General features: G+C 35.8%; 2 protein-coding genes across 10 annotated transcripts; one reads left to right on the forward strand and one right to left on the reverse strand.

Annotated features, from left to right (window-relative positions):
- The first annotated feature begins 5,118 nt into the window (after positions 1-5,118).
- On the forward strand, positions 5,119-22,880 carry LOC112789939 (protein MICRORCHIDIA 6). Of its 9 annotated transcripts, none has more exons than XM_025832116.3 (21): positions 5,123-5,546; positions 10,418-10,622; positions 12,373-12,738; positions 12,903-12,977; positions 13,105-13,139; positions 13,532-13,610; positions 13,781-13,870; positions 13,953-14,028; positions 14,209-14,287; positions 18,374-18,502; positions 19,229-19,327; positions 19,415-19,516; positions 19,603-19,749; positions 19,959-20,051; positions 20,909-20,960; positions 21,064-21,175; positions 21,319-21,476; positions 21,555-21,661; positions 21,806-21,885; positions 22,102-22,144; positions 22,454-22,880. In XM_025832116.3, exons 3-21 carry the CDS (start codon positions 12,381-12,383, stop codon positions 22,541-22,543), a joined length of 2,004 nt encoding a protein of 667 aa, XP_025687901.1. In that variant the 5' UTR covers positions 5,123-5,546; positions 10,418-10,622; positions 12,373-12,380; the 3' UTR covers positions 22,544-22,880. The 9 variants fall into 9 exon arrangements, with proteins under 9 accessions (XP_025687900.1, XP_025687904.1, XP_025687901.1 ...); XM_025832117.3 differs by having other exon boundaries at positions 5,154-5,546; positions 10,418-10,690; XM_025832118.3 differs by lacking the exon at positions 5,123-5,546 and adding an exon at positions 6,053-10,292.
- A 42,762-nt stretch (positions 22,881-65,642) lies between these two features.
- Positions 65,643-69,183, reverse strand: LOC112789941 (thiamine thiazole synthase, chloroplastic). Its single transcript, XM_025832120.1, has 3 exons — positions 68,688-69,183; positions 66,793-67,281; positions 65,643-65,975 (listed from the first exon to the last, which is right to left on the reverse strand). The coding sequence occupies exons 1-3, from the start codon at positions 69,102-69,104 to the stop codon at positions 65,817-65,819; spliced, it is 1,065 nt and encodes a 354-aa protein (XP_025687905.1). The 5' UTR covers positions 69,105-69,183; the 3' UTR covers positions 65,643-65,816.
- Positions 69,184-72,089: the final 2,906 nt, after the last annotated feature.

The following is a 72,089-nucleotide window of genomic DNA, read 5'->3' on the forward strand; positions in this document are numbered from 1 at the left end:
CTGAAAGAGACCTAACAAGGGTCCAAGAAAGAGGATTACAAAAACAACTTAGAAGAGATCGACCTAACGAAGTCGGTCTCCTACAAGACAAGTTGTAAAAGTAATCCCTGAAAGAGACCTAAGAAAGGTCCAAGAAAGAGGATTACAAAAACAACTTAAAAGAGATCGACTCCTACAAAACAAGAATAATCCCTGAAAGAGACCTGAACAAGGTCCAAGAAAGAGGATTATCAAATAACTCGACAGAGCCCGACGTGACAAAGTCAACCCGGAAAGATAAAGTTACAGAAGATAAATCCCTGAAAAAGACCTGATCAAAGGTTCAAGAAAGAGGATTATCGAGTAAACTCAACGACGTCCGACATGACGAAGTCGGCCCGAAAAAGATAAAGTTACAAAAGGTAAAACCTCAAAAGAGATCTGAACAAGATCTAAGAAAAAGGATCACCTAGTAACGAAACGGGGACCAACATGAAGAAGTCGGACTAAAGCTACAAAAAGTTATAAAAAGTAATCCCAAGGGGTTGCTCGAAAAAGATCAATTGAGAAAATCAACCAACAGAGGGGAGATAACTCGACCCGATAGACCTCGACCTCGCCACAAAAGCAATCAAAAGAGGATGGATAAAAAACAACTCTGAAAATTCCAGGTAAATGCTAAAGAAAGCTGCAAGCAAGCATATCGCAGTTACCATAAAACAAAGACTCAACAGGCCACTTGAAGCCAACCCCAAGAGTAAGAGAAACCATTTTGTTTTTCAAAATAAAGTTGCTAAAAGTAGCAACTGGAGTATCAACAATCAACAAAACATCATTTACAAAAAAGAGTTCAAAGCCCACAAACTGGGGTATTTACACAAATACTTAAAAAAGGAGGTCAACCAAGATCTGGAGCCTTCCCGGCAGCATCAGTACGGGGAGAAGGAGGGCAAGTCTGAATAGGCACAGCATCTACAGTTCCATCATCCCGGTTCAGAATCTGACTATCCGGATCAGACGTAACGGGAGGAACCGAGGAGGTCGACACTTTGACAGAAGGCACTGGGGGAGGGTTAGCATCATCATCATCCTGGTCATTAGGGACAATCTTACCATCCCTCACAACATTGTCCAGGCTGAAGAGAGTAAGGTCGGCCTCAGGAGCAATAACTCGAACCTGCTCCTTCAGGTTCTCGTAGGCAGCAGTTACACTGTCAACAAGATGACCTTGAAGCTCGGAGTAATCAGCTCGGACGTTCTCCAACTCCTCCTTCAGACGCATTTCCTCCCGATAAGATGTGACATAGCTATCCTTATGCCTCAGTGCCGTGTCCTTAGCCAGCCTCACAGAGGCAGCCAAAGAGAGGGAACTCGCCTTCTCACTCGCCAGATCTTTTTTCAACTTGGCCACCTTCACTTCGAGCTCCTCCTTCAAGCCTTTTATCCGATCAAACTCCCGTTTGGCCTCTTCCATAAAAGCTTTGGTGGCATGAAGAGGAAGACTTTGAGCAGTTCGATACAGGGCCGCTCCCATGTGTGCCAACTTAATACCACTTCGAGTTACATAATCAAAATGATGAAGAAGTGATACGTCATCCATAGAGAGGGCACCATAAGGACCGATTTGTTGATCTACAAACTCGATCGGATCAAAGTCGGGAGCATCAAGGTTGAAAGGCTCGGTTGTTTTTTGCTTCTTACTAGAAGGAGCACCAGAAGCAGCAGCAGAAGTCTGTGGAGGATCGACCTGACGAAACCGAGGAGTAGGAATTGCTTTTCTCGACCCGGGAGAACTCGGCACAGGAGGCCTCACGGGGGCCTGAGAAGATCCCTCTCCGGTCACCTTGGCTGAGATGTTCAGAGCAGCAGTTGCCTTCTTCGCCTTTTTAAAGGCCCTCATGGGGTCATTGTTCTTTGACATCTCTGCAAATACAGAATCAGCCACAGCAAAGAGTTACAATCTCAATAAGAGGAAGGAAACAACCAGAAGCAACAATAAAACCCTAGAAAGCCTCGACGGAAATGCCAAGAGAATGCATAAAAGAAAGACAGGAAAAACATGTTACAGTGACAAGCAAATACAAGACCACGAAAAGATTCAAACTTTCAAACATGCAAAATCAAAGCTTCACCTGAAAACTGAAGACGAAGCTACGAAAGAAGCAAGAAAGCTAGTACCAACCTGAAAGAGCGGCAAGCTTCAAAGAAATTGAAGATGGAAGACGAAATCTGGAAACGCCCTCTCACAAGCAAAAGAAAGAACGCGAACAAGAGCAATGTCGCAGGGAGAAACGCGAAACTGTAAAACTCCAGGCGAAAACAGAAGCTCCAGAAAAAACGACAAGCGACGCCGCAACACAAGAAAGTAGAAGCGCAGACAAAAAACAGAGAGCGAAGGGAGCGGAGAAAAGAAGTTACGAAAAGGGCGAAGGAGAGAAACCATTTCTGGGTTTTCAAAATCAAAGTAAAAAGCCAAAGGAAAACGGGGCAATTCATGCTAAAATTAATGAAAGCATTAAACCCTCGCACGTTCCCAAAGCACCGATATAAAAGTGCGCGCTTTTAGAGGAAACGTTCCACATTCAAAAAGCTTCTACAAAGGAATCGACAAAATGCTTGAGTTCGGCTTTACTAGAGAAGGACCGAAGTCAAGGACTCGACCTAAAAAAAAAAAGAAGACCGAGCTCAAGCAGGGCACTGTTCATACCCTGGGTCGAGCTGTCTGAGCCGGGGTGTTCAGTAGCAAAGCGACCGATCTCTTTAGGTCAAGCGGACCGACTTCTTCGTAAAGAACTCGGCCAAATCGACAGGAAATCCCAAAGAAGGGCCCAACTCAAGGAATACAACCCCGATCCAAAGGCAGCCCAAGCCTATAGAGATAAGGGCGGTTCCATGGAAGATAAGCTGACCTCGACAAAATATAAGATAAGATAAAATAACTAACTTATCTTATCGAAAGAAGGTCACATCTCACCATTATAAATACACTGGAGCACCCAGGTATAACTCATACTCTGATTCTACTCAGTACCTATTTAATACCCTTGCTAACTTAAGCATCGAAATCCCTTGCAGGTACCCCCCACCCTTCGGTGACAAGGGATCAACAACATTCTCAATTCCACAAGTCGGACACACTAGCTTCGGCTGCTATAGATCTGCTGGACACGTCGGCTCCGACCAGCACAGAAGATCTCGTCTGAGATCGACTTACAGTTTCAGGTAACCCCTGGAACATACATGTTTAACAATATTTATATTTATATTAATAATGTTGAATAATAAAAAATATAATTAATTTAAATATAAATGAGTATAAAATTAAAATAATATCTAACAAAATTATTGTACGTTTTTATTAGGGTTAAGTATGATTTTGATTCCTAACGTAGAGGTCGAAAATTTATTTCGTCCCCGGTCTTTTTTCGCTACAAAATGGTCCTCAAGGTTTCAGTTTGTTTTAAAATCGTCCTTCGGAGCTAAATGTCCCTATTTTTTCTTCCCCAAAATCATGCAGCACCAGCAGAAGTACAAACAGAAGCACCAATAGATGCACAAGCAGAAACAGAACCAGAAGCAACAACAATTATTAATCAAACAGAAGCAGCAGCAGGACAACAACAACAACATCAATGAATCACCAATGAAACAACAATGGAATCAAGTAGAAACAGGAGCAGAAACAGTAATAGAACAACAACAACAACAACAACAATAATGAAACAATATAATCAATCAGAAACAGAAGCAACCAGAAACAACAATAATAAAAAATCAACAACATAATCAAAGCAAAAGCAAAATGGAAGAAGAAGAAGAAGAAGCGGCAGGCGGTGAGGGTCATGGAGCAGCGGCAAGGACGCGGGTAGCAATGCGAGCGGCGAGGAGGAGGTGCGGCGATACGAGGTCGACAGCGAAGGCGAGTAGTGGCTTCCCTAATTTCAATGCTAGGGTTTGTCATTTCGGTGCCGCACAGCTCTGCGGTGAGATCCTGGAAGAGGAAAGCGATGTCGCTGCTGCGAAATTGGGAGAAATCGAGGAGGAACCCTTGGCATCTCCTTCCCCGGCGAGGTCCGAAAAATTAAAACGATCGGGTGGTTCTGGCATGCAAATCGAGGGAGTGAGAGGCTACATGTCGCCGGAATTTCAGGCCACCGGTGTGGCGACACAGAAGTCTGACGTGTACGCGTTCAGAGTGGTCATGCTGGAGCTTCTCTCCGGGGAGGAGCCGCTGAGGTTCAGGTACGACAAGAAGAGTGGAGAGTTCGTGAGGACATCTGTGATCGACGTTGCGAGGGCGGCAGGGGACGGTGGTTAGGGGGCGCTGAGTAGGTGGGTGGATAAGAGGCTGAAAGACTCGTTCCCGATTGAGGTTGCCGAAAAGGTGCGGCGGTGAGGCTTCCCTTCCTCTTTTTTCCCTTCCCTCCCCCTCCTCCCTCCCCCGTTCTCGCACCCCACCCCCACCTTCTTTCTGTCCCCACCCCCCGATTCTCTGTATCCCTTTCTTTCCTTTTTTATTTATTTATTTTATTTTATAATTTTTTAACGAGAGGTAATTTGGGAATAAAAAAATAAAATTGATAAAAAAGATGATTTTAAAACAAATTGAAACATTTGGAACCATTTTGTAGCGGAAAAAAGGTCGAAGACGAAATAAATTTTCAGCCTCTACGTTGGGACCAAAATCATACTTAACCTTTTTATTATATAATTAACAAGTAAATAATAAAGGATAACATAGTTTAATGATAAGAAAAATATGTAGTAATAAAAAAGATTTTTGTTTGAAATGCATATTCATCAATTTTAAAATTTTTACCCAAATAGTAACCAATTAGCCTAAATCTCCCTAAATTAACCGTATTCTCACTCACTCTTTTTCATTCAAATTCGATCACAATCACATATAAGTTAATCCAGTCCAATTTTAATAATTATACGAAAAAATAAAATCCGTCTAATTTTAATATTTTAATAATTATGTGAAAAAATAAAAACCGTTCGATTTTGATAACTATACAAAAAAAAATCGTATAATAAACGGAACAAAAACAAAAATAAAAATAAAAATAAAAATAAAAATCTTTATCCCATAAAAATACATATAATATTGTATATTAAAATAACTAAAATATCCTTTTTTATAAATATAAATTTCAATGAAACCTAAATTCCCAAATTGGTATCGCTTTCACCCACTCCCTCTCATTCAAACCCTAACATTTCAAAGATTCTCTCCTCTCACCGCCGTCCACCACCCTCCTTTTTCCTCGCCGCCGCGCTCCTCCTTCTCACTGCTTCCCTCTCTCACTCTGAAGGTCGCCGCAGCACTGTCGTCGCGCGCGCCTGAGAAACATGCCCGAGGAGAACGTCTTATCGCAGGCTTGACCCAGCCGAGGAGGACGTCGTCGTGTTGTTCCTGAGACAGCCGAGGAGAATCGTCGCGTCAGAGGGAGCACCGTCGCGTCAGAGGCAGAATCGTCGCTGTCTTCGTCGCGTCAGAGGAAAATCATCTCCGTTGCCGTCGTCAGCCTCTTCACCTCCGTTCCTCCCTCTCCGCTCTGCCGGTAGGCAATCCTCCTCTGCTACTTCAGTTTTATTTATTTTTTCATGAATAAACTTTTATGATTATGATGGTTATGAGTTTGTGACTCTGAGGCTTCTCAGTTCTTAGGTGATTTTCTTTTTCGTGTCAATTTGTATGATGTAATTTTGTTAATTGATGATGGTATCTTATTAATTTTGTTGATTGTTGATGGAAATGTAATTGTATGGAATATTGATTCTGAGTTTTATTGTTGATTGTTGATGTAAATGTAATTGTGTGGTACTTTGTTAATTATATTGTTACTTATGTAGGATTGTGTTCAATTGTTGCTTATTGGTGATTAGAAATTGTTAACTATTGAGGATCATCTTTCTGTTTTTTTTTTAAATAATTTTTTCAAAAAATATCCGCGGAGAACCAAATCCCCAGCAGGGTTCTGTTGCTGGGGCGGGGGCAGGGATGGGACAGGTCATGGGACCCGTTGCCATCCCTGCCTATTAGAGGCATTAGCGTGACTCTTATAGAAAGGTTTTTCCTTTTTCTTCTTCAATATTGGAGTTTTCTTTATCTTCTTTCTTCTCCAGCTTATCTTGCCACCACAAAGCCAAATCCCATTACTTGGTCCGTAACTCTTTCAAACTCCCACGCTCCGCATATGTAACTCTTTCAAACTCCCACAAAGTTCGAAACTTTGTCTCCGCATATGTAACTCTTTCAAACTCCCACAAAGTTCGAAACTTTGTCTCCGCATATGAAGGCAGCATTCTCTGCCTCTCTCTGACGGAATCCCAGCATAATTACTGGCACGCAAGCTCTTTTCTCTCACTGCCTCGCTCCTATTCTTTCCTTTTTTTCCTAAATATCCTTTTGGGTATTAGGGTTTTGAGATGGTTGTGGATCTTGACAAAAGGGAGAGAAAAATATTTTAACTATTCAAAATATTTTTTTTAATTATTAAATGAATTTGAACAAGATTTTAGTCTTTTTAAAAGTAGTTTTAGTATTAAAATTATTTTTTGTTACCAATTTAAGTATATTTTAGCATGTGTTATGATTTCAATTTTCTTTTCCTATCCTTCTCATTTTGAGATCTAACTTTTCAAGCAAAGTCTCTTTAATTTGAGATCTAAATTTTTATGGAGAAGCCTGTTATACCAATAATTTGCGAACCAGATCCAATTAGATATAAGAATATTTAGTGTTTTAGGGTAGATCAAATGTAGATTTTGTTTATATTCAATTTCAATCCAATCTGATTTTCTGTATATTCTTATCTGTAATAGAAAATTTGTATAACCATTGAATTATTTTTGAGAAATTTCAAAACTTAAGGTGTAAAATCAATTATTTTTGCATTGATACTTTTGAGATAAGGGAAATATTAAATGGTTTTTTTGAAAATTTTTTATTTGGTAACTATTTTTTAATATAATGAAAAACAAATATAGATATAGTATACTTTTAAATTTCAATTTAACTTTTAAAATTTTTATCTTACGATTTTAAATGTTTTTTCTTTATTAAATCAGACATTTATGATTTGAATCTGAATATGATTGTATATTATTTGTATTTAAATTTTTTATTTTACGTAAAATTTTTATTTTCTCTTAAAACTTAATTAGTTATTGAATCGATAGAGTTAGAAGTTCAATAGTTTTTAAAGTTAAACTAAGGTTTCACCAATATTTAAGTTAATATAATCAAATAATATATTTATGTATGAAATATATAATTTTTGTAAACATTATTTTTTGTAATTTATCATTTTAAATATGTTAACTGCTAAAAAATTGCATTAATTAACCAATTTTTTGACCTTTTTTATTTTTATTTTTGACTGGTTTTATTGTCAAGTGATTTATACCTTTAAATGAATCAATTAATCGGATCAAACCGGTCAGTTCAGTTTGGTTTTTAAAATCATGGTTGGCAATGGACCTTGTCATTGTTTTGACATTTTGCTTTCTATAGCTACATAGTAGGTATCTATCAAGGGTGGAATATGTTTTTTAGGAGGTTTTTATTGTATATCTTTAAGATAATTGGGTGAATGAAAAGTTATCTTAGAGCCTTTGATAAGTAATGATAATTGATTGAATTGTGCCTTTTTTAGGGTTGAGTTGGACTTATGAAGTAATTGATGTGTTTAGTTCCTTGATTTTTGTTAGTTGGTATAATACTTTTTTTGTACTTCTAATGCTTTTTTGAGAGGTCTTGTGGTGGTGTCTAGCCAATAATCAACACGAAATGGAGGAGTGTAAGCTAGTAGAATATTGGTGAACTTTGGATTGTGGGTACATTGACCAAGCTTTCAACTTTGTGATTGATAGAGCTACTTGAAGTGCTTATCCTACCCTTCTCACTTTGATCGATATATCAAGAGTGGTTTGGTATTTCATTTGAGCTTGGGTTTACATGCTTGCGAAAACAACTTCCCCTTTAAAAATCATTTTAGTTGGAGTTTGTTGTGACCTCTAGGTCACAGGTTCAAGCCGTGGAACAGTTACTGATGTAATTATCAGGTTAGGGTTCGTACATTACATCCTGTGGTTGCAGTCCGTCTCCAGATCTTGTGCTAATGTGGGATGCTAGTGCACTGAGCTGCCCTTTTGTTGTGAAGGAGCAAAATACTGTAGAAGTGTAAACAAAATTTTGTGAGATTGGCATGGGCTAGACCTAATCCATTCAGAGTAAATATTGGAAAGAAGTTTGGGAGAACATTGGGGCTATAATTTAATAGGTGTGCTCTATATGGGAATAGAATATTATATTAGGGACCTTTTGTGTGTGCAAATAGGTGAGTCCTAGTTTGTAGGAGTGATAAATACGGACTTGTTAAATTTCCTTTCCTTAGTGAAGTTTTTGCTACAAACAATGCTCATCACCATTGTTGCAAAAGTAAATGGTGATGCTCCATATATCTTGCCCTAGTTTGTAGGAGTGATAAATATGGATTGTTAAATGCCCTTTTCGCAGTGAAGTTTCAGCTACAGACAACACTTTATCAACATTGTTGTAAAGTAAAGGGTGTTGCTCTGTATGTCTTGCCATGGCAAATATGACTAGTGGTGAGAAGGGGTTTGTGGCAAGGGGATGGTTGTTGGTAGTTTTCGTTGGATTGGAGAGTGGTTGAAAGGGTGAAACTAAAGAGTGAAGCTGTCCTGGTTGAATCTATTTGTTCCCCTTGCTATCTGACCAATCATTGGGAATAAGTTATTAATAAGGGGGAACTATGACCATTTTATGCATCTCCTAATTATACCAATCATAATTCATTCAACGGTTGGCAACTTCTAGTTATGAATTGTTGTGTATTATTATAAAAATGACACCCAAGCTATGTGGGAGTGAAACTAATTGAAATTCATAAGCTGTTTTATGATAGAGTAGAATGTTAGAAGTGTGTTTTGCAATTAGCAATAACACTAAAGTTGATTGCATTTGAAAACTATGTTATTATCCATGCCACACTTTCTAAAGACTATTATCAATACATGCATATTCTGATTCTAGAAGGAATTGTGGCATACCCTTATTGCACATTTAGGTAGAAGCCTAATTTTGTGCTTACTTTGAAGATCAAAGATTTGATTCAAGTAAAAAGCAATTGCCTAACATATGTGAGTGATGTTTGAATGGTTTGTCTACGAAGGTTCAACTAGGATTTAAAGATTAGGCGAAAGGGTATAGTTAGTGTAGAAGTGGGGAATATTGCCGTCTTATCTCTTGTATGTTCGACAAGACAGTAGATGCTTGGTTAGCCGGAAGTTGGTTATTTACTTAAGAATGCAACATGCCTTTACTTTTTCAAGATAAGAAGGGAAAATGCCTCGACCCAAAGATCATGTTCATTTCGTTGAAGTTATGAAACCATTGGTTAGATAAAGAACTAGGTGAAGAGACAATTCTGGCAATAGATATTTGCAATTACGTGTATTCTTATATAATTTCAGAGTGAAATCTTTGGTTGCAATTAGGCACTCTTTAATTGTCTAATAGTTCCAAGGCCTTTGTTTGTTTATTGTTATTTGATACCTTAACTACTTTATTTAAATGTCGATGTCGATACTACTAACCCTGAGGACCCATGCCTTTTGATTGGTTTCTAATTATGCTTTTTAATAGTGCCATGCACCTGTTAGAATTAATACATGTTATGCTTAGAGTTGAAAGTAATAAAAACAGCTCAAATAGTTGTTGGTGGCATCAATAAGAGGAAAGGCTCTTGTTGTTGGAAATTATGGAAAAAAAGGGAATTGCTTATTGGCTCAGAGCACCAAAGTTATCTTTGAAGACAACGTTGCCGATATAGCTATCTGGATAGGTTTTCCTCGGATCATCGTGATTCAAACAATTGGACCTTGATGGAGGAATTCCATTTTGCTTGATGGGAGATCATGCTTTACACCTAACAAGTCAATTTTTCTATTGTTGTGTAAGGAAAAAAGTAGTTAAGCGTTAGAATGTGCGGGAATGTAAGGAAAAAAGTCATTATATTGACTGATCTTTCTTTGAATGTGCAAATCAACCTTTCTATTAACTTTAACAATGATTGGGAACAAATTAGTGCATATTCAAGAATGCATCAGGGATGACAAAACTCTCCGATACATAGAGATCCCCGCGGGAATCGCCCCAAATGGAGACCCGAAGGGGGAGAATTTTTCCTGCGGGGATGGGGATGTGGGACAAAATTCCCCTGAAGCAGGTGCGGGTACCTGAGCGGTGATCTCTGCCCTATCCCCACTAATCTACGAAATTTGTAAATATACTTAATTGTCAATAACTTATTTTTATTATAGGTTTTTTAGTCATTTCACATGACATATATATAGATAAACCCTGACCCTAATTCTCATTCGTGTCTTCCTTTCTTCATCATTGTAGATTTGTACGCCATCCCCCCACCTCACCTCTCTGCTCCCAACCCGCCGCCACTCTCCTTGCTCCCGTGCTCTCCTCTCCGCTTGTGTCCGCAGTCCGCTGCACCGCCCCCCACCTCGTCCGCTGCTCCGTGCTCTACGTCGTCGCTCGTTGTCCGTGTGAAAGAAGCCACCGTCTGCCGTCGGCAGCATTGCCGTCACAGCCGTCGGTTGTCCCTCCCCCTCCTCCACTTCTGATTGGATACTCTCGCCCTCTTTTTATTTTATTGCACTAAAGGTTTATTCTACATTTTTTGTGCTTGTTTGTTTTGAATCTTGGTGATTTTCAGCATGCTTGTGCTTTTAACCTTGCTTGATTTTCCGCAACTGCAACATGCTTGTGCTTGTTTTATACATTTTTTGTGCTTGTTTTCCCCTGAATAAGCATTAAGGAACTAAATCTTAACCTGAGCTCCTAGTAAAAATTATTTTGAAATTATTTGGGTGGCTAAGCCTTCTTAGTTGGTAATGGCTTGGCTAGTGTGCATGTGTACAAGTTTTAAGCTTTGAAGTCTTTTAATTGTGCAAACAATGAATTAATTGTGATTTGGATTTGAATTTAGTTTGGTGCATTTTAAGGGTTAGTGAGGTTAGAATGGTTAGGCAAGTTCAGATGGACAATCAATAGGGTTGTTTCCCCTTAATATTTTTTCACATGATAAATGTTTGGTCTTTTGCTATATCTGAAAATTTATTTGTTTTAGTATCTGTTGTTTGTGGTGCCATAAAATGGTCGTTCTAGTGAAGAAGTAAAAAAGCTTTTGTAGCTGGTGCATGTAGTGTATATATAGTGTGCTTATTGAATTCCAAAAGTAGTGCGCTAAAAGAAGTGCTTTTTTTTTCCCATTGGTAAAAGAAAATTAAATTCAAATCGTGATAGTGTATTATAAATTCTTCATCTATTTTGCAGGTTGATGTAATTGTTCAACTTCAGTATCTCTTGTTTTATCTCTTTCTTTGTGTTTTTTAATGGAACTTGTTATTCATTTTTATGATGCTAATATGTGAACACATTAAGCTCAACAAATTACAAATCTTTATGGTTGAGCAAAGAGTATTAGTCAATTAATGAAGGGCAACGGTTTCATTAGAAGTCAAAATCCATCAAGAGAAATTAAGTCTTTATACTTTAGACAGTGTTTTGTTTATGATGCATGTTGACATATTTATATATTCGTTGTTTTATCAAAGAACTCAAAGTAGTTTGTTGGAAGTTGTACTTTTGCAATGGGAGAATATTCGAAGTTGAAGACTTTGTTTTATAGGCTTTTTTAAAAATTTAACTTTGGATATGATATTGAATTTTAGTTAATTTTTAATCTTGGACATGATGTATTTGTATGTTGTTCCATGCTTTATGATTTTTTATCAATGTTTTAAAATTTTTTCATTAGAATTTTCATAGAAATTATCAACTAGGGAGATGGCGGTAAATATTCTCCCACAGCGGGGATTGGGGGCGGGGGCGGGGGCGGGGGCGGGGAGCAGGGAGGCATCTCCCACCCCATCCCGGCCCGTTGACATCCATGCGTGAAGTATTGGATTGCACATTGAGAAAGTTGAGGGGGTCAATAGCACATGGCCCAAAGTTCAAATTTGCACTCATGTTTTTTTACCGAATTGAACATTTAACAAAGTTGAGGATTAATCTACACATTTGAATCATAAAGAGTTAAGTTGCACATACCTATTAGCAGTTGTTTCTTATATTAAGATATGATAAATGCGGGAATGGTAACTAGCAAACGAACCACCCCTGATTTTTTTTTTTTTTTGGTAAGATGCATGTGTGCCTAAAGTCAAATGTGTCATGTATACAGGTTGATAGTTGTTTGACTCACATTCTTGTTTTAGTTACTCTATATTGTATTCTTGTTTCATAATGCTAACTTAACTTTGTATGCTTTGCTTTGGTTACAGGGACAAATATGGGAGGCATAGAAATTATTGATTTATCTAGTGATGATGAGAGTGAAAAGGTTATTCCCATAGCGGTGAAGCAGGAGCCAGATCTTGTTTTGGATGTAAAGCAAGAAAAATCGACTAATAAAGGTCAACTGGCCAATCGAAATGGATCTCGCATTCATTCTGTTCGACAAGATTCTGAAAATAATATTTTCTCTAATATTCCAAGGAACGGCCTGGTAGCTAATCAGTGGTTGCCACCAGGTGATGATTCAGACATTTCTTATGCGTCACCCATTTGTGCAGCACCCCTTACTAGGCAGTTTTGGAAAGCTGGGACTTACGATGATGGGCCTGCTTGTAAAAAAGTCACAGTCCAAAGTAATTTCCAAATTAATGCAGCTTATAGTTTCTTCCGTGGACGTTAGTGCTTATATTTAGTTGTGACAATTTTTTGAGCTCGACATATGCTGACGTTTTGTAAGTTCAGAGAATTTTACTCATTCTTCATTTCTCATCGTACTAATATTTTTCTTTGATTTCAGATGCCAAAAACTATCTACATGTACACCCTATGTTCCTTCACTCGAATGCAACTTCACATAAGTGGGCATTTGGTGGTATTTTCTTATGACTTATATGAACTTGTTCATCCTCTTTGATTACTTTAATTGTCCACCTTTGTCTCATAGTCGTTTTTGTTTTTTCTTTTAATGTGTTTGTCTTTTTCTTTGATTTTGGTTGCAGCCATAGCAGAGCTTCTCGATAATGCAGTTGATGAGGTGATTATTCCTGATGTTTCAGTTGTGAACTACATGAACTTTTAAGTATTGTATATGCTGTGTTAGTTTTGTCATCTACCTGCATACTTATTTTGGCATTGATTTCTGATGGTGTATTCTTTATTAACTGTGATGTTTTCCAGAAATGATTTCCTTTGTACATATCCTTCCTTTCTGGTTTTTACTGTTACTATACGTTTTTTAAGGTTCATGTTTATTCCAATGTTCTTTACTTAATTATCATTCCATAGATTGGTGTAAAACCATAATCTTTATTGCTGTGATTTTTCATTTCTTGTTTAAAATCATCATTTGACATGTTACATCTCACATTTTACATTTGTTTTATGCTCCAATTTGTATTGCATTCTTGCCATTTGTGCTTAGGATAGATCCAAAATGGGGCTACCTTTGTCCTTGTAGATAAAACTTCAAATCCAAAGGATGGAAGTCCAGCATTGCTGATTCAAGGTACAATGGTTTTGGAACATATCAATTTTAGAAATTTAGTTATTGAAAATCCTAGCCTGAGTCTTGTTAGGAACATGTTTACCCTGAGCATCATGATTTGGTAAGATTCAAAATTCAAAATTTTACATTTGACATTTTTTATTGATTTTGTACTGACATTGGGTAATCAGATGATGGTGGTGGAATGGATCCAGAAGCAATGAGGCATTGCATGAGTTTTGGATTTTCAGATAAGAAGTCAAAGCTGGCTATTGGGCAGTGTATGGGTCTTGGCATTCTTTCTTCAACTATTTTCGTATTCGTGCTTTATTCTTTTTTTGAGTTTTTGATTTATTGTTGCAGATGGTAATGGCTTTAAGACCAGTACTATGAGGCTTGGGGCTGATGTCATTGTCTTCAGTCGGCATATGAGTAATGGGTATGTGACAAAAACTTAAAGCATCTATCCATGCTGAAGTTAGTTAGGCTTTTAAACATTAGACCTTCTGATCTTTCATTAGAGTGAGGCAAGGTGATTTTGGGATCAAAATTGAAGCTATAGTGGAAAAGAAAAGTGAAAACTATGCTTAATTTTCTTACTGTTTTTAACCTGCATCAGGATATTGACGCAAAGCATTGGACTTCTGTCATATACATTTTTGGTGCAAGAAAAGCTTGACAGAATAGTAGTACCCATGGTGAGTGGTATTCCACATTTTTCTTTTATTACGTAGAGAATTTGGTTTATATTATGCATAGGCTTCAAATGCTACTTCTCTTCAACTTGTTGCTTGAATTAAGGGGTGCCAAAATAGTAATTATACTCCAAATAAAGTTAGATTGAAAAGGAGTCATTAACATTTTTTAGCAATTCTACTACGTCTACACCCTTTATAATAAACACCATTTTGACAATAGTATTTTCTTAACCAAACCCGCATTCTCTTTGTTTTGTTAATTAAAAATAATTTAAATACACAATTATTTAGTAGCAACTGAATTTTTATACGGATGTTAAAGAGTATTTGATGTATGAATAGTGTTTTTCTTTTTTAGCATTCCTTTGCCACTAGATACACCAAAACATATAAGTTGAGGGCTAACATAAGATTGTTTCTTCTTAAAAGCATCCAAAGCTTTTCAAGTTAGTGAGATGTTGATGCAAGTCCATTGTCAACGGACAGTTCCAAGCATTCCAAAAACTTCTAGAGAGAATGAGAGACTACACTACACACAATAGGACACATTAGAAAGAGAGGAGCTCTTGAGCAATCTCTACACACTTCATTCATATTTTTGTAGATAAAGATGCGAGATGCTAGTGCTTCTAGGGGTAAATTCCGGTTAATCATGTTAAGAACATCTTGCCAAAACATCATGGGTTCTGTAGGGAGCTTACAACAACAACAAAACCTAGTGAAGGAGTTGGCTACATGGATCAAACGACTCCATTGAGCTTTATCTCGTTTGACTATTTCATAGATGGTCTTTCTAGGTTTTTCTCGGTCTCACTCCTTGTTCATCTATCATCTCATCCACTATCCTGAATGCTCTGTTAGTCTCTTTTTCACATGTCCAAACCACCTGATACGTGATTCTACCATCTTTTTTACAATAGGTACTACTCCGACTTTCTCTCTTATATCTTCATTTTTTATTCTATCCAATCGCGTATGACCACTCATCGATCTCAATATCTTCATCTCTGTCACATTTAACTTATGTTCATATTCCTTTTTGGCCATTCAACACTTTGTACCATAAAGTATAGCCGGTTTGATAGTAATGCGATAGAATTGATCTCTAAGTTTTAAATGCACTTTTTTGTCATATAAAACCAGACACACTCTGCCATTTTGACCAACCTGTTTGTATCTTATGATTTATATCTTGCTCAATCTCTCTGTTATTTATATGATGTATCCAAGATACTTTAAACTTTTAACTTTTTGTAGGATGTTTTCTTCAATCTTCACCTATGTATTAGGGTTTTTCCTTCGGCAACCAAATTTACATTCCATCTATTTCGTCTTGCTATGGTTTTTGCGTAGACCATACACTTCTAGAGCTCATCTCTATAAATCCAACTTCTTATTTAGGTCTTCTCTTGACTCCTCCGTAAGGACGATATCATCGGCAAAAAGCATGTACCATGACATAGGCTCTTGTATATGTTCTGTGAGTATTTTTAAAACTAATGTGAAAATGTATGGATTTAAGGATGATTCCTAGCGTAATCCTATACAAATAGAAAATTTCTCTGTCACACTACCTTGAGTCTTCACACTAATTAGTAACCCTATTATACATGTTTTTAATTGCATGAATATATGCGATCTTTACTCTTTTCCTTTCCAAAACCTTCCATAAGACTTGACTTGACACTCTATTGTACGTTTTTTCCAAATCAGTAAACACTATATGTAAATTCTTTTTATTATTACGATACCTTTCTATCATTCTTCTTAACAGGTATGCAGCTTCAGTGGTGGATCTGCTTGATATAAAACCAAATTGGTTTTTTGTTATCTGTGTCTCTCGTCTCAGTGTCTATCATCTTTTCTAATAACTTTATGGTATGGCTCATGAGCTTGTTCCCTTCATGGTTTTTGCAATTCTGTATATTCTCTTTATTCTTGTAGATAAGTATCAAGATGTTATTTCTCCACTCATCTGACATCTTTTTTTTACCTTCAAATTTCATTAAAAAGCTTGGTTAACCGGTATCTCTCTCTATGGCCCTTCCAAACTTCAATCAGAATATTATTAGGTCTTACTGGCATGCCATTTTTCGTTCGCTTTAGAGCATCTTTTACCTCGAAGTCTCAAATCATTCGATAGTAGTCAAAATTTTGATCTTCTTCACTCATGGATAATCGACCAAGACTTGGAAGAATCTTTTGTCTTTCATTAAATAACTCGTAGAAGTAGCTCTTCCGCTTTTTGTTGATTTTTGTCTTTATCCTTTATGTCTGAACCTGATCTAAGTCTCTCGTTTTTCTTTCACGGCTCTTGGCGATTCTATAAATACATTTTTCTCCTTCATTCCTAAAGACTAGTAGAGACCCTCATATGTTCTTGTTTTTACTTCACTTACAGCCACTTTTCTCTCTTTCCTCGCCGCCTTATATTTTTTCCAATTATTTTCATTGTATCAGAAAGACCATTCTTTAAAGCATTCCATTTTTTTATTTTATTTTCTTGTTCATTTGCATTCTATCACCAGGAGTCCTTGTCTCTTGGTCTATCTTTCTAGATTCATCAAAACTTTCTTTTGCTGTTTTTCTAATAACTTTTGCCATCTCCCTCCACATTTCCTCCACACTTAAATCCCCTTCCCACTTTGTTTTCACCTTTCATTCGCCACCTCTTTGTCCTTGGGTTTTTTGTATGATATATTTTTCTCAACTTTTGCTCAACGCAAAAATGCATGATGAGCATCGTATGTTGTGTTGTTAAATTTTCTTTCGGAATAATTTTACAATTAATGCAAAATTTTCGATCGACTCTTCTCTACAAGAAGTCGATTTGAGATCTTGTCATGCCACTCCTATGGGTTATAAGATGTTTGTCTCTCTTTTTAAAGCATGTATTTGCGATGAGAAGGTCAAAGGTTGAGAAAAAATAAATAGTTTTACTCTCGGTATTGACCACTCCGAAACCATGGCCTCCGTGAGTATTTTCATACCCAAACACTTATCTTCCAACATGACCATTTAAATCTCCTAAGAAAATCGTACCTCCGGCAGGTATGTCTTAGACCAAACTCTTTAGATCTTCCCAAAACCATATCTTGTATTGCTCATCCGAACCCACTTGCGGCGTATAGGCGTTAATCACATGAAAAGTACCTCATTCCACTGCAAGTTTGATAGAAATTACCCTATCACCCACTCTCTTGACATCCACTAGGTCATTCTTTCACTGCGTATCCACGATAATATCGGCCCCATTCCTATTCTTCACCTTTTTCGTATACCTAAGTTTGAACCCGGAGTTATCCAACTTCTTAGCTTTTGCGCTGACCTATTTTGTTTCTTGTAGACACAAGATGTTAATCTTCCTCCTTGTCATGGAATCCACCACCTCCATGGATTTTCTTGTTAGAGTGCCTATGTTTCATGTCCCAAATCTCAACCTTCAGTCGCTTCGATCTTTACCTTTACCTTTTTTTTTATGAACTAGCTTATTTATTTACCCTCGTTCATTCACGAAACGCTGGAACGAAGGTGGGAACCCTTACTCATTTAACACTATACCCGGGAACCGATGCAGCGGCTCGTGCTCATACAGCGTGTTGCTTCCGGGCAACGGCTTAGCTTTAGCGCATTAAAGTCTTTGATCCATGTCATGAAGATTCGACTAAGTTTTCATGTTGGCTGTCGAAGACCTAACACTACTCTCTTCCTTTATCCGGGTTTGGGACCAGCTATGTACCACAGGTGTAGCATAGGCGGAGTTTCTGTAGGGAGCTTGGGTTGACAAAATGTCAGTGGTTAATTCAGAACTTGAAGATGGGACCAGAAAGGTCACGAGAAGACATATAAACCGTTACGGATTGCTCCAAGGGTCCCTTTTATGTTTTGTTTTATTCTTTTCCCCCTAAAAATAATCCTAAAAGGACCCTTATTGCAACATGCTTATGGCAGACTTTTAAGAGACTTCTGAACACTGATTGTTTGCTAAATCAATTTTTTTCCTCTCTCTCATAAGAATCTTTTCTGCAATGGTTGATTCTACTAGTTGAGTTTATTTACAACACTATCTGTTCTTGTCAATATCAGGTAAACTATGAGTTTAATTCATCAACTGGATCATTGGAGATATTAAATGGCAAAGAGCATTTTGTCACCAATTTATCTTTGATTTTGCGCTGGTCTCCATACTCCTCAGAAGAGGAACTTCTTGGACAAGTTAGTTTCTACATTTTTCCTTTCATCCGTGACTATTGGCTGGAAGTTGTTAGATTAAAATTATTTCATTAATAATACTATGTATATTATGGAAATGATTTTTTTTTCTAAATTTATTTTTTGTTTTCTAGTAATGCTAAAAGTAAACTTTGGAGATTGTTCCTCTCAATTAGCTTAAATTTTGTAAAAGAGATTAAATTGTCTCTGCACAGTTTTATCAGAAAAGGAAATAAAAGCTGTTTGAGTAATTTTATTAGAAAAGAGAATGTATAGAAGTGGATTCACATCCTCACATATATCCAGAAAAATATGGTTGACCAGCAAGGGAATAAAGCATGCAACAATGCTTGTACCCATATGAAGTAATTTGTTTGACAAATTAGTTTGTTTCCTAATGCTGATTGTATTTCTGATACAAACATGCTCCACGAACACCAAAAACAGGTTCCAGAATAGACGAACCCTGATATAATAGAATAATCAAATCTATCATAGAAGAATAATCAAATGTTTTTATAGCAACGTTATCAATTTTTTTTCATAAGCACCAAATACGTATGGTTGGCTGATTGACAGTTGATTATTGGTCTACATGTAGTATGTTTGTTTTTGATAGTTAGTAACATTTTCTTGTATTCTTGTTCTCTAATTCTTAATGATATTCTGTTTCTCCTCTCAAAATATGAGCATGTTCTTATTCAGTTCAAATATTCTTCATTCTGACAGTTTAATGACGTTGGATCTCATGGTACTAAAGTCATTATCTACAACTTGTGGCTCAATGATGATGGGAACTTGGAGCTAGATTTTGATACGGATCCCGAGGTGATATGTCCTTTTTGTTTCTGCTGTACTGACTGTTTTGGAATTTTGCTTTGATTGCTTAACAAGGGGGCTTCTATTCATATGCAGGATATACGAATTGCTGGGGATGTAAGGAAGATTGACACAATTCCTGCCTGGCGGGAAGCAAATGAGAAACATATTGCTCATCGGTTCCGTTTCTGTTTACGTGTATGCTGGACTTTGAAATTATTCTTATGCTTGTGTGGCCATGTAAAAGGGTGAATTTATTGGTCTAATATTCTCATGTTTTGCAGGTTTATATGTCAATATTGTACTTGCGGATACCAGAAACTTTTCATATGTTTTTGAGAGGCATAGTTGTGCAGCCACATAACATTGCTGATGATCTTAAATATCCTGAATTTATCTTGTATAAACCACAAGTTGGTGGAACCGTGGAGGTTATTATCTTACTTTTGACTGTCTTAATATTATTTGAGGGATAAAAGTTATCTTAATATTAAATACAAAACTAATAGAAAGTTAAGGGAAATGAAAGGTCTCAGCTAAATTTAAAACTTATGAATGGTAATTTCAATTACAACATACTGTTTCAATTTACTCAACTTTTTTTTATAATTTAATTTCTTTTTTGGGGCTCAATGTGTAGGCAACAGTTGTGACAACAGTTGGATTCCTTAAGGAAGCTCCTCGAGTCATTATGCACGGTTTCAATGTATATCACAAAAGTCGGCTAATACTGGTAAATTATCGCCCTAAATGTTATAACAGTGGTTGTTAACCATTCTATGGTGTTAAACAGTTAATGATTTTCTTATAGTGCATAAGAGCTAAATAACATCATATTTTATTATTATTAACTTGTATTTATAGTTAAGGAAACAAGGGAAAAAGTACTTTGAGCAGTACACAAAAAGCATTAAGATTAAGTCTTCAATATTCGTAGTGTAGCTGAATACAGTTATAGCTATGTGCATGATATAATGGAAATGGAAGATCAATACACAATTTTTTTAACTTATTAGTTGTATATTGATTCAACCTAAAATTAACACTGTTAACATGCTGTACACTTTTCAAAGGGCATGAGTTTCTTTCCCTTAATACTAGTGTGTGTAATGTGGTGCTTACTCAGTTACTCCAAATTGTTTCACATTTGTTCATATACTTCTCTGTTGTGATTTCCTTATGGAATCTTTTACCAATTCTTTTATGAATGTTGGATATGTTGTGCTAACTCGCTGAACTAATTTTTGGAGTTAGCCTCCATGGTTTGGGGTGAAATAAAATAGGCTAGATGTTGGTTATTTGCTATCTGGTCCACAAATGGTCCTAGCTTTCATTTTACTAAAACTCCTATTTTTAAAAATAGATCAATTTTATCATGACAAAAATTTGGCTGCTGCTATATGGAGACTAATGTAGAAATTAGAAATTACAAGTCATGTCATGTCATGCTCTTCATTGTTGTCTTTTGTCTTTCTCTTTTGAATAAATTCTTATGTAGGTTCATTGACAAATCATGCCAGTTTGTAGCATATAGTTATTATCTAGCTTTTCTCTTCTCTCTCTAATACAATTGCTACTTTTCAATATCAGCCATTTTGGCAGGTTGTGAACTATTTAGACAGTAGAGGCAGAGGAGTTGTTGGTAAGTAAAACATCTCCATGCGGTGTCAAGTTCTTTTCAATTATCGAGACACACCGAGTCGTCATAATATGCTACATAATAAATTATGTTGATCTTGTATTAGGTATCCTGCAAGCGGATTTTGTTGAGCCAACTCATAATAAGCAAGATTTTGAGAAAACTTCTTTGTTTCAAAAGCTTGAAGCACGGTTGAAGGAAATGACATGGGAATACTGGTAGTGTTTATGCTTGTGTTAAAATTCATGATTATCCAGGAAAATAACAGAGTAAATAGTAACTATGTAAAATGCTAATACTAGTTTTAACGATTTTTAAGCATTGATATCTGAGATGACTAGGACTCTTAAAATTTATGTAGGGACGTGCATTGTAGATTGCTCGGGTATCGCGAAAAATATCCAGTTCCTAAAGCGAAACAAGCCGAACTCAATAGAAGTTCCTACTCTGTTGATGCTAAAGCAGCAAATGAAAATGCTGAACTACGCAAGAGAACCATGCGAAACACATCTGAGCAAGGTAACTGCTTATGTGATAATCAAGATTCTGCGTCACTATCTTAATGTAATCTAATTTGTATATCCTGACTTGGTTCAGGATCTAATAACAAGAGGAAGATATATGAATCGGTAGACCTCCATAATTCGAAAAAGCATGCAAAGGAAGAGAATATTAAAGGTGTTGGCTTATCTCAGAATATGCAGGTCGGTAGTAACTTCGTTTGTTATGTTGAAATTGGTCCATCTTGTTCATATGTATATGATATGTATTTATTGAAAACCATATTCCTCCAATTTTGATAACTTCAGTATTCTGATGGCAACTTCTGCCTGTGTGTTTGATGGTAGGTTATTCCGTCTCCTGCGGAGCAGATGCTAGACCAAGAGACCTTAATATTATTGGAAGAAAACCAGAAACTACGGACAAAGTGAGTATACTTCTGTTTCGTGTTTACCACAACAGCAACGGTCTTGATCGCGTGGGATGCTGTTGCTCAGCAACTTAGATTTTCTTGATTCTTGATCAATTCTTGCAGTCCAATACAACCTCCATTCTATTTTTATCCCATTTTTTCAATTTGATTTTCACAATGGAGTTTTAATATAGTTATATATTGATATGCTTTTAAATCTTTACCCTGCAGATGTTTGGAATCTGAAAAGATACAAGAAGAACTTAATCTTAAGGTAATCTGCACTGTCTAATTTTATTCATAATATATACTATTATCCTTGAAGGAGAGCCTTAGAGCAATGGTCGAGTTGTCTCTGTGTGACTTCAAGGTTACATGTTCAAGCCCTGGAACCTAGTCTTTATGTCCATTGTCTCGATATCTCTATATTTGTAACTTATATCCCAAGATACTTACTAAACACAGTTGCCTGATGCAATTGAAGTTTGTTAAATTAGATATTCTCTATTAACTGCATAGAATGAAGTAGTTCAGTTGTTTTGGCTTCTGTGACCTACGAAAAAAATGGTTTATGATTTTACAGGTAACAGATCTTAGAAGTAAAATAGAAGAAGCCAGAGGGCAGCATAATCTACTATTGGCTCAACTACAACTGCTAGATGTGAAAGATTAGTACTACTTGTAGTAGTAGTTGTAGGTGTAGCTGTAACAATTGGCAGTGCTCAAATTCTTTTATTTGTACTAGTGTTGTACCATATGTATAGTTTCACTTTCACACGCTAGGTAGGTGTGTAGCTAGCCAATTTTGGTTTTTGGAGGGGCATAGTGGTCAATGCTGTAAGCTAGTTTGGTTTATATGCCTTGGTTAGTCTTCATTTCAAGGTTTGTAACATCAGGGGTTTTTTGGTAAGTTAAGAAATTTAGCCACAAAAGCTTAAGATTTTTCTCTTCTGTATACATGTAACATGATAAACCATTATTTGTGAAATGAGCAAGGCAATCTTTTCGTCTCTCTATGGTCTTCTTTAATATTTGAACAAATATTTATTGACTTGAGCCAACGTAAAGATGAATGGAATGAAATTTCATGAAATATGGAAATAATTTAATATTTTAACAATATTTTTCTTAAATAAAAGATAATTTTGTAAATACAGTTATACTATTAAATTTTATATTTGTGGATATGTAAAATATACTTTAATTATTTAATTATTTTTTATAATTTTATTAAATTTATAGTTAGGTATTTATATTTTTTTTTCTTTTTAATTGGCTTTATATATTGTTTTTAATTTTGTAATTAGGTTCTTTTCGTATAAAACAAATAAACTAGCCCGCTTTCTAAAAAAGCCCACAACATCAATGGATCATTTTAGAAGTGACCAAAAAACATTTGGCTTAGTTTGCCCAATTTGTTCGGGCCACGGGATCTCTAAATAATGTTTGACTTGACTTGCATGGCAACTAAAGCCCAGTCAGGTCATTAGAAACCCTCTACAGCTCAGTCACTACTCTAATATGCGATAACTCAGAAACCCTCTACAGCTCAGTCACTACTCTAATATGCGATAACTCTCTTAATATCAAAGTAACTATCCACCATCACAAGATGGGAAGATATGGGGCTGAGGCTAGGTTACTACCCTATTTCTATAAATACTCATTTAACTCATGTATTTTTTTAATTTCAATTTACTTGAACTTACCTAAAACTCTTGCTAAATTAAAAATCGAAGTCTTTTACAGATTTCTTATTTGGTGAATAAGTTGGAATATTCGTCAAATGGAGTCTGAACCTTTCGTCTAGGTCCACATCCAATTGGTTCAAAGTAACCATACAGAATATTGTCGTTGTTGTCGGGGACTTAAAAGTCTACACCAACCATGGCACATGTTCATCTAGAAGATGGACGTATATCGCCAGATTCAGACTCCCATAGCGGAGGTCATCTCGATAATGATAGAGCACCCTTTATATCCAAAATTCGAAAAGATGGAAGGATGCTGAGGAGGAAAGAGACAAAGCGGACCTAGGAGGACGAAGGATAGATTCCCAAATTCACACCCCTGAAGGAACAGGGAATAGAAACGCAACGGAGATAATGGTATTGGTTCATGGTCATCAAGGCTGTTTGGAATAGCTGGAGGTCGAGTTAGAGTGACATCTTGAGTCTAAATGACTCCTTCAGAGAGAATTACGAAGTTGTAGAAAGCTTGAATAAAAATTGAAGAGGTTCGAATTCGACCTCAAAGGCTAAAGACGTCGTGAAGATCGTAATTCAACTTGTTTAGGAACTGAAGATCCCTTTTCGGAAGATATCATGCTTGCTAGAGGTGGGTATACGGGCCAGCCCGATCCGTTTAACCTAGACCACAACTGGCTAAATATAAACGGACCGAACTGAATCAGCTCGCAGTATATAGCCAGCATGATATCTTCCAAAAAGGGATCTTCAGTTCCCAAAGGAGTTGAACTACGATTATATATGGATTGCTTTGAGAGAGGCCCGTGTCTGCACTGCATTGATCCACAGTTTTGCGGGCTAGCCAAAATCACAAATTATTTTCTCTGTCACTTTTTTTTTTGCATTGCTATTATCAAATTCATGAGGTAGGACTAAAAAATTGACAAGGAAATGGCCATAAAAAAGACATAAATCTTGCATAGCAATAAATTGATATTTATGTCAATTTTAAGTCTAAATAAAGAATTAAAAAATAAATACTAAGGTGAAAAAAATAAGTTTTAAATGGATTATTAACTTTTAGCCCATATAAATATATTTTTGTTAATATTATATATATCTAAAGTGGGCTAATGGGTTGGCCTGCTAAACTGCGGGTTCAACCCATTTAACCCATGAGTTAAATGGTATGGATTGAAAAACCCATTAAAATTGGATAAAAAAAATTACGGATTTAAATGATGCAAATTGCGAATTAAATGAGTTGACCCACAGATCATGACCTGCATACCCAGCTCTAATGCAGGCTAAAGTTCTTAGGAACTTTAAGTGCCCGAATATGAATCTTTATGATGGAACTTCGAACCCTTGACATCACTTAAACAATTTTAAAAGTCATATGTACCTGACAGATATGTTTGACGCAACTCGATGCAAGGCCTTTTCGACCACTTTGACCAAATCTACCATGAAGTGGTTCAATGACCTTCCGCCTAGGCCGGTCACCTGCTTTCACGACTTGGCAAAAAACTTCCTCATACGTTTTTCAATTTAAAAAAATAAGGTAAAATGTGCTCTGAGCCTCGTAGGTGTCAAACAAAAAGTTGGAAATACCTTTAGAGCTTGCATAAAGAACTTTAATAAGGATTATTTAAAAATTAAAAATCTACCTACTAAACAGCCATTATGGGACTTATTAATAGTCCATATCGAAGAAGCACAAAACCTTTTTATACGAGGTACGATAACGGGTTGAAAAATATATCAATATGGAATAAACTACTCAAATAAGAAAGCATACAAACGAATGGGACAATACACACTAGGCCCGAGATAAAAAGAAGGATCAAAGGAAGAAAGAAGGAGACAATTTGAATAGACCCATAATGTACCACTCTAACACTCCTTTGTACGTGTCTTTGGTAGATATTTACAGGGAGATATACCACACTGAAAAAGATACTACCACCAAGGCCAATTCAGAGGAAAAAGAGAAAATCGTTCAGACTATTATGAGTATCGTCGTATTTATGGTCACTCCACAAACGACTGCTACGATTTGAAAAATGTGTTAGGAAAGCTAACCAGAGAAGAAAAGTTGGACAAATATCTTGTTGGAAGATCAGGTGAAACCAACAAAAGGAAGCATGAATAGGAGGATAGAAAAAAACTAGGGCAACCAACCAACACTCCTGAAAGACATGTCTATGTCATTGTCGGCGGGTTCGTAGCAGAAGAAATAACCAAATCCTCCATAAGAGGCACTTAAAGGAGGTCTACCAAGTTGTGGAAAATGAAGGAATGTCTGACTTTTCCACAATCATCTTCACAAAAGAGGATGCTAAAGGAGTTATCCTTGGCCATGATGAAAACCATGATTCTAGCCAATGTCAACCTCCACAAGATGTTGGTAGATTACGGAAGTTTAGCAGACATCCTATTTAAGCATGTTTTCAATAAACCTGGTTTGGAAGAAAAGGATTTGCAGGCATATCCAAACACATTCTTTGGATGCGAGAAACCCCAATTCAGCCTTTAGGATACATTACTCTGTATACTACCTTTGGTAAGGGTTTGAAGGTATGAACAGTGAGTGTCAACTATATTGCAATGGATATTCCATCAGCTTACAACACCTTAATAGGTCAGGCAACATTAAATCAACTTGTCACGGTAGTATCAACTCTTCATCTCTGCATAAAATTCTTCACTCAAGATAGTCACCTTAAGAAGAGATCAGAAAATCAGAGGAGGGGGGATAAATGCTACAATGAAAGCTTAAATTTGTGGGATAGCCTTAGGGGTAAGGAAGTCCATATAATAGAGCTCGGTAGTGTTCGAGTAAGAGAGGACATGAGACCTCAGCCTGAGGGAAAAATAGAAGTATAAATCGAAAATGAGATTGAAAAAATTACAAATGTTGGAGCCAATCTAGTACAAGGGATAAAAGAGGATCTCGTTAACTTGCTTAAATAGAATATCAATCTCTTCGCATGAAGAGCTTCTGATATGTCAGGTATACAACCTAATCTCGTGTGTCACAAGTTGGCCGTTTATCCAAGGTCACGACCTGTATAGCAAGGATGACAAAAGCTTAGTCTTGAGAGAGTACAGGTCGTATAAGAACAAGTTTAGACACTCTTGAAAGCAGAATTTATTAAGGAAGCCAAGTATCCCTTGTGGCTAGCAAATGTAGTTTTGGTAAATCTTTAGAGATCCTAGAAGGTATTATTTGGATTATAGATCGAGATATAAAGATGGTTATACCTACAATAAAAAAAATTACATGTGAAGAAAATGAAGTCTGTCACAGCATTAGGCAAGTTGGTATCATCACCAACAGCAAAAACAATTAACTAAACTATCTTTAATAGTGACAGAGGTCAAAAGACAGGCAGAAACAAAAATAGCGCCCTATCGAGAGCGATAACAACACCATTTAGGGGCAATAGAAGTCCCAGGCACAAGTTCAAATGAAAGAAATCACACTACATTACTCAGGAAATGAAATTTGTTATTACCCTAAATTCTCCAAAAATAACCCCTTTCTTGGACACCTTTCAGAAATTAGAAAGCAAGCAAAATCTTCGATACAACAATAAAATATGCCAAAAATGACCAACTAAGTATGAAAGACACAAAAAAGAAAAGAAGAAAAGAAATTCAACTTTAAAAAAAAGTACAAAATGTAGTAAAGAATGTTTGGAGTCTTGGAAATAACAATGGCAAATACAGAAACGAAAAAACTTGGAAGTAGAAGAGATGGTGAAAAAAAAGAGTTTCTTGGAAGCAAAAAAGATGAAGAAGAAGAGAACTTTTAACGAGGAAAAAAAAAGAAAATTTTTTGATAATGAAACAAAAGAAGGAGAGAGAGAAAAAAAGGTTTTGAATATACATGATAGTATCGAACATAAACCTAATTTCACCATATTTTAAATACAGCGCACGGTTACCAAGAAAACTGAAAAAGCACACAAACAGTTATAAAAAGTGAAACGTCATTTCAACGCAATCACGTCTAGTAAGGTCACGTTAGGTATTATCTCAGAAATTCTCTACAACTCAGCTGCTACTCTAACGTGGGATAACTCCCCTACTATCAAGGAAGTAACTACCGACCACCACAAGGTTGGGTGATATGGGAGTAATGGCTAGGTTACCATCCTACTTATGTAAATACTCCATTTAACTCGGATATTTTTTTAATTCCAATCAATTTGAACATGTTTAAAATTCTTGTTAACATAAGTATCGGAATCTTTTGTAAGTATCCTCCACCATCACCCACTCGAGGACAGGTTTTCTCTAGTGAAAAAGTCAAAATATTTATTAAAAGGAGTCTAGATCTTTTGTCTAGACCCACAATCAATTGGTTTCAAATAATCCTACAAAACAGTTATTAAAGATAAAATTTAAAACAAAGAATAATTAAAAATTTATTGCCTAAGAATTAATAATAAAAATAAAATTGAAATATGAGACTAACTTAAATTTCATTAAATGTTAAAAATAATTTTAAGAACATTAGAAATAAAATGAATATTTTTATTTTTTATAATTTTTATTAGTGTTTTTTGATGACATAAAACATCAAAATATAACCAAATCGAGTCTTGGATATTTAGAAGTATATAAATATGGATACGAGAATATTTATATTTTTTATTTTCTACTTATTAAAATCTGAATTGAATTGATTATGCTAAAACAATCCTTGATTCACGTAGTATAATCCTTGAAAGATAGAATAAGCCAAGTCAAAACGTTTAACAATTCTTTTTTAATGTTTATTATTTAGATTGATTTTTTTAAGAAAGAAGTATTTTTTTTCCCTCTAATAAAGAATCATTTTTATAAAATTACATAGGTGTATGAGGGTTCTAACTTGTAAAACTTATTGGTTTTTTTTTTTTTTTGAACCCTTATACTAGGTGAAGTGAAAGAATGGTGCCGCCGCAATGATCGCCGACACATGCACTATACAAGTTGGCATAAGATACAGTCCAATGCACATAATAAATTAAATTCATAATCATATTATATATTATATATTTGATACGCAATCATTTATAAAAAAAAAATAATGATAGAAATTAAAATTGATAATCAAGTAATATAAATTCAAAGATGTTATATATATAATAATTACTAAATTAAGTATTCGTATATAATACATAACATTCTTTTATATAAATTTGAGATGCATAACTTCTAAATTTTAAATACTACTTTTTATTTTTAGATATGTAAAATTTTACGAAACAATTATTAATTGATTTTTTAATCTACAGATTTTAAAAAGATAGTACTATTTTTATTTTTAATAATATCATTTTATTTATAATTTGTGTTATATATTTATATAAATTTATAAAAGATAGTAATATTACTAAAATAGGAATAATAATATTTATTCTGAGGATTATCTGAAATTGAGTTGTTTTGGACCTGAATGTGAGGTCCAAATTCTTTTGGGACAGCGTTCGACGTCTGTTGGTAACAAGATACCGCTATCTGAGTTTCTCGTGAGAAGATAGAGGATGATACCTACAAAAAACTCCGATGCTTAAGTTAGCAAGAGTTTTAGGTAAGTTTTTAGTAGATTGAGTTCGAAATATACCTGAAGATGTCAGTGTATTTATAAGTGTAGAGTCAATAACCACTTTTTGAGTAGTTCCACTTTTGGTGGTGAGTCGGTTACTTCCTTTTGTTAGGGAGATTGTTAGGATCTCCTTTCTAGATGAATAAGAGAAATAATAGGAGTTAGTTACTTATTTAGATAAGTGGGGCTGACTCTCCTGGTCGCCATGCTCGACCACTATGAGGTCGGGTGTTTGTTTAATATAGAAATATCAGCTGGTTGGACTCCATCTTTTTGGGCCTAGCTAAGTGATGGACCGAGGTATGAATAGTGTCTATACTTGAGACCGAACTTTGTTAGATCGGACTCAAGCATTTAGAAGTCAGACTAGATCTCTTATGGTTTTGATCTATCACGTCGGATAAACTGCCTTTCATGGAGTTAGGTCGAGTACTCGACATGTTCTTAAATCTAAAATGTTGCGTCTTTTCGTAATCGTTTGTATACTCTTTTTTGTTACATTGGTAACTGTGTGCGTCATTAAATGGATTGTGACTTTACCATTTTACTCAGAGTCTTATATAAACTTAATTCCTTTTTCTCTTTCTTCTTTTTATTTTTTTTATGGGACTTTTGCATCTTTCTCTCTCAAAGCTTTTTCATTTTTCTCACTGTGACCCCATTTTCTTTTCAAGATTTTTTCTGTCTTAAAATTCTGTTTCGAATCTTCATTTGTACTTGCTTGAGAAGTTTAGAACGTTCACATGTTTGTTGTCACATGCATTCCTTCATTCCACCTTCTAATAAGGTTGGCCTTTCTTTCATTTTTTTTTGCAATAATGTTTTTTACTGGATAATGTATTTGTGCTTCTAATGATATTATTTGTTATGGTTGTGTGAATAAAAATGATTTCTTGGTAATATTTATGGGTGTTTTCTTGCAATAATTTTCTTGGTTTGTTCTATATTTGTATCCTTTGTCATTTTACTTTTTTTGAAAGTCATTTCTCTGTTATGAATTTGTGTTGAATGTTAGGCTTTGCTTTGTGTCCTCAAATGGTGCCACTTTTGCTTCTGATAACGGCGCCATTTCAAATTCTAATAGGATGGATTAATTGCTATGTCTGCGAGAGAGATTAACAATTATAGGATTTTTTTTATTTTGTTGAAGATGACCCAACCTCTTGCAAACTATTTGAATGTTTGTTTTGTTCGGTGTTCCGGCTTGTAATGACGATTTTCTTTTACTGTTTTGTAGGTATAACTTTCTATGTTTCGCTCAATAGTACTCAGTGTGTCTTCTAAAATTTTGTTTGATTTAGACTGGGTAGATATTACTGCTCTTTTCGCTGTCCCTGATAATGAATATGCTGAAATTTTTCATAGACAACATAGGCTATGTAAAGATTAGGAGGATGAGGGTAAGTATGAGACAGTAGCTCCTGACCCTGAGGATAGGATTTATTCCCCCCAAGTTGATAAGTCGGAGCGTCATTTAATGTATATGTACGAATGCTTGTTTACTAGACTGGGGTGATTCTTATTTTTTCTTATTTTGAATCCGAAATTCTTCATCTTTGTAAAGTTGTTCTTTCTCAACTTCATACCAATTCTTGGGGTTTTATGAAAATTTATCAATTAATAAGTTGAGAGCTTGATCTCCCTTTATCTTCCAAAGTCTTCTTTTACCTTTTTCAACTCACTAAGCCATTTAATTCCAGACAACAAGGCTAAATTTTCTTTCGAGCTGTTCAAGAAAGGAAAGTTTTATCCATTTTTAATGACTATTTTCATGATTTCAAAACTTATTTTTTTAAGATCCGATTTATAAAGGGTGTTTGACCTTTCTTTCTGAATAAAAGATATGAATCCATTTTTAGTCTGTATTAGGAGTTTCCCAATATTATCAAATACAATCTCGGAGACTTAGATGAGGTAGAAGAGTGTGTAGTATCTCTGTTCTAAGAGTGCTAGGGCCGAGCTCCTAACCTTGACAACAAGAATTTTCTGATAGGAAAGCTGAGTTATGTTCGTACCGAGCTAGGTAGTAATCTGTTTCATTTTGTAAATATCCTCTTGTTAATATTTATTATGTTTATATAGCCTGGATGTCATTTCTGGTTTTATAGCAAGGATGACTAGTAGGTCGGATTGATGCGTGAGCATCTTTCTTATCTTTTCTTAGTGAATTTGCATGTGAAATTGTTGAAATAATCAAGATTTAGGTGTATTAAGCCACCATGAATGCTACTTTGAGTTATTTTTCAATTTGATTGATCAGAGGTAGCATTCAGGAGAGTTTGGCAAAGTTTAGAAAGGAGAACAGAGTTCAACTCCAATGCAGCCAAGGTGGCGCCAAACGCCACCTCACCAGCATTTGGCGCCAGAACCAAAGTAATCAATAAATGCCACTGCCATGGTGGCACCAAATGCCACATCCTGGCGTTTGGCGCCAGAATTTTTGGAATACGTTCGTGCTTCATAAGTACGTGGCGCCAAACGCCACCCAGCTCAAGTTTGGCACCAGTATGCTGAAAAAGAAGGGCTTCCACGTGAATCTGCACCAAATCTTTAGGATTTAATTTAATCTTTTATTTATTTTTGAATTAAGAAAAGATATTTTTAGGTTTTAAAAATTATATTTTATATCAATTAGGATTAGATATAAAAGGAGAATATATCCTGGCCTAGGGGTCCTTCTTCTCTTCTTTCGTACTTTTACACTTTTCTCTACTAGAACTTTTTCGCACCATGAGCAACTAAACCTCAATTGTTAAGGTTAGGAGCTCTGTTTATTTGGATGGATTAATACTATTATTTTCTACTTCTGATTAATGCATTGATTTACATTTAAGAATCAATTTCGTTCTTCATCATACAAATAAGAGTATATTGAAAAATAACTCTTTTCTAAATTGAATTCTTGTTGAATTTTGGAAAAGTTACATCACTTGAATAACAGCTTGGAACTGAATTCTCATGAATCTCCAACTATCTGGACTTAATGTGATACGTGACATATAATCATATCATCTTTTGATTTTTAAGGTTTTATGTGGCTTATAAACTAGGGTTTGAACTTAAATCCTCTAATTAGATTAAGTGACCAAGAAATTGGCAGTTAATTGAGTTAGAGGAGGATTAAATCACCAAAAAATTGGCAGTTAATTGAGTTAGAGGAGGATTAAATCACCACGAAATTAGAGTCTAATCACTTAAAGTTTGTTGTCAATTAAATCTTTGCATAATCAATGTAGTTAATAAGAATTATTAATCCTTATATCTGAACATCTCCAAAACCTTAATTATTTTCTCACATTATTCTCACCAATCAATCACTGTTTGTTTTCTTAAAGTCTTTGATTACCGCTTTATGATAATTGGAACTCAAAACACTCAAGTTGGTTTATCTGACTAGCTTAATCACTCAACTATTATTACTTGATCCATTAATTCTCATGAAATCAACCCTCACTTACTTGAGGTATTACTTGGTACGACCTGGTACACTTGCGGGTTAGTTTGTGGTATTCAAAAATCGTACCAAATTTTTGACGCCGTTGCCGGGGATTAACTGTGATTGACAACTACCTGTTGTTTGATTACCTAGATTAGACATTTTCTTGCTTTGATTTGTTTGATTTTTCTCCTTTTAATTTTGAAATTTGCTTAATAATTTTTCCTTATTTTATTCATTTTATTTTTTAAATTTTTTCTCATTGTTTTCAAAAAAATTTCTTAATTTTTACCCTTTATTTTCGAAAACTTTACTTTTTTTAGTTTATTTAATTTTATTTCTTTTACTCAATTTACCTTACTAGGAATTCTCTTCATTCTGACATAGAGATTCCTAATTTTTCTTATTTTCTGTTTGTTTCTGAGTAGGAATAGAGACAAGGAACTTCTTTTTTATTTTGATCCTAAAATTGAAAGGACCATTAGAAGACACCAACAACAAGCTAGAACTTTTAGAGCTGCCGAGAGTATTAGAGAAAATTCTAAGAAGGAAGCTGAAGAATTCACCATGGAGCTAAACAATAATAACAATGTTGTCATTCCTAATGCTCCTAATGCTCCCAATGCTCCTCAGCAACCTAGAAGAAATCTTGGTTTTTACACTATTCCTAATCCCACCTTTTATGACAGTGGCATTGTTGTGCCACCTGTGAATGCCAACAATTTTGGGTTGAAGCCTCAACTCATTACTTTGATGCAACAAAACTGTTAGTTTCATGAACTCCTACAGGAAGACCCATTATTCATCGAATAACAATTTTTTTAATGTTTTTTAAAAATAAACTTTATTTTTTGATTAAATAAAGTCTTTTCCAGAGAAAAATTTCTTTCAATTTAAGTTGAAAGAAAAGTAAAAAAAGAATAAAAGAGGAATCGTTTGATTTACTTTTTCGGGATATCGCAATGAAAATAATATGAATTCTGTTTAATTCTATGGCATGAGCTGACGACAGCCATGCACACCTGTGTCTACGTTCCCGAAGGCACTGGTATCCCTCCCGAAACCGAGTCCTCCACTGATCGTACCACTCACGAAATTTGGTAGGCCACCAGAAGTCCTCACCCCTACCTGTGGTAGTCAGGAAGTTGTCAACATTGACCGGGTCTTTTGGCAATGGCTGCTCGCCATTGAACTGGCGCTTGACCCGGTCGGCATGGTAGAGTTCAACTATGTTGAAGCTGACGAGGGGGACAATAGACATCCATGTCCCTAACTCTGCCTCTTTCTTCGGCCATAACAGGCAGATATCCTGCAGTGTAGGATCGTTGTATGGCATTCACAGGAACTACATTGGTTTAGTGAAATAATGATCATTCACAGGTGCTAAAAAAGTTTGAGTTTTCTATACAAGTTAAACCAAATAAAAGGGTAACTCTATTACCTTATCCCACAGGACTCTCTGCTCGTGGTGGTCTCTACTCTACTGTGTCAAGCCGATCAACATATGAACATTTGCAAGAACAATCACGATTCATTTAATTGCACATCATATTAAATTGCGAAAATGAATAGTAAAACCAAAATGAACAGATACCTCATTGCCATATATAAGGTACATGTACACCTGTCGATCCCACACCACTTAGAAAATCTCTGGTATATCCAAGATATCAGCAAAGGAGTGCATCATGCAATGTCTGCGATGAAGCAGTGTGCTGCAGAGTATAGAAAATGGTACATCCATGCTAGAACTCCAGATCCCCAGGACAGAGAATGATACCTCTAGAAGTCATCTAGTAGTGGGAGCTACAAGAGATGGACCTGATTATTTGATTTATCAGTCATCAGTTAACCCCCAATCATCAATAATATGTAGCACCTCGCATACTGTTAGAGGGTGGCTGAATCATCTGTATCGGGCATCTGTCGGACATGCTCCCAAAGCCATGTCACTGAGTAGCCACTCAACCAATTTCCAGGCATCAGTCTCGTACCATGTATGGAAGTCACGAAAGCACCCACCCACTGGCTCTCTATTAGCATGCAGCTCGAAGTGGTAAGCGACGTCCTACACGGTGATGGCGCACTCACCCCACAGCAGGTGGAATGTGTGGATCTCTATGCGCCAACGCTCCACGAATGCCATGATCAGAGTGTTGTCAAATACGAAATTCCTCAGTGGCACGGCGTCGCCGAAGCCAGCCTCTTGCAGGTAGGGGACAATGGCGTCGAGTGGTGGTAGTGTATGACTCACCCTCCTGAGAAGAAGTAGGCGAGGCCTTTGGTAAAAAATAAAAAATCCGAATCAGAAATGTATAAAGCTATAAAAATTTCAAAGTAAAAAATTCTACCAACAAATGTTTACATAACAAATTAATTTGATTTATAAGTAAACTATTTTAACAAATAACTACAAACTTTACATTAGAAATTAATATAGATAAAAGTATTTACTTAAATAATGAATAACTAAATTATTAAATGTCTGTATAATTTAATTTAAATAAAAATATTTAGTTAAATATTTTAATAACAACAATCATTTCGCATCTCCTTTATAAGTTAGATTAAGTGAAAACATTTACTTAAATAGCTAACAAATATGCCATCAGCTTAATAACTTAATTTAAGTAATAACAAATTTTTTTAAAAAAATATTTACTTAAATATTTAATAAATAAAAACATACACATTTTATTACTTAATTAAGTTTATTAAAAAATTTTAATAACCAAAATTAATAACTAAAGTAATAAACATATGCTTAATAACTTAGATTAAAAAAACAAATCTAAATAAATATTTAACTAAAATTCATTTTAAAGTATGTCTAACATCATACCATATCCTTTAAACCATTTCTAACAATATTTTCATTCACCTGACATATACTGTATACTACTTTTACAAAAGTATCCTAAGTATGGCAACACATCTATGCTTTAACATAAATATAAAACAAAAAACACCAACCTCAAAGTCGGCTGCTCCAGCAATGTGCCAGGTCGCGTTCATTTGGTTGATGTCCGCATCGTGATTATTGGCGCACGCCATAATCTTGAAGTAATTCGAAAATATGATTAGAAGAGGATAAAAGTGGGAGAAAATGCCAAGAAATGGAAGTGATAAGCTCTTGACTGTGGCTGTGGACAAAATGCATATATATAGGCCTTCTCCAGTCGTATTTCGTTAACAATATAAATGAAATAAGACTAAATGTATCTCATTTATACTGTAAATGAGATAAAGACATTATACAATACATGTACAATGTGATATGGCTACATCGTCATATAAGCAAGATAAGAGATCCGATGCATTTTAGTAAAAACGCTACAAATTGTTTATTTTATTTATTTAAAAAAATTCCAACTATTTCTCCATTTTAATTAATTCTTATCGGTTATATTTTGGTGCAAAGCTTCCATCCGCATGTGATACAAGGTATGAACATGACGGCCATATTTTGTGCAAATTGACTATGATTAAAGCACCATTTATATGTGCTTTAAGCTGCCTCAATAATCATAAGAGGTTTATATGGTTGTTTTTTATTTTCCATGTTTATATAAATCTCTTTGAAATAGCAAGCATATATGTATATATAATAAAGTGAGTTAGAGAGTCTTTGTTTATATAAATGAAGTATATATATATATATATATATATATATATATATATATATATATATATATATATATATATATATATTTGTTGATAGGATGAAGGGTTATCTAACTAACAAAAAAAAAGTCTTCCTTAGAAAATCAATCTTAGGAAGAGAGAAAATGAGAGAGAGAGAGTGGGTGGGAAAAACAGAGAGGGGGTAGGTCTAGGGAACTTGGCAAGGATCTCAGGGTTTGGAATCGAGAAGAGTATCGCCGGCTTGAGAATGAATCCTTCTTCATATTTGTGAGTAATCTTTCCGAAGACATATTGAAGAGAGAATTATTTCATTTGTTCAACTGGACGAGATGCACAATGACATATATCTATCTCGAAAACAAAAATATGGGAACATATATACATGTTTGCTTTCATTCGGTACACAATAAAAGGAGGGCATTGAAAGCTATAGCAGAAATGAATTGACTGAGGCTGAGATGTAAGGTGGTCTTCGTGGGAGAGGCTAAATACAGAAGAATGTCAAAAACAACGAACATTACCACACGACATGAAAGTGATGTCATGCAGAACCTCAATACTTGAAAACCACGGATGGAAACAATGCAGAATGATTCGTTGTCATCTGGACAGGATCGAAAAACAAAGGAGGTTGAAAAGGTCCTGCATGTATATGGATGGACGAATAAGGTAGAAGTAGCAGTGGCGACAGAAAATTCGGAATGGCTACAAAGAAGTCTTGTAGGAGTCACGACAAAGGCTATTAATTTTGCTTCCTTGAAGGAAGTGATTGCGAGGAACATCCCGAATGTCGTTCGGGTTCGGGAAATGGGAGCATACAAAGCGCTTTTAACTTTTGATAGTGATGTGCATGCTGAGGAAACGTACACCTTTAACATGAACAGTCTCCTACAATTGTTTCATAGTGTATGCAGATGGGAGGAGACAGAATATAGTGAAACCCGAAAAGTATGGCTGGAATACTTTGGAGTTCCGCTACACGCATGGTCGGTTGACACTTTCAAGACGATAGGAGGTCAATGGGGGTGAAGTGGTTAGATGCAGTGGAGAGACAGAATTATGTAACTCTTTTACAGTAGGATGTATTCAGATTGATACTGGTGTAATGGATGTAATTCATGAATGGATCCATATCATTGTTGGTACAGGTGGGTTTGATGTTCTGGTGAAGGAGGTTGGTCATGAAGCATGCATTTTGTAGTGCCCAGAAAATAGTAAGGATGAAGGGACAGGGGTGGAATAGAATCATGGGAACACAAGCAAGACCTCATGACTGGGTATAAGGCAAAGACAGGGGACAGTAGTTTCATGTGAAGGAAGCCAAGACGAAGAGATGGTGATGATGGTAGCACAGGGGGGGGAAGAAGCAAGGGTAGATTAGAAATTCCAGACATAATTTTGAATGAATGGGTTAATAGCAATAAATGTCACAATTGCGAAGATATCGTATCAACTCATTCGGTTACTAGAAATTATCAAGGATTGACTGATTTTAAGGAAAGGAACCTTATAACCGATATGGCAGATTCGGAAGAAACTTTAACTTGTGAGCTTAATGGGCTGGCAAGGAGGTCCAATAGTGGGAAAAAGAACAAGGATTGCTTAATCAAGCCTTGGGCCATATGCAACAAGACACTTGAGGAAGGAAAGCTGGCCTTGATGGGCCCAAAGCCAGCTGCTAACAAGGAAGCAGCTCCTGGGCCTGTGTCGGGTCAGCCGGGTCGGGTTTCCATCAAGAGTGCCCGACGTAGGGCTTGTTCTGCAGAGGGTGAACGGGAATACACTAGCACTGAGGGAGAAGTTTTCTTCGAAGAGGAAGGCGGCACGCATAATGATGACAGTCACAGCGGGACTCGGGCATTCATGGACGTACGACGCCGACTAAGTCGCGAAGGGGAGGCACACGTCCGAACAGGTGGGAGTACGACTCTTGACAACGATGGAAGTGGAATGGGTGGCAGAGCAGGGAGATCAGCAGTCAGGGACGATGATGTGGGTTATGGCGGTAAGGAACAACAGGGGGCCGGCGTCATCGCGGAGAGAGGTGTGAATTTGATTGGAGGCCGCACGGACCAGGGTCTTGTTCGAGATGAGAGGGGAGTGGTCCGCGGGCATGGTCACGGTGGCATTTTAGAGGATGACTCTGGCCATGAGGACACCGAAAATAAATCAGAAGACAGTGGCACACAGAGATCTATTTTAAAGGAACAATTACTAGAAAACGAAAGGACTTGGGAGCTGGCCAAAGAGTCAGGTGCTATGTTGTACAATGAAGAGGATGACATTATGGCAATTCTCCAGGTACAAAATAAAGAAATAGCTCGAAAAAGGACACTGGCTAAGAAGAAGGAGAAAATGAGACGATGCAGACCCAAACATAAAAAACAAGTGTGTAAGAAAATTTTAATGATTATTAGTACTTGGAATGTTAGAGGGTTACGGGGGGATGGGAAGTTGAGAATGGTGAATGACCTAAAGACAAAATATAGCTTAAATCTGTTAGGCCTGATTAAGACTAAAAGGCAAGTTGTGACGACATTTGACGTTGCAAGAATATGGGGACAGCGCGGTTCAGGTTGAGAATATGTAGGCTCTGATGGCGCATCAGGTGGACTTCTGTTAATATGGGATGAATCTGTGTTTAAAATGAATAATTGCTATAAAGGGGGAGAGGTGGTTGTGTGTTGAAGGAGTAATGTTAAAGTCTAGTTTTAATTGCGCTTTTATCATGGTCTATGGTGCACATAATAGAGATGAAAAGACTCATGTTTGGGAGGAGCTGAATTATATAGCTGGGTTATGTCAGGTTTCTTGCTGGTTTTTGGGAGACTTTAATGAAATTGTACATGTGGAGAAAAGGAAAGGTGCAACTAGCTTACCTCAAACTGCGGAAGAGTTTAAGGAATGGATACAAGATATGCACTTAGTGGATCTGTCGCTCACTGATCGTAAATATACATGGTTTCGAGGACGATCATGCAGTCGTCTAGATAGAGCGCTGGTTACTGTGGAATGGCTAGAAGAGTTTCCAAAGACTCGGTTACGAGGAGGGCCAAGGGGTCTGTCAAATCATTGCCCTATAATAGCGGAAGACAAAAAGGTGAGGGGAGGCCCAAGGTCGTTTTGAAGTCTTGATTCATGGTTTACACATGGGGAATTTCTTAGCATGGTTAAGGAGGAGTGGAGAGTTTTGGGGGATATCCAATTCATGGATAAACTGAAAGCGCTGACAATCCCTTTGGGAAGATGGTATAAGGACAATTTTAGTGAGATGGACAAAAAAATTACAAGGTTTGAGAAAGAAATTAAGAAGATTGATGATATGGTAAGTAATGGAGTGTATGATGAAATGATGGAGGCTAGAAGAAGGGCGTTGGTTACTTGTTGTGAGAGATGGTATGTAAAGAAAGAAGTTCATTGGAAACAGATGTCTCGATCTGGCATGCGAAGGAGATGGACAAAAATACAAGGTTCTTTCACAACATAGCCTCCGCAAGAAGGCGGAATAACAGGATTGATACACTGGTAATAAATGGAAGACAAGTCAGGAATCAAGTGAGAATCAAGATAGCTATCAAATAATTCTACAAGGATTTATATCATCAGGAAGCTTCTCCTATGATAGGATTCAGAGATGGTTTGGTGGGTAAGATAGATGAGGCAGATGCTATGACTCTAGAGGAGCTACCGTCGGTTGAAGAGATCAAAGCGGCTGTGTGGGACTGCGAGTCAACTAAAGTGCCAGGTAGTGATGCGTACAACATGAATTTCATCAAGAGGTGCTGTGGCGAGCTTGGGCCTGATAGTATAGAATTGTCGCACCTGCAGTTTGCGGATGATACTATCCTGTTTTGTCCACATGAAGAGGAGATTATTAAGAACTGCAAGTGACTTCTGCGATGTTTTGAGTTGATGTCAGGACTCAGGATTAATTTTGATAAGTCCAGTTTGATTCTAATTAATTGTGATGAGCAGTGGATCCAACGTATGTGCATCTTATTGGGTTGTATGGGGGACACCCTTCCAGTCAAATACCTTGGAATATCTTTAGGAGCAAATCCGAGGTTAGTTAAGACCTGGAAGCTTATAATAGACAAAGTGGAGGAGAAACTCAGTCTATGGAAAGTTAAGGTGTTAAACAAAGCGGGAAAGTTGGTGCTTATCAAATCAGTCTTAAACAGTCTGCCAGTGTATTATTTGAGCTTGTTGAAGATACCGAAAGCTATTATTGAGAAACTGATTTCATTGCAGAGAAGGTTTCTGTGGAGTAAGGAAGATGGTAGAAATGGTATGGCACTAGTAAGATAGGAAGTGGTGCAAGCTCCTAAGAAGCTAGGCGGGTTGGGAGTTGGAGATGCTATGGTTCGTAACACAGCACTCTTGTTTAAGTGGTGGTGGCGGTTTGCAAAGGAAGAGTGTCTACTGTGGAATAAGGTCGTATATTCGTGTAATAATATGAATCCCAATGAGCTACTGTCAACACAAATGTTACCTACTAGAGGAGGCCAATGGAAGGATATTTGCAAGCTACAAATCACGAATCAACGTATCAGGGATAAGATGGTTACATGTTTGTCTATGGAGATTGGTGATGGGCGAAGGACTCGGTTTTGGGAGGACGTATGGCTACTTTGTGGATCTCTGAAGGATCGGTTCCCGAGACTCTTCTCTGTTTCAAACCAATGCGGATCTGTTACTGGGGACTGCGGGTTTTAGGATGGGCTTGAGTGGATCTTGAACTTCCATTGGAGGCGTGAGTTTTTCCAATGGGAGTTGGAATTTCTGAGTTAATTACATGAGGCTTTGAGACCTGTGAAACTAGTAAATAACTGAGAGGATAGAGTGATGTGGAAATACGATAGGCAAGGTGTGTTTTCAACTAACTCATTTGTGCAGGTGCTGCAGGAGGAAATGCTTCCGGAGGAGGTAACTAACTACAGCTTCACTAGGACCATTTGGAAAGGTTTGGTTCCACCAAGAGTGGAGCTATTTGCCTGGTTTGTTTTGATAGGCAGGGTGAACGCAAAGGAGAGGCTAAGCCAGCTTGGGATTGTCAGTCCAGAGGATACTGTCTGTGTTTTATGCAATAACGAATTGGAATATGTACATCACTTGTTTCTAGGTTGTGCATTTGTTTGGCAGGTATGGAGTGCTTGGATATTGGGGTTTGGCCGTTAATGGTCTTGTCCGGGTTTGATGAAAGAGCACTTTTTAAGCTGGACAGAGGAACCGAGGAGTAAGGAGGGTCGAAAGCAACGGCTGAGAAGCTTTTGTGCGATTATTTGAAACATTTGGTTGGAAAGAAACATGAGAATTTTCAAAAATAAAAGCAAATGTGTTAAACAGATCATCAACCTGGCCATAACTAGCGGGATGAGTGGATAGGTGTCGATCCTTTTCATTGTTGATGACTATGTCAAAAATGACTTGGGAACTTTGCTGTTGTGTTGTGATCACTTTTTCCATAAGATTGTGATATTTGTCTAACTCTATATACTCCACGTTATTGTGTTGAGCTTCTACTTAAAAAAAAGTCTTCTTTAGAAGGTTTTAGTTTAAGACTTTAAGTACATCCTGAAAATAAAAAGGTGATTAATGGAAAGGTAGCTTTCCTTACAAAGTAAAAGTTGAAAGTTTTGACAATTGAAAATGACCCAAAAAAAAGTATATTTTTCGTATATAAGTATTCAGAATTTTTGTGGCCATCACTAATTCACTATGGAGAACTAATTGATTTGGAATAAAGACGTGCGCTAACAGCTAACACTAAAAAGTAACTACTAGTTTGATTTAAACTTTAAAGATATAAGGAAAAAGTTACCAAAAATTTGATTGAAAATTAAGTTTTTTCGATTCAATTTTAGAAGAGAGTAATTTTATAATAATTTTTTTAAAAATTTATTTAAATAAGTAATAAAGTATTTATATTTTTTAGTAGAAACAGTTTTTGGAGTTTCAATATCCATTCACTTTGAATATATTTAAAAATTATTTGAATATGAAAAAAAAATTATAATTTTTTTAAAAATAGAATTTATTTCTATTTGAGATTTAATTTCATAATTTCAAATGATTTTAACATATTAATATAATAGAATTTAATTTTTTAGTTTGGAATAATTTTTTGAGTTAAATTTGTTTCTTTTATAACTTTATCTTTAACAAAGAGAAGAAAGTGGACTAAATAAGTATTGGATAAAATTGAAATAATCAGTTTTAAATAGAAATATTTTTTATATTTGATATATTGAGCTTATTTAATCTGAGAATTAATCTCAAAATTAGACTCTTTTTAGTATAATTTATAAAAAAAAGTGAGAATTTGAATTTTCAAAAAAAATTAAATAATTTTTTTTATTTATTTTAAAGCAAAAAAAATTCTAATTTTTAAATAAATTTTAATTTATAGATTTTCAAACCTACTCTTTATGTTTTAAGCTTTATTTTTTTCATTGAATACAAGTCCATTGCATTAAACAACAATTTAAAAAAAATAAATTTAGAGATATTAATAATATTGGGCTACAAAAATGTCTGTGGCCACAAAAGATTGATCTCGGCCTTAATCAATCAGAAAACTGGGACTCTGGTAGTGAATTGCGTCACTCATATTCATTGTAAAATTTTATGACCTATAATATAAGTTTGAGGAACAAGAAATGCTATGACAACTTGGCAACTATTCCTCGTAACCTTCAACAAAAAAAATATAAGAAAGCTGAGATAATATTTTATATGTCATATTTTAAATAAAGAAGAGTGAGTTAATAGTCAAAATTATTTTTGAAAGATATTTCAGATCTCTATTTTCATTTCTGAAAGATAAAATTAATTAAATTTATCTCCGAAAGATAACCAACCTAATCACGTTTGTCCTTCCGTCATCTCTTTGGCTGAGATGGCAAATGTTTGCTGACGTGTCCTGTTAACTGTCAATGTGGCAGACATCAAGTAATACCCTTTTATTGTTGACAAAATTAGCCTTTTAGAATAATTCAAATTAGTCCCTAAATACATGAACCCTAATTCCCAAAAGCTAGAGCAAACAACCAATAAGTTCAATTAAAACTTTCTAACTTCTAAGCAACGATAAAATATCATTGTGCATAACAATATCATCATGGCTCCAAGTGCTAGTTTGTAACGAAGCAATGTGCAAAAAAAAAAACTGTATATCTATAAACAAAGACGTTTAAGAAAAAAAGCAAGTGATCAGACCTAGTGATTTCTGGCTTTCACTAATTTGACATGGTCACCCCTGAAAATAGAAAATGAAAATGTTTGCAAGATTCCTCTCAAATTATTCAAATTCATAATATTTCCGCAAGTAGATACTATTAGGTAATATTTAACCAGAATAAAGACATCACAGTACCCATTTTCAACAAATGAAATGATCGCTTGCAACGTTGCTGAAAACCCAGCAAGCTTGTGTTCATCCCATACCTGGAATGAAAGGAGCACAGTGTAAAACAATAAATAGAGGGGCGGATGGAAAAATGAAGCTTAAGAAAAAAGTTCTATGTAAATCATCATAGACCTTAGCACAACAAAAATTTATATGGAATCGAATTCGTGGAGACATTTAAGGGGCGCAGGCCGTGCTACTCCAACACGGGGTGATGGTGATGGATTTGGGGAGGTGGAGGAGGGAAGGTTACACAAAGAGGATAGAGAGGTGGATGGAGGTTCAGAAGAGCGCATGAATCTACAAGCTCGGGTCCTTGCCGCCATTCCTTCTGGTGTTCGCGGGACATGTGGTGCTCGTCGAGCACCGATGGAACCAGCATAGATTGGGAGGTGATAACGTTAAAAGAAGCTGCTGGGACCTCCACGCTGGCCCGGTGAGCCTCCTGCATAGGTCCGGAAGCAGGAAGCCGTGGACCCGATGAGCCTCCTGCATTGGGAATTAGGGTTCATCTATTTGGGGACTAATTTGAATTGTTCTAAAAGACTTATCTTGTCAGCAACAAAAGGATATTACTTGGCGTCTACCACGTTGGCAGATAACGGACATGTCAGCGAACGTTTGCCATCTCAACGAAGAAAATGACGGAAGGATGAACTTGCTCAAGTTGGTTATCTTTCGGGGACGAATTCGATTAATTTTATCTTTCGGAGACGAAAATGGAGATCAGAATATCTTTTAGAGACGATTTTGACTATTAACTCAAGGAAGAGTGGATAAAAATACACATAAATTTTCACATGGCAGACAAATATACACTTTAAATTTTTAATGAATCATTGGTACACATTAATATTAAGTATTGTTGTCATTTCTATCTTTTATTGGTCTGAATAACTTTTATTGTGACTGTCACGTGACTCTGTGCATTGTGTGAGGTAGTCATTTTGTTGATGACACATTGATAACTAAATGATAAATTATTGAATTTGTTAAATTTGAACAAATAAAATTTTACAAGTGATTTAGAATCTTCATTATTTTTATTCCTTCTCTAAAAAGTGAATGTGGATTATGAGATGTAACTCAGAAATTGTTGCTGGAACTATGTTTGAAGTAAATTTTGGAGAAAAAAAGAAGAGAATGAAGATTCTAAATCATTTGTAAATCTTTTTTTATTATTAAAATGTAACAAATTTAATAATTTATTATTTAGTTTTTACTGTATCATCAAAAGAGTCATGTCACACCATGTGCAGAAGTATTTGGCAGTCATTATTGTCAAAAAGGTTATCTAAACAATAAAAAGATAAAAATGATAGTAAAATTTGATATTAGTGTGTATAAATGACTCATTAAAAAATTAAAGTATATATCTATTCATCATATAAAAATTTATTTGTATTTTTGACTATTCTTCTTTTAAATAAAGATGTAATTTTTTAATATTTAAGAACAAATTAAAACAAAATTATATAAATTTTCAAAAAAATATATAAATAGAATTGAGAGGCCATAAATATTTAAGTTTATCACATTTTAGTATCAAAAATTGAGGATGAATAAAAATTATATGCTACTATGTCTAATAAAGTTTCATCTTTTATTAAAAACTGATAACAATAAAACAATTTTAAGCTATAAATAAATAGTTGGATAGAATAATCTAAATTAGTAGTATTAGTAGTAGGTATTTTGTCTTTGAAATTTACGTTGTGCTACTCAAAAATAATAACTTATATTATAAATTACACTTTCTCATCAGTATTCTTAAAAGTCTAAATTTTTAACTAATCGTACCAACACATCAAAAATATCAAAATTTAGTGGAAAACATTGAGCATAGAAACTTAACTCATCTCTCTGTATATTTATGCTTGAAGATATTTGGAGGCGGATGGAGCCAATGCACGACTTGATTATTGTTTCTGGACAAAGTTGTCTGATTCTGAGCAATGAGAGTTAGGTTGTCACTGCTACATACTTCGAGTGTCTCGCTGTCGTGCTTCACATCACCATTTATGGGGTTGATTCCTCATTGGCGACCAACAGTTTATTCTTAATAGAGGTAATGACCAAATCAGTACTCGAAAGATTAAAACGCTGACATTGTGGTACCTGACTATTGTAAACGACAAAATGGTACCTGGTTAATTTTAAAAACTGACAAACGTATTCATAACCTGGCCGGACCAAAGCTCCGGTGAGGACAATGCTTACGTGGACACCGGATTATGCTGACAAATAATGTTTTAATTGAGTTGTAATTTCTAATTAATTAATTTGCTAGCCTAGGTGAAAATTAGGTTAATTGGAATTCAATTTGCCCCAAATCATTACTCTTTGCCCTAATCCCAAATCAACAAGTGTTGTTACTGCTGGGTGACTTACTATGACTTAGTGTTTCACTAAGAGTAAAACTGAAAGGTCACGTAAAGAGGGAGAGACGTTGCCCTGGTTACTTGGCACGAAGAAGAACGAAGAGGATTTGAGAGACATTGTGGAAGTCGTAGTGTCAACAGGGAGGGGTTGGTAGTGGCATCATCGCAACCCCAGTCTTCGCTAGGAAGAACGCTACGTAGAGGTAAGTTCACCTTCACTCCATCCTCTCATTTACGTGCCTTCTGTCGACAGCATTATTATAATGTTGATTGTTTTATTCATTGTATCTTTCCTCTACGATTTTTTAGATGGATCGTCTAGTTACCTTTGTTTATCATCACATGGGTGCCTTGAAAAGGGGGTGTTGACGATAAGGTGATATACGACGGGAGTTTAGTAATTGAGATACACAGGGTGAATGTGGAGACATGTAATTTGTTCTTTGTTGAGGGTTTATTTCTAGACTTGGGTTACCCTGGATACAATGAGGTGTACTGGCTAGAACCTGATTTAGAGTTAGGTAAGGGTCTTAGAGTGCTTAGGACAGATGCTGAAGTCATGAGAATGTGTGAGAGTGCGATGAAGAATGACAGCACTGTACACCTATATTTTGATCACCCCATTGACGCAAACCCTGAAATCATTGATGAAGAAGTCGTGTCTGATGGTAGTAGTGATAGTGTGGTTGAAGTCAACCAGATGGTGATAGTGTCAAGGAGGATGAAGTTACTAATAAGGTTGACGGTCATGCTAATGAGAAGGAGAATGAAAGTGTGAATGAGACCAGTGGTGAGGTTAATGAATTGGAGATGGTGTTGAGTGTGGCTGTGAAGGAGAATGTGAATGAAGGTGTAAATGAGGCCACTGTTGATGTTAACGAGTCGAACAAAGGTGAGAGTGGTGCAGGGAAAGAAGCTGCAAATGACGGGAATGCGGAGAAAGAACTGAAGGAGCATCAGCTCCGGAGAAAGCTGCTAAGAAGGTTAGAAAGAGACATCCAAGACCAGCCCCTAGTGGTTTACCCCGAGAAAGAAGAGCTGCCGAGAATGAAGTTCCTGAGAGTAACCATGGAGAAGCTGAAGCTGGGAATGAACCCACAGAGGAGACCAATGCTGATGATGTTGCTGGTCTGAATGGAGGTTCTGAATTTCGAGAACCTTTCATGGATGAGGAAAGGGCAGAGGAACCTGTTACAGAAAATCCAACAGGTAAATTAGATTTTTTTTTTAGTTAGAGGATATGTGAATAAAAATTGCTTCAATTCTCATGTATCTCAAATGACTCTGCAGCAGATAATGTAACACAAACTAGTGGGAGGGACAATGCAAGGAGAAATCATCCAAGGCCTCAACCGTCTGGGCAAAGAATTATACCTGGAAAGGAAGATGAAGCACCAAGAGTAGAAGTGCCTAACCTGAATAGAGAAGATGGTGATAGTGAACCTGAGATGTACCAATATGAATCCGAAGAACTCTGTAGCCCCCCTGCAACTGATGATGAAGAGGAACCTGTATTTCCTCAACATAATCCCAACATGCCATATGGAAAAATAACTCTGGAGTTGAATATGGAGTTTGAGACCATGGAGCAGTTCAAAGCAGCAGTGCAGAAGTACAACATACAAATTGGGAGACAGGTGTTCTACCTTAGGAATGAGAAGAAGAGGTGTAGGGTGATCTGCTATGATCCAGACTGCCCTTGGTTGTGCTATTGTGCCAGGACCAACTACCCAGCATCTTTTCAGATAAAGACATTTGTGGACGAGCATACGTGCCCCAGGAGTAACAAGAGTAAATCTGTGTCATGTGCTTGGGTTGCTGAGGAACTGGTCCCAAAGTTGAGGATCCATCTCAACATGCTGCAGAGAGAGGCACAGGAGTGGTTTAAAGTGGAGTATGACATCTCAGTCAACGAGAGGATGATATATAGGGCTATGGACAAAGTCAAGGAAGTTATTGAGGGAACAGAAAAAGATTAATACCTAAGGCTCAGAGACTACCTTAACGAAATCATGAAGGCTAATCCTGGTTCAAGAGCCAACATGGGACTACTCCACAGCCAAAGGGGTTGCCTAGGTTTAGAAACTTGTACATCTGTTTGGCTGCTTGCAAAAATGGCTTTAGAGTAGGGTGTAGGCCATTTATTGTTTTGGATGGGACGTTTCTGAAAGGGTACTTTAGAGGGCAATTACTAACAGCAGTTGGTCAGGACGCGAACAATCAGCTGTTTCCAATAGCGTAGGGGTTGTTGATGCAGAAACAAGGGAAAATTGGAGATTCTTTCTGGAGGAGTTGCACACAGACATTGGGGACTTCAATGAAAATGGCTGGATTTTTATGTCAGACCAGCAAAAGGTGATGTGGACTATCTTAATGTTTTTTGAGTTCCTGTAAGTATATATAAATTAGTTTTCAAATGTCCTCTAATTCATTGTGGTTACCATTCAATGTAGGGACTAATCCCAGCATTACAGGACGTCATGCCAGGGGTGAAGCACAGATTCTGTTGTATCCATATGTGGAGAAATCTGAACAAGAGATGGAAGGATAAGGAACTTAAGGCAACATTTTGGCAATGTGCAAAAGCAACTATTGATCAGGAATTTAATGATGCAATGGGAGCTGTGAAACGGATCAACAAACAGGCCTGGGAGTATTTGTCAAATTTTGAACAAGAACAGTGGTCGAGATCAAGGTTTTCAGACTGGCCAAAGGTAGACAGTTTGACAAGCAACAACTGTGAGTCATTTAACTCAACAATCGTGGGACTTCGGGGGAAGAGCATTTTGACAATGCTTGAGGAGCTTAGGTTCTACATCATGAAGATAATGGCAACTCACAAAGACTCGCTGATGGCTTATACTGGAAAAATAGCCCCTTTACAAGTCAGTAGGTTAGAGAAAGAAAAAAGACAAGCCAATTACTGGGAAGCACAATGGTGTGGTGATGATGAGCACAACCAGTTTGAAGTGACAAAGTGGCAACATAGATTGAGAGTCAATACACGAGAGAGGACATGCTCATGCAGAAAATAGCAGCTCACTGGACTACCATGCTGTCATGGGATTGCAGCAATCCAAAGAAAGAATGAGAAACCTGAAGACTATGTCCATCACAAGCTCACTATTGAGGCTTATAATAGGACTTATATGTTTCACATTAATAGCATACCTAGTCAGGAGTACTGGGAGCATCACAAAGGGCTGCCATGTCTGCCCCCTCCATACAAGAGGCCTATTGGCAGACCTACAAAGAAGAGAAGAAAGGATAGCATTGAGCAAAGTTCTGGCAGCCAATACAAGGTCAAGAGAAGCTATGGACAGATAACATGCCAAACCTGCAAAAGGGTGACCAACACAAAAACCATTACTTATATGTATTTACTTTACCTTTTATGTCCTATCTGCAACTTTATTAATGCTGCTTTTCCTTACTCATGTGTTTTTTGTAAGGATGGACATAATAGCATAACTTGTCCTCACAAAGGAAGTGGAACAGTAGATGCAGAACCAGATTTTGATGAGGATGAAGCTAGGGAGCAAGAAGCTAACTGGGAAGAGACCATGGAGGCTGCACATGCTGCACATGTTGCAGATGAGGAAGAGCTCACTCAAAACCATCCACAAACTCAGCCTGATCAGGTAAAAAATGTGATTTATTTTACCTTCTTGTCCTAAACTGTTGGATCTATCTCCATGGAATATTTGATTTCATGAATGCACAAACTGACGCAGAATAACATCAATGATGGCAACACTACAACAAATGCTTCAGTCCCTAATGTAGCCACCACACCAGCTGCAACCAACCCATGTGCTCCAACAGCTAGTTCAAAACCATCACCAGCACCAAAGAGGAGAGGCAGACCATCTTTTGTCAAGGGCAATCCAGTTCCACCAAGAGGAAGAGGCAGCACCACTCGAAGAGGAATGGCAGCCACTACAACACCTCCAACTCCAGCACAAAATGCAGCAGCTGCACCACCACCCCCTGCTCAACCTAGTCTTGTCAGCCCTGATGTTGGGTCTAGATCCCAAATTCCTGCATCTCCATCCAATGTTGGGCCTAAGCCTCAAGGTCCATTACTTAGGCCCACTCTTCAGGCCCAACCTACAGCACCATTTAGGCCCCCAACTGTGACTAGGGAAACCATGGCAGCAGCAAGCCCAGCCACACATAGCAGGTTCACAGGCTTCATGCCAACACCATCTTTGAAGAAGAAAAAGCCATCCGGACCACCACCATCAAAGCCATCAACAAATGACAAGAAATGAGTTTAGATTCTTGGGTTTTTTAGTTTGTTGTTATTTGCATTTTGGACATGATTTACTTAAAATGCACCCAACTGCCATTATGGCATGTAGGTGCTAACCTAGTATTTCTGTGTTTTGTTACTGTCATCTTGGGTCTGTAGCAGTTACTATGAACATGTGTCATTTTGGTTGTCTTATTTGGGGCCTGAACTTTGTTCCTCTAAATAGTTAATGGTTATAACTTGATGTTATTTTGGTGTTTTATTCAGTTTATATTTACAAAACTAATTGACATGGCTTACATAGACTCCATGTATCTTGGTCAAATCACAACAACAACAACTCAATCAAAGCACAACAAGAACACAACATACATTAATTTATCTCAATTACATTAAGGACAAGATTACAAAATTCCAATCTCTCGATGTTATACTATTATAATCTACAATGCCTACCTACTTAGCCACCCTAAACATAATCAAAGCCACATTTAACCCAATCAAAATACACATAAAAATTAGGCACAACTCAACCCTCTTCAGATTCTCCTTCATGTCATTCACCACAGATAGTACTATCATCATCCTTTGAATTTCCTGTCCATCCCCACAATCAACATTGATTCTACCTTTCTTTTTGGGTTCTGATTTGCCCGGCATATTACTGTTCTCTGAAGAAACTTCTTCTTCCACACATTCCGCTTGTATTTCATCCAACCATTGGAAATACCCGCAACGCATTTCTGTGTTCTAGCACAACACGAAGAGTTCAAACATCAGAGAACAATCGAAATCTAAAAATGAATAAGAACCGATGATAAACCAAGAAGGAATATTATTCTACTTCCTCACCAATTCATCACAATTCCAATCTTACCTTCCACAGAGGGCAGCGTAGAAACCATCTATCAGGGTTGCTACTTGTCTTCAACTTTAACGAAACCACTGGAAGGGGACAAAAGCAACAGCCATCGTAACTTTTACTCACAATGACCGAAGCACCATCCACGTCGCAGGCTTGCATCGAGGGCTGCCTTCTCAGCGTTGCAGATTTTCCACGAGCCCTTGCAGAATGCATCTTGCAATCTTGGATCCCCTACTGCGAATGAACGAACAGAGAGCGTTGTTGATTTGGGATTAGGGCAAAGAGTAATGATTTGGGGTCAAATTGAATTCAAATTAACCTAATTTCCACTTAGGCTAGCAAATTAATTAATTAGAAATTACAACTTAATTAAAACATGATTTGTCAGCATAATCCGGTGTCCACGTAAGCATTGTCCTCACCGGAGCTTTGGTCCGGCTAGGTCATGGATACGTTTGTCAGTTTTTAAAATTAACCAGGTACCATTTTGTCGTTTACAATAGTCAGGTACCGCAATGTCAGCGTTTTAATCTTTCAGGTACTGATTTGGTCATTACCTCTTCTTAATATTTCAAATTGTCGCGCTTCATATAACCATTTATAAGGATAAGATATTATGAGAGAAAATGAATGTTTTAAGGTGATCTATTATAAATGGACAATTCTATGATGCTGAAGGAAGAAATGTTCCTCATCTGCTGAAATAGTGTGGCAAGCATTCAGAGTAGACGCGTGTCCGTCCCATTTCAATGAATATGAGAAAGTAAGGATTGTTGTTCGTGGCAGTGCAACCAAGTGTGGGTCCTACCAATGCCAGTAGAATTTTGACGACATTTTAAGTTTTTAATTAATCACCTTCTAATGGATTATTATTTGCAGCAATTTATGTTGTTTGATTTATATTTTATTCTATTTTAATAGATGAATTATGGATTAGGCTATGTTTTTTTTCGTTCGTGAACTAAGCTTTAAGCTGAACTGGTCCTCAATGTGGAATTGTGGATTCGAAGTTAGAGTTTGTACACAATGAATATTTTTTACAATTTACTGTGAGCCGTGTGGATACTGGATAGTAGGGGTGTTCAAATCCAAACCGATTCAAATTAAACCGCTCATTCAATTCAATTCAATTCAAATCGAAAACCGATTAAAACCGCACTAATTTGGATTTGATTGGATTCTATTTTTCACAAACCGCTGGATCGGATCGAATTTCGGATGTACTTTTAATAACCGATCCAATCCAATCCAATCCAAACCGCACAATGTACTATAATATTATTATATTTACAATTATTCTTAGGGATAAGTATTGTTTTGGTCCCTCACGTTGAGGGTCAGAATCGAACCCGTCCCTGGTGTATATTTTGATTTAAAATCATCCTTAAAGTCGTATTTGAATTTAAAATCGTCCTTTCTAATAAATTTTTTTAATTTATTCCTAAACTACTCCTATAATAAAAAAATTATAAAATTAAAAAAAAAACGCGTTTGGGGGGGGGGAAGAAAAGGATATACGAAGGGGAAGGGGAGGGAAAGGGGGAAGGGGGAAGGGGAAGGGGAAGGAAAAGGGGGGAGGGGGACGGTGGGGGACGGCGCTGGCGGCGAAGAGAGGGAGAGGGAAAGTGGAAGAAGCCAGAGAAGAAGAGGAAGAAAATGATGCGGGGTAGGGGGAAGGGGGAAAGGACGCGGGGGGGGGAGGGGGGTAGAGGAAGGGGAGAGGGGGAGGAGGAGGGGGAAGGGGGAAGGGGAGAGGGGAGGAGGAGGGGGAAGGGGAAGGGGAAAGGGGGGAGGGGACGGCGAGCCACTGCCGTTGGAGTCCGCCTCGCCTTCTCGCTTCTGCCGCCTCACGCCTCGCCGCCTCCGCCTCACGCCTCGCCGCCTCCGCCTCACGCCTTGCTTCTGTTTTCTTGCTTTCTATTTCTGTTTGGTGTTGTCTCCTGCTTTCTTGGTGGTGGTCTTGGTGGTGGTGGTTGTGGTTGTGGTTGTGGTTGTGGTTGGTGTTGGTGTTGGTGCTGGTGGTGATGGAGGAGATAATTGTGTTGGTAGTGGTGAGGGTATTTTTGTCAAAAAAAAATTAAAAAGACGATTTAAATTCAAATACGACTTTAAGGATGATTTTAAATCAAAATATACATCAGGGACGAGTTTGATTCCGACCTTCAACGTGAGGGACCAAAACAATACTTATCTCTTATTCTTATAACATGTTCAATTTGTTATACATTTTTATATTATTTAAGATTATTATTATTTAATAAATATTTTATGTTCAAAATGTTATTTATTTATTTATTTTAACTAAGCTATAATTTTATTTCTATTGTTATGTTATCATTGACTTTTAAAGATATTGTTGAGACTTGTTATGTTATTGTTGATTATTTAAAATTTGATAGTAAGACATGTTATATGTATTTAATTTTTTTAATTTACAAAATCGCAAATCTAATCCAATCCAAACCGCTTGAAATTGGATCAGATCGGATCGGATTTTTTTAAAAAAAATCATCCAATCCAAACTACACCACAAACAAAATTAGTGTTTGGATCGGATGAGTTTTTTACTCAAAACCGATCCAAACCGCACCGTGAACACCCCTACTGGATAATATTGTAATGACACGTTGTAGCTTAATTTGTGTGAAATTTATTTAAAAAAAGAAGGATAAGTAAAATAGTAGCCAATAAACTTTTTGTGGTTGTTAAACAATGAAAAAAGTTTGGAAACAACAAATTTTCAGCCATAATTAGCTAAATTTTTTTATAATTTATTTCATTTATATAACTTAACAACAGTTTTATTTTTTATTTCACTCTCGTATCAATCTACTTATCATATTCTTATCTGATACGTTACCTCAAACCTCGGCTGCCCGAGAAACTTGGCATGACAGCAACTAAGATCGGCCTCACGCCAGCTGTACGATAAGCTCGGCACGGAGGCAGATAAACTCGGATTCACCCATTTGAAAATAAGGAACATGCTCAACAAATCTAAAATAGAAATATCATAACCAACCTACAAACCAGGACTTATCCATAATAAACGGTAAAACAACTCCTATAAGTCCGAGCTAATATGCTCGGCTAAAGTCAGGTTCCGCTACCAATTTTCATATTCACTTATTTACTCTCACTTAATTATTCTCTCTCTCTCGAGATTATCGCTAACTTGAGCGTCGGAGTATCTTTTGCAGGTATTCCCGCCGCGGTGTTTGATCTTGGCCGACGTAAAGCTCTTCCTCCCGGTTGACGACTTACTCGGAAGTGCTTAAGCTCGGCATACCTAGTGTTCGGACGAATCACTTGGCACCCACCGTGGGGCCGGAATATATCTAACCCCATTTTTTTCTTTGTTCAGTCCTCTACTCTATTTTGCAGGATTCCCGATCCTCGATCATGGCTGACAAGGAAACTCCACAACTCACACCGGCTGAGCTCCTCGCCCAAATCGCCGAGCTTCAGGCGAAAGTACGGAGAATAGCCGAGCTGTCAACGCAGAACAATGGCGAGAGCTCCAAAAGCTCGGCTCAGGGGAATACAGATCCCTTAAACATCACTCCACCAAAGAAAAAGCTCACCCTCGACAATCCCTTCTCCGAGGAGATCACAAACTACCAAATGCCAAAAAACTTTACACTGCCCACTGTACTAGAACCATACAAGGGTTCGGAGACCCCCGAGCCCACGTGAAGAAGTTCCAATCAATGATGTTCTTCAATGGTCCTAACAATGAGCCCGTCCTTTGCCGAGCATTCCCCATATACCTTGATGGTGCTGCATTGCTCTGGTTTTCTAAACTTTCTGCAGGTTCAATTTCCTCCTTTGAAGACCTAGCCAGGTCATTCATTGACTATTTTGCTGCATCAAGGATATACGTACATGGATCAGATTACCTCGGCACCATCAAGCAAGGTCAGCACGAGAGCTTGAAGGACTACATGACCAGATTCGCGGATGCCACCATGGAAATCCAGGACTTGGACCCAGCCGTCCACCTACACGCTCTAAAAGTCGGCCTCAGGCCCGGCAAATTCCGGGAGACCATCGCTATAACAAAGCCTAAAACGCTAGAAAAGTTCCGGGAAAGGGCGGCAGGTCAAATGGAGATTGAAGAACTCCGTAAGGCCCAAAAGTCAGACAAGCAACCACATCGGCGAGAGGAGGAAAGAACTTTCAGATCACCAAACCGTAGAGATATTAAGAAGCCTTCCAAGCTCACGCCAAAATACAACACATATACCAGATTCAATACCAAGAGAGAAAACATCATCAGAGAGATCCTCAACGCCAAAATCATAAAGCCACCAGCTCGAGCACGGAGCTACCAGGACTAAAGGCTCGTGGACAGAACTAAACATTGCGCCTTCCACCAGAAGTTCGGCCACACCACGGACGACTGCGTTGTTGCAAAAGATCTCCTAGAAAGGCTGGCACGCCAAGGACTCTTGGACAAATATGTCGAGAGCCGGAAGGGCAGAAGAGGAAACTCGGACAAGGAAGAGAACAAACAAGCAACGGCGGACAACAACAAAAAAGAACGGACAACTACTGATCCACCAAGGGGAGTCATTAGCCACATATCAGGAGGATTCGCGGGCGAAGGTGAAACAAGCTCGGCCAGAAAGCGAAGCTACAGGGCGATGCTAGCAATCGAAGGAACCATACAGCCAAAAAAGGACAAAGACCCGGACGTCACAATATCCTTCAACCAAACAGACTTCAGATCGGCAAGCCCTAACCTCGACGACCCCGTGGTAATTTCCATCCAGGTCGGAAAACTGTTGGTAAGGAAAACATTGCTGGACCTAGGTAGTAGTGCTGATGTTTTATTTTATTCTACCTTTATAAAGATGAAATTATCAGAAAAATTGATACAGCCCCCCTCGGGAGAGCTAATTGGGTTCTCCGGGGAAAGAGTCCCCATCATGGGACACATATGGCTAAAGACCACAATGGGAGAAATCCCTATGTCAAAGTCAATTGATATTCAATACCTAATAGTAGACTGTTACAGCCCTTACAATATTATAATTGGAAGACCCGCCCTGAATATATTCAGAGCTGTGGTGTTCACATTACACCTATGTGTTAAGTTTCCAGTGCAGGAAAACAAGATAGCTACAATGTACGCCGATCATCAAGAAGCTCGGCAGTGCTACAATGCTAGCCTAAAGCTAACCCAAACAAAACAAGAAGCTCAGACTCAGGTTCAAGCAATCCACACTTCTGCAGACACAGCGACACTGGCCGACCTCGACCCAAGGGAAGACCTCGACGAAAGACCCCGCCCAATGGACAACCTTCAACAAATAACACTAACAACAGATGACAAACAATGCACATACATTGGAGAAGCATTAGAAAGCGAAGACCGAGCAAGACTTATACACATACTGCGCCAGAACATTGATCTATTCGCATGGACACCAGATGACATACTCGGAATAAGCCCAAAGGTCATCTGTCACAGGTTAGCAATCGACAAAACAATCCGGCCAGTGGCACAGAAAAAAAGGAACCTCGGAGAGGAGAAAAAACAAGCAGCACTCGAAGAAACAAAGAAGCTCCTCAACGCAGGTTTCATCAGAGAGATTCGCTTCACCACATGGTTGTCCAACGTGGTAATGGTAAGAAAGAACTCAGGTAAATGGCGCATGTGCGTCGACTTTACAAACTTAAACAAAGCTTGCCCTAAAGATGCATATCCATTACCTTGCATTGATAAATTAGTTGATAACGCTTCTGGTTTCAAAGCCTTGAGTTTTATGGATGCATACTCTGGTTATAACCAGATTCTGATGCACCCAGAGGACCAAAGCAAAACGGCTTTTATAATAGAACATGGAAATTTTTGTTACAAGGTAATGCCTTTTGGCTTAAAGAATGCAGGTGTGACATATCAACGATTAATGGACAAAGTATTCCAACAGCAGATAGGCCAGAATATGGAAGTTTATGTAGATGACATGGTAGCAAAGACACCAGCACAAGGGTCACACTGTGATGACTTGGTAGAAATATTCGAACAGCTCCGAGCATACAACATGAGACTCAATCCGGACAAATGCGCTTTTGGAGTCCAAGGAGGGAAGTTCCTCGGTTTCATGCTAACCTCACGAGGCATAGAAGCCAACCCAAAGAAATGCAAAGCCGTGCTGAACATGACAAGCCCAAAGACAGTAAAAGAAGTCCAGCAACTAGCAGGGCGAATAGCTGCCCTGTCACGTTTTCTACCTGCAGTGGCAAACCGATCTTATCATTTTTTCCAAACATTCTCTAAAGGCAAGAAATTTGCATGGACAGACGAATGTGAGAACTCCTTTACCGAACTCAAACAGCTCTTAACATCACCACCAATCCTCCAAAGACCTGAGACAGGTAAACCATTGTACTTATATCTATCAGTATTTAACCATGCTATAAGCTCGGTACTAGTAACAGAAGCAGGGAGAAAGCAAAACCCAGTGTACTTCATCAGCAGGGTACTACAACCTACAGAAACAAGATACCCGAAAATAGAACAATTGGCACTTGCACTAATCACCATGGCATGAAGACTGCGACATTACTTCCAGAGCCACACAATCATAGTACGAACGGACCAGCCGCTGAGGCAGATATTAACTAGACCCGAGCTCGCCGGCAGATTAATAAAATGGTCGGTCGAGCTCTCCGAGTTCGACATCCAGTACGAGTCAAGGAAAACACTGAAGTCACAGGTGCTAGCCGACTTTATATCAGAAATGACTAATGACACACAAAACATAGAGGTCAATTAGAGCATACATGTGGATGGAGCGTCAAACAAAGAAGGCAGTGGGGCAGGGGTACTGCTGAAGGAAGGCGACAAAGTGGTGGCCGAGCAGTCACTGCAGTTCCGCTTCAACGCAAGCAACAATCAAGTGGAGTACGAGGCCCGACTCGCTGGACTAAAGCTCGCCCTACAACTACAAATACCCCGAATAACAGTTTACTGTGACTCTTCATTAGTGGTACATCAAATAAAGGGCGAATTCTAGGTAAAAGATCCTTTGTTAGAGAAATATTGGCTCATAACAAGGGATCTCATTTCAAAATTTAGCAAATTTGACATTATTCATGTGAATCGAGAACAAAACACCAGGGCCAATGTGTTATCCAAGTTAGCCACAACTAGGCAAACCGAAAACACATCGGCACTGTCCCAGCTAACACTTGACAAACCGAGTTTTGAGCAGGATACAATTTTAAGTATCATACAGGTACCAGATTGGCGAACACCTTTTCTCGACTACATCAACATAGGCACCATGCCAAATGATGAGCCGAACTTGCCGCTCTTCCGAAGAAGAGCAAGCTTCTATACAATGCTCGAAAACACCCTATACAGGCGAGGGCATTCCCAACCACTACTCAAATGCATCAGCAATAGAGAAGCCGAGGAGGTTATGGTAGAAACACACGAAGGAGTTTATGGAAATCACATTGGCGGCCGAGCATTAGCCGCAAAGATACTGCAAACAGGATACTATTGGCCGATGATAAAAAGGGACTGCATTTCAAAAGTAAAGGCCTGCGATAATTATCAAAAGCACGCCACACTCTCCGAAACCCCGGCCAAAGAACTCCACACCATAGAGGTAAGCTAGCCTTTCGATAGGTGGGGATTAGATATCCTCGTACCTTTCCCGAAAGCACCAGGCCAGGTAAAGTTCCTTTTGGTATCAATAGATTATTTCTCTAAGTGGATAGAAGCAAAACCACTGGCACACATAACGGCAGAAAAAGTGCGGTCTTTTTTATGGAAAAATATCATATGCAGATACGGTATCCCAAGAGAGATAATCTCGGATAATGGGAGACAGTTTACAGATCAGTAGAAGCTCGCTACCTTTCTAACAAACTTTAACATCAAACATCATTTCAGCTCAGTAGAGCACCCGCAAACTAACGGACAAGTTGAATCGGCTAACAGAATTATCTTGCAGGGATTAAAGAAAAAGCTCGGCGAGGCTAAGGGAGAATGGGCCGACCTCATTCCAGAAATCCTATGGAGTTATAATACCAGCATCCAGTCTGCCACAGGAGAAACTCCTTTCAAACTGGTATATGGCGCAGAAGCACTCATTCCAGTAGAAGTCAGCGTCCCAACATTAAGGACCGACCTCTATGATCAATCCAATAATTTGCAAGCTCGGGCAGCCGAGTTGGATCTTGTAGAAGAAGAAAGAGATATTTCAGCCATAAAGCAGCGAGCCAGAAAGCAATACATAGAGCGAAGACACAACAAAAGAGTAGTTCACAGGTCCTTCAACAACGGAGACCTCGTACTCAGACGAACAGAAGAGGCTCGGAAACCTCCGGGACATGGCAAATTAGCCGCAAATTGGGAAGGACCTTTCTGAGTTCTTCAAAATCTCAGAAAGGGGGCTTACAAACTAGAAACCCTCAAAGGAGATCAACTTCCAGGAACATGGAATGTCTCCTCCCTAAGGGGATATCAATCATAATATAATCTGTAAATTCGCGAATGATGGTACTCTTTTTCCCCTCCGAAGGTTTTTTCCCAAAAGACATGGGTTTTACTCGGAGAGGGTTTTAACGAGACCAGACGCCACAAATCATCATACCCATATAACTTACTGTGCAATCAAAACAGTTCTCATCCTGACAGTTAGCATACATTTCAGTTAATAAACACTCCAAATTATCCGAGCATTATCCTCGGAGCCCTAAAATCACGAGCCGAGCATATTCCTCGGAAAACCTCCACCATTAAAGCAAGTCAAAGTTTTTTCCCAAAAGCAATAAACAAACTAATCCGAGCTTCATACTCGGAAGTCAAAAATGCGCATACTGAGCATATTACTGGGAAAAATGCAAACAAATACAACAAACATAAAGTTATTCAAGTAAATCCTAAGGATCATTCCACCATAACCCCTATATCAGAGCTACTGCTCTCCTCGTTGGCAATCAAACCAGATGGCTGCAACCATCATCAATACATACACACAATTGTTATCACAACACAGCATATCATTAATCATAACCTTGCAAAAACGTTTCAAAACCCATTTAGGACCAAAACGAGCTTGGGGGCTGTAAGGAATGTACATAACAACAGCTCAGCAACCGAGGTTTGCGACATCACCTTCGAAAGCTCGCCTTAGTCCTGTCCAAACCAAGGCAAGCTTGGGGGCTATGATACATTACCTCAAACCTCGGCCGCCCGAGAAACTCGGCATGACAGCAACTAAGATCGGCCTCACGCCAGCTGTACGATAAGCTCGGCACGGAGGCAGATAAACTCGGATTCACCCATTTGAAAATAAGGAACGTGCTCAACAAATCTAAAACAGAAATATCATAACCAACCTACAAACCAGGACTTATCCACAATAAACGGTAAAACAACTCCTATAAGTCCGAGCTAATATGCTCGGCTAAAGTCAGGTTCCGCTACCAGTTTTCATATTCACTTATTTACTCTCACTTAATTATTCTCTCTCTCTCTCTCTCTCTCTCTCTCTCTCTCTCTCTCTCTTGAGATTATCGCTAACTTGAGCGTCGGAGTATCTTTTGCAGGTATTCCCGCCGCGGTGTTTGATCTTGGCCGACGTAAAGCTCTTCCTCCCGGTTGACGACTTACTCGGAAGTGCTTAAGCTCGGCATACCCAGTGTTCGGACGAATCATTATCAATCCATTTATTAATGGCATTAATTATAATATCATATTTTTTACTATTAGACATTCTTGTAATCAATACTTAATATTTTTTTATGATTTGATTTTTATATTTAAAAATACAATAAAGACTAATAATAATTATAAAGAACGGTAATAATAATTTATATTAAATGAGTTAATTGTAATTGATTTTTTATTTTTGTTAAGTCATTTATCGTCATTCAATTGAGATACAAAACCTGAAAGCTACCCTAATATGGTTTTGTTTCGGTTAATTCAATTATTTTCATTCAAAATTCACAACTCTAATATAATACCATTGCAAGCACAATTAAAAATTTAGAATAGGCCAAAGAATTTTACAAGAAGTCATCTTTATCATTGCAAATAGTATGGCGATTGAATTCGACCTTAATACGGTACTTATGATACAAGGTGCTGATGAAGAATTTGAACAACAGACGAACTCACCCGACGAGGTTGTTGTCAGTCAACTAATTTTTGAGAATATGAAAAATCACACTAGTTTTGATGAGGTATGATAATAAACCGATTTATTTTTTGTGTGTGTTTTTATGTGTATTTATAATTATATTGTACTACTATATTCATACACATAACATTCATACATGCATACGTTCATATACATAACATCCATAATTACATACAACTAACATTTAAAAATTAAATTCATGTTTATTAGATATTACATCCATACACGTATCATTTTTTTTAGTTATTGCATAAGTAACTATAAAGTTAACACAAATGTTTTTAAATTTTATCATAATTGAATTTAAAAAAAAGGTCAAATTTTTAAATTAATTTATTCAATACACATAACATTTATAAATTTTTAAATAATTTATTCAATACACAAATGTCAAATTTTTTAATTTTTTTTAATTACTTATAACATCTATAAATTCATGCACATAACATCCATAATTTCATATTAATAACATCCATAATTTATACTCATAATATTCATAATTTCATATCTATGATGTCTATAATTAATAAATTTTATAATTAATATTATCAAATTTTAAACTATACGTCTTATTGTATTTTTCAAATTATCTCATATGTGTACGAGTAGGTCATGATTTTAATATTTTTATTTAATATTCATATGTATGCTTATTTATTGATTTTAACATGACGAGTTAATAATTATTTTTAAAAAATTAGTTTTAATTTTTTTATATTTTATTTTTTAATTTTTAATAGTTTATATATAAAATATTAGTTGTATAGTAGAAATTGTTAAAAATTTTTAATTTAACTTCCAAACTTTTTTCATTGTTTAACAACTACAAAAAATTTACTGGCTACTATTTTTCCATAACTTATTCTTCCTTTTTTAAATAAATTTTTCACAAATTAAGCTACAACATATCATTACAATACTATCCAGTATCTACACAACTCACAATAAATTATAAAAAATATTTATTGTGTACAAACTCTAACTTCGAATTCACAATTTCACATTGAGGACCAGTTTAACTTAAAGCCTAGTCTACGAACCAAAAAAAAAAACATAGCCTAATCCATAATTCATCTATTAAAATAGAATAAAATATAAATTAATAAACATAAATTGTTGCAAATAATAATCCATTAGAAGGTGATTAATTAAAAACTTAAAATATCGTCAAAATTTCACTGACATTGATAGGATTCATACTTCGTTGCACTGCTACGAATAGCAATTTTTACTTTCTCACATTTATTAAAATAGGACAGACACGCGTCTATTTTAAATGCTTGTTACGTTATTTCAACAGACTAAGAATATTTCTTCCTTCAGCATCATAGAATTATCCATTTTAAATTCGAATTCGAATTTGATCAAAATTTCCGCTTAATAGTTTCATAATTTTGTTTTTCATTTTCTTTTATTGATTTTTACTACTATGCCACATGTCTATTATACAAAATTCCATTTCTTGATCATACAAATTTTCACTTGTGAACTCACTATTCCATTTCTATTATATATTGATAGATAATAATAATAAATTTACTCCCAACCTTGCCAAACTTTAAGAATTTTCCAAAGGAACATGTTCTCTCGTTACATGGTCACCTGTTATGTCATTTCTTGACACGCAACAAAAAAATTAGCCACGCATAACACTCTTTAAGCGACACGAAAGCAGAAAGTATGAGACTAATATCTCATTGTGTGAGGTGTAGGCAATAACTCCCGGGAACCACTTATGTCAATATGTTCATAACAATTTTTTTAAAAATTATGCATCAGGAATGAAGCTAAATAAAATATTAAAGGAGACAAAAAATATTTATATAATAAAATAAAAATAAAATAAAATTTTAAAAAAAATTAAACTAAAATTTATATATAATTTACATATAAAAAATTAAAATTAGAGAAAATTATTATCCCCTTTCTTATAATGTAGCTCTGCCCTATTATGTATGAAAATATAATAAGTGTCTTTACTTATATTTTGGTTTTCTAAAACCTATTAATATATAAAAAAATCAAATTTTATAACCAAATCTTATACATAAAATTGATTAATTTGATTTATTTTAACCAATTTTTTACTTTTACATTAAAAAATTAAATTTTTGGACAAATACAATATTAGATTTGGCCTGTTTATGTTAAAAAAAAAGCAATGAAAAGAACCAAAATTAGTCTTTATATCTCACAAAAAAAAAATCTATTACAAATTATGCATCAGTTTACAGATTCTTTATTATTTCTCAATTTGAAAATGCTACACAGTCTTTTAGTGCTGGTATTATCTTAGTAAATTCATAGAATGTCACAAAAATTGCTGCTTCCATTGGTTATGCATTAGATATGCCAGCTGATGAAAGAAAAAAATGGCATTACAGATGCCAACATTTGAAATCTTGAAGCTGCTAATAACATTTTTTATACTATTTTGATGAGGACAATGATTTAATGCATCTAGTTTTGATGAAGTCAAAACCAAAAGCACCTTTTACTTCTAAAATGACCCAACAACATGCCACCAAGATGAAAAATTCAGCTTTGAGAATTTGTTATAAAATAATGGTAAAAAGATATCCACTTGTAGACTTGTTAGCGTGAAATCCAGTAGGGTGGAGGAATTACAGAGCGTGACATGGGCGGCGGCAAATTGCAGCATAGCGCTTCCTGGAGAAGATGAAATCGGTAGCAGCAGCAAGGAAGAAGAATCGGCGCAGAAGGGAAGGAATTATGATGCCGCTGAAAAACCGAGAGTGTTAACTAGACCCCGAAAACGACGATGGACCTCGGACAAAATAATATTATCGCCGTTCGCCGGCAAAGATCCAGCCAAAGGCGAGGAAGCAGGCTAACGGAGGCAACAACTGGATGGAAAATGGCGAGGAGACAAGTTGCATATTGGGGAATGGAATTCTCTCATCGCATTGCTGGGTCCCTCATCCAAATCGCTGCGTAGCCGGAACACCAACACAGACAGAACCGTTGGAAAGAAGACAAACTGAACTAAACAAGAGAAGGAGAAGTGGCGCTACGGAAAGAAGGAATGAGACCCGAGACGACTATTTAGGACACGAGAAACTGCAAAAGAGTAGGAATTGGATAGCATCTGCAATAAGAGAGAAGAGCCGATCAACAGAACCAAACAACCAGCGCCTCTGGCTCGAGGAAGAAGGAGATCGATGCAGATCTTCTGGGTTGGGTTGGGTGGGGACTCAGGTCCTTTTTTGATTGATAAAAAAAATTAAGCATGCCAAGGACCAATTTATTTAAACTGGACAAGGTCAAACCGAGTTTAAAAATCAAGTTTAAAAAATAATTTATTAATTAGTTATTAAAAAATTATCAATTAAAATATAACACATCATCAACTTTAAAAAAAAATAAGATGCGAGCCTCCCAAAACTCACCATATGTCGATACCAAGGGTGGCAAAACGGGTCGAGCGCGTTGGGCTGATCCGCTAAACCCGCTAAAAAAGGCGGGTTGGGCTACAATTTGAAGCCCGCCAAATTAAAAAACCCACTAAACCCGCACCATCAAATTAGTGGATTTTGGCTGGGCGGGGCGGGCCGGTCCGCCGGGTCGAATATTTTTATTTTTTGTTTTTATTAAATAAAAGAGTGATTACTATTATAAAATTAAAAATTATAGAATTTTTAAATATTTTTTATTTTTATTCTTCTTTTAGTTATTAACTTTATTTATTTTATTTTACAATTTCGTATATATGCTCAAATTATGTGACTTATTTTTTAAAATAAAGATGATTCTATTGACAAATATTATTTTAAATAATTTTATTGAAGTTAAAAATTTAAAAGAACTAGTAAAAAATTATATTATAATTTGAATAATTTTTATTTGTATTTGATTTTTTAATTATTATTTTTTGGTTAATTTTAATAAATTTTATTTTTCAAAAAAAAAAGAGTCAAGCAGGCTAATCCGTCAATCCACCATAAAGTGAAAGCAGACTAGTATAGACTGTATTTTGAACCTATTTTAGTTGGCGGGATTTACCATCCCTATTCAATACCATTAAAAGCTGACTAAGCAAATAGCCAAAATCACGGAACGAGTGTCTCTGATTTTCTTAATGCCTAATTAAATATAGAATTTGGATAGTCCCATCCCTTAATATAATAGTTTAGTTGTTCACAATGCGTACAAAGAGAAGAAATAATATTTAAACCTCTTTAAAAGTACATTTTGAATAGTTTTACATAAATTAAGAGTAACTTGTATTTTTTTTTTCCATTTGGATCATATTGCAAAAGAAAATTTTTGAAGCACCAAAAGCATTAGAAAAAGGCAGCAATATAGGCAACACACATTCATGTCATTAACAAACTTTATAAGAGTCTCACATAAACCAACCCACAATCCACCGGCATACGACACTACTTACTAACACAGCTAAACAAAGATTTGTTATTATAATTTTAAATTGTTTTTCTTATTTGGGGTGAATTCCAAATTAATGGAATATTGATTTTAAGCATCAACAACATGAGGAGATTGTGCAGCAGCAAGGACAAGCTCAAGGTGGGGGATGTTTGCAGCGTAGTCCATAGCATTTGGGAGTCCCAGTGCTCTCAAAGCCAGATGTGCTGCCTTCTGCCCAGATATCATCATTGCCCCAAATGTTGGACCCTGCATTATTATTTATTAAAGTTGTTAATAATAATAACTCATGAATAAACTTTATATTAGATAGATGATATTATATTGCATATAAAATATATGACAAAGCGTGTTTGTTTATAGGTCAAAATAAAAAATTTAATCAATAATAAAATCAAAATAATATTAAATTAAATAAACATAAAATTAATTTGAGATGTAACCAAATTCTTTATTGATATATAATATCTTAAATATGTTATAATGTTATTTATTTCAAAATTATTTCACCGTGTAAGACTAGCATTATAGCGATACTACACAAGTCTTTATTTTTATTTTGTAGGTTTTCGTCTGCTATTCCATTGGATATACAGTAACAACCTTAATTAGATATGCGATTAAAAGTATTTTTTAGGAAAAAGTTAAAGAAAAAACAATTATATACAAACAAAAGCACCAAAAGGAAAATTGATAATGTACAAGAAAGATGTCATCATGCACACAAATAGATATGATCTTATGACACGGATCCAACTCCAAATAAAGAGAGTTGTCTTATTAGGAAAATCATTTCTTTCCAAACTTTTGAGTATATTTGGTCCAAATTAATTAAGATTCAAAGTCTAAAACTTTAAATGTGATTTAGTTTGAGGACTAAATTTTGCTAGCGAGTGTCCAAAAGAAAACGTAAAAGGTTTGCAATCCAAAACTTTAAAAAAAAAATAAAGTTTTTTAATGCATTAAAAAAAAAGTTAAAAACTTAAAAGATTTAAAATTCTTCATCTGTTGAAAAAAAAAACTTGGTAACAGATGACAAATCAAAAGACTTAAAAAATTTATTTACCATTCTAGGAGCAGCATCAATCTCAGCAACTTCCATGCCAGTAACAATCATTCCAGGAACAATCTCCCGAGTGAGTTTGACAATAGCATCCTCAGCAGCATTCATATCAAGTGCCTTCATCCCAGGAACACTATCAATCATCCCAATGCTCTTGAGTCTCTTAACCCCTGTGGCCCCAAACGGCCCATCATGCCCACATGAACTAACCACAACCTTAGCCTCCATTACATTTGGGTCCATGCATGACTGTGTGTCATGGTTCATTGACACCAAGGCCCAGTTTGTCACAACACCACCAACCCTGTTGTTCTTTACTATCAAGTCCTCGGCTGCCACAGCGTTGAATAGCTTCACGTTGGGGCGGGCGAGGAGCTTGCTCATGATGGTTGAAGTGAACAACGCTGCATGCTTGATCACCACGTAGTTCTCTTGCTCGTCGTACTCAATGCCGAGCTCGTCTAGGAACAGATGTGCCGGCTTACGCACTACCTGCCAGGGGCAGAACTAGGTTAAATTTTAAAGAGGGACCAAAAAATTAATTTTGTAATAGAAAGAGAGCAAAATAAAATTTTTACCAGAACTAAACTAAAATTTATACACAATTTATAAAAAAAAAAATTTGAAATTTGGGAGGAGCTATTGTCCCTTTTTACTACATGAGGCTCCATCCCTGCTACCTGCGGTAAAATGTGATAATATACCATTGAATGTTTTAGAAATTTTATTAAAAAAAGAGTGTTTTTAAAGCATTACTAAAATGATCAATTCGGATTAACATAACATGACATCCTTTCTCTGTATTATTGATTATTGACAACATATTAGCATACTAAATGTTGTCTAACTAAACAAATTTTAATTCTCAATTATCCTAATTTTTTTAGGAAAAGTATAGATAACCAACAATTTTTTTGAACAACGGGTGAACAATGTAAATTAATAGGGTTAAAAAATTAAATTTAATTAATAACATTAAATTACGGTGTAGTGTATTTTTATTTGATTGGTGGTTGTTCATGTTGTTCAAGATAATCATTGTTTACCTAGCATTTCCCTAGATAATGCTAAGTAACCAATGATTTATTTGAACAACATGAACAATAAATCTTAAAATTAGTCCATTTCAACTAAAAAATACTACACCTTAATTTTTTTTTTGGTGACTATACTACACCTTAATTTAATACTACTAATTAAATTTAGAATTAATTTACTCTTTTTAATCCTATTATTCACATTTTTGAACAATTGCTTATCTATATTTTTCCTTTCTTTAAATAGCTCAAATTTAAAATTTAGTTTGAATGTTTTATTTTACTTTTTTTATATTTAATAAAAGTAAATTTTCACATAACAATATATTCTTTATTTTTTTCTTTTTTGAAATATTTGCCACAACAAAATAGTAACACAACTTTGGTACTAAAAACTAGAAGAGGGGGAACAGTCTGTTTATGTATTAGATCTTTCATCCTCTTCAGAGCATCGGACATAATAAAGTCATCAACAGAGAACCCATCTTAACATACTTCAATACAAAAATTAATTCATATATAACGATTAATTTTAATATACAATTAACATATTTGTTCTTCAATTTGCAGGGCCGGCGGCACATACATCTACCCCGAACTTATATTTTTAGTACAAATCACCACCTTTGATTTTTAGTATGGCTCCCTCTTTGGGTCTTCCTAATTTTGATAATAAAATTTTTTTATATATTAAACTTATGAAAAATTTAAAAGCTTTCACAGTTAATTTCCTTGCTAAAACATGCATGTACATATAAGAGAAATTGTTGCAGGAATCCGGCCACAAATTCTCGCTGCTCTCCGGAGAAGGCAATAAACATTAAATATTGTGTATTGATATACATAAATAAAAAGGTTTACCATGGCAGAGAAAAGTTGGCCACCGAGCCAAGCGCCACCACCGGGACTGACAGACTGTTCAATGATGGCGATGTTGACTGACGGGTTCTTGCTGAGCTCGTAGGCGCACGACAGCCCGGCAGAACCGGCACCCACGATCACAACGTCGGTGTCGGCGTGCGTCACCATGTCTGTCATGTACCTACGGGTCATCTCCCGTGACACGATCGACTCCCTGATTGGCTCGAACTTGAAGGACTGGAGATCGTATGGTGGTGGTGATGGTGATGATGCTGACATGGATGCGCGGAGGGAGAGGTTGAAGTTTTTGCGTGCATGTTGTTGGGGGTTCAGGCGGAACACGGTGTTATGGGAGAGGAGAGAAGAAGGGCTTGCGGTTTTGGTGAAGGAGGGAGAGGAGATGGTGGTGGAAGCCATGGTTTGTTGGATTTTGGAGTGTGTTCAGTGAAGTTTTTGATGTGTTGTGGGTTCTGGTGAGTGTTGATGCCGATATTTATGGATGGAGACTTGGGATTGGGACAAAATTGGTGGAGAAAAATATTCCGAGTTAAAAATTTTAAAAAAATTTTAGTTTTATTTTATTATAAAATTTTTTTATTTATATTAAATATATTACTAATGGTTAAATTTTTAAATCAATCTAATAATAATATTTGATAAATAAAAAAATTATTTAAATTAAAAATTATTGTTAAACTGAACTCAAATTTAAAAATTAATTGTAAAAGATGAATAATTTTATGTAAATAAAATATTTAGAATAAAATTAAATAAAATAAAATTTAAAAATTTAAATTTAAGAAATAAAAAATATATTTTATTTAAAAATTATTTAAAAAGAGTAAAATTAATAATACTAAAAAAATAATAATTTAAAATTATTTTATTTAATATAATATCTATAATTTTATATATATAATATTTAAAATTATATATTTATTAATTTTAATATTATATATTTAGTTTAGAAGTAATTAATGAACGTAAAATAAAATTTTAATATTATATAATTTTATATATGTAATAAAAAATTATTATGTAAGAAAATCATTATTTAACAAAATAATATTTATTAAGAATTTTTTTATTATAAATAAAAAAATATTATTTTTTCTGTACTCTTGTGTATATTTATGTACTCTAGAGATAATAATAAATTGATAATAATTGTTATTATCTATTCTAAAATTTAAAAATTTAAATTAGTCATTTTTTTAGAATTTAAAGTGAAATTTAAAACTCTATACAAATTATACAATTTTCTAAAAATACAACAAACTTATTTTAAATAAAAAAGTTATATTTAAAAATAAAGTTTTAAAAAATAATTTTTTTATTTTAAAAAAATTTTAATTTATTTAAATTTATTTTTATTGTGTACCAAAAATACTTCTCGAGCGAAAAAAAAGAGTGGAGTCAAACTCATAAATGTAGAAGGCATGTAATTTCTTGCAAAATTTAATTCTTATAAGAATTATTAAATGCTTGAAATTAAGTTTTTTATTGGAGTTTTTTTTGGGTGAAGTATTATATGTTTTTAAAGTGCTATTTTTATCGTATTCATCTTTTTCAATATTTTCAATTTTTAGTTTCATATTTTAATTCTATAACTGAAATTCTTTTTCTTAATAAATCTATAATTATATTAAAAATATAAAATTTATTTACTAATTTATAAAAAGAGTTATTAGAAACAATAATATAATGTATACGTCAAAAATAAAAATAAATACAATAATCATCAAATTTATAGGTTTGTATAGATTAAAAATGCTAGAAAATTAGTAGTTTTAGTTTAAAAAATTAAAAATTAGCTGGCTTAAATATAAGGAAAAGAATATTGATCATTTATTGTTTTGTGATACAATTATGACAAGTATTTATTATTATTATTATTATTATTATTATTATTATTATTATTATTATTATTATTATTGAATTAAGGTAGATTTTGCACCCAAACTCCTTAAGGTGAAATGTTATATTCTCATTATTTTTATTTTTTTAAAATAAAATTCACTATTATTTATTATTATCATTATTATTATCACATTTTTATTATTATTATTTCTCAGTTGTTAATTACTTATTTTAACCAATTTTTCATTAATTAAAAAAAACACATAAGAGTATAGACACACTTATTTTTACCTATCAGCGCGTGCTTCTACTTGGCCAGTTTTGACTTATAAATGTAGCAGACTATTCTAGACATTTTTGTCTGGTAAATCAAACAAGTGTCATGCATGCACTAATATAAGGAGGAGTCACGGTGTACTTAATTTTGATTTGGATGCTTTTTTTTTTCTCCGTTATGAACGAAGATGAGATTTGATTTTCAAATTCGCGTTTGCAGCAAGCAAAATATTTTAATATTTGTGTTTACTAAATCAACATTGTCATTAATTCTAAATTTAATTTTTTTTTTACCAATCTTATTTTTTATACATGTTATTATTTTATTTATATAATTTTTATTGTTTTTTTATATAAATTTTTTTATTATTTTTATTTTTTGTTAATTTTTGTTTAATTTCATATTATACACTTTTATAATTATACTTTTTATGTATTAAATTATTATTATCTTTTTATAATATAATTTATTAATTTTATTAGATAAAATAAATTAAACAAAAAACTATAAATAATAATAACAGTAAAAAATTATAACAAACTAAAAAAATTACTAAAAATATTAGAAAAAATATTATATAAAAAATACTAAAAAATTTAAAAAATTAAATATAATAAAAATAATATTATAATTTATTGTCAGATTTTTTTTAATAATTATCTATTTAAAAATAATTTTAATTAATATTATTTAAATTAAAATTAATTTTAGTATAAAATTATCAAACATAAATTATATTAACACAAACTCACTCCTATTTAAAATTAATTAATTCTATAAAATTATTTTTATTCAAATTTCAATTACCAATTTAAATACATATTTAATGTTCAAAACTTTAAATTTTCATTTGAGTCTCTTTTTGCCATCAACCTCTGATGGAGGATTTTTTTGTCGGTAAATATTTTTACAAAATAATCACGTTACAAGCATAGTTCTAAATTAATAATAAATCCTCAAATTAAATTTAATATGTTTGTCACTTAAGCAAACCCAATAAAAATAAATCGAAGTATTTAAATCTCAAGTCGTCTCTCAAAGAATTACAGAAAAGTATATGTATTATTGGTTATGAAATTGTATTTTTTTGGGTTTTTAGTTTAATAAATAAGGAATGTAAATAACAAGAAAATAAATTAGTAACTAAGAAAGCTCTTAGTAAGAATTGATAATTAGAAATTCTATCCTCATTATCATTGTCAATTGTGATGGTAAATGCGAATTGCCTTCACTTAGTTAACCTCTAGCCAATGGAAGAAGGTCAA

Source organism: Arachis hypogaea, chromosome 3 (assembly GCF_003086295.3).
Source record: "Arachis hypogaea cultivar Tifrunner chromosome 3, arahy.Tifrunner.gnm2.J5K5, whole genome shotgun sequence".
NCBI lineage: Eukaryota > Viridiplantae > Streptophyta > Magnoliopsida > Fabales > Fabaceae > Arachis > Arachis hypogaea.

Bases quoted from the DNA above. Each gene is read 5' to 3' on its own strand.
- LOC112789939 (XM_025832115.3), top strand. From the start codon at position 12,381: ATGGGAGGCATAGAAATTATTGATTTATCTAGTGATGATGAGAGTGAA. The intron at 13,871-13,952 runs GTATGGGTCTTG...TTATTGTTGCAG, and splicing joins AAAGCTGGCTATTGGGCAGT to ATGGTAATGGCTTTAAGACC. The intron at 19,517-19,602 runs GTATGCTGGACT...CATGTTTTGCAG, and splicing joins GGTTCCGTTTCTGTTTACGT to GTTTATATGTCAATATTGTA.
- LOC112789941 (XM_025832120.1), bottom strand. From the start codon at position 69,104: ATGGCTTCCACCACCATCTCCTCTCCCTCCTTCACCAAAACCGCAAGC. The intron at 67,282-68,687 runs GTAAACCTTTTT...TGCCCCTGGCAG, and splicing joins GCCAACTTTTCTCTGCCATG to GTAGTGCGTAAGCCGGCACA. The intron at 65,976-66,792 runs GTAAATAAATTT...ATAATAATGCAG, and splicing joins TTGATGCTGCTCCTAGAATG to GGTCCAACATTTGGGGCAAT.